This window comes from Loxodonta africana, chromosome 18 (assembly GCF_030014295.1).
Source record: "Loxodonta africana isolate mLoxAfr1 chromosome 18, mLoxAfr1.hap2, whole genome shotgun sequence".
In the NCBI taxonomy this organism is placed as follows: Eukaryota; Metazoa; Chordata; class Mammalia; order Proboscidea; family Elephantidae; genus Loxodonta; species Loxodonta africana.
The window spans coordinates 15,968,415-16,040,503 of NC_087359.1; the positions used below are offsets into that span (position 1 = coordinate 15,968,415).

A 72,089-nucleotide genomic window follows, 5' to 3' on the forward strand; every position below is an offset into this window, starting at 1 on the left:
ATAATAGAACAAAATTTATCATACATAAGAATCACCTGAGGATCTTGTTAAAATGTAGATTCTGATTTGGTATATCTGGGGTAGAATGGACTGGTTCGAAGCCCTGGTAATAAATCATCACAGATACCCAGGTAGCTACCCAAACAGTGTCCTAAAAAGGCCTTGTTGAAGGCAGAGATAGCACAGCTACACCCGTGTTTCCTCCTGGGTGCAGGGTGACCTTTCCTGATTTTATTTGTATCCAAATTTAGCACCAGAATCTCTGGGTAGATCAGAAGGCATGTGCCTGTGGGTAGGATAAGACGTTATGTTTATAGCAAAGTCAGGAGCGACAAGCTCCTGGAATTAATAAGAACAAATATATCACGTTGGCAAAGAAGGCTGACTATACCATGGACTGCTAGGACAATGAACAAATCAGTCTTGGAGGAAATACAACCAGAATGCTCCTTAGAAGTGAGGATGGCCAGACTTCGGCTCGTTTACTTTGGACACATCATCAGGAAAGACCGATTGCTAGAAAAGAACATCATGTTTGGTAAAGCAGAGGGTCAGCGGAAATGGGGAAACTCTCAGTGAGATGGATTAACACAACAGCCACAACAGTGATCTCAAAATACCAATGATCTCCCAACTCACTTGGAGCAAAGGAGCATGAAGAACACCAAAGACACAAGGAAAATATGAGCCCAAGAGACAAAAAGGGCCCTATAAACCAGAGACTCAATCAGCCTGAGACCAGAAGAACTAGATGGTGCCCAGCTACCAACAATCAGCACCCTGACAGGGAACACAACAGAGAGTCCCTGATGGAGCAGGAGAAAAGTGGGGTGCAGAACTCAAACTCACGTAAAAAGACCAGACTTAATGGTCTGACTGAGACTGGACTCGGCCCTGGACTCTCTGTTAACCCAGAACTAAAACCATTCCCAAAGCCAACTCTTCAGACAACCATTAGACTGGACTATAAAACATAAAATGATACTCATGAAGAGTGTGCTTCTTAGTTCAAGTAGATACACAAAACTAAATGGGCAGCTCCTGTCCAGAAGTGAGATGAGAAGGTGGAAAGGGATAGGAGCTGGTTGAATGGACACGGGAAACCTGGGGTGGAAAGAGGGAGTATATCACATTATTGGGATTGCAACTAGGTCACATAACAATATGTGTATAAATTTTTGCATGAGAAACAAACTTGAGCTGTAAAGTTTCACATAAAACAATAAAAAATAAAATAGAAAAATACCAATGATTGTGAAGATGGTTTAAGAAAGGGCAACGTTTAGTTCTACTAATGAAGTTTGCCAGGAATCAGAGCCCATTGGCTGCAGTGAGCAGCATCATATTTAACACTCTATTACCCTCCATGGAAAGCACGGGGGTACTTAAGGATCTTTACCTGTGATATGAGCTGTCATTTGTCCAGAGGACCGCAATGACCTCAGCCCCAAGGAGCTGAGGCAGGGACAGGTATTTCTTCTTAGCCCCTTACATAGCGAATCTGTTGTTGTAGATGCGTTCCTGAGTACTGTCCCACCACTGCTATAACAGAAATGCCACAACTGGATGGCTTGAATGAGCATAAATTTATTTTCTTACAATTCGGGCTAGAAATTGAAATTCAGGGTGCCGGCTCTAGGGCGAGGCTCTCTGTCAGCTCTGGGGGGAAGGTCCTTGTCTCTTGTCCTGTCCTTCCTGTGGCTTGTATCCTCCCCTCCATGTGTGCTTCCTTTTCTATGCCTAATCTGTATGACACACCCTACACCAATATGATCTCATCAGCCTGACAAAGAAAGTCCTATTCCCAAACGGGATTATATATGTAGGTATAGAGGTTTTAGGATTTACAATACATATTTTTGGGGACACAATTGAATCCATAACAGATTATTCAACCTATGACCCAGGAAGCACCCAAGCAAGGACGACTGGTGTGAAAAAGAGGCAAGGTAAAGGACAAACGAAGACAAAACCGAATGAGCTGCTGTGGCGTTGACTCCAACTCATGACAACCCCATCTGTGTCAGAGCCGAAGGTGCTTGTCATGGATTGAATTGTGTCCCCTAAAAATATCTGTCTACTTGGCTGGGCCATGATTCCCAATATTGTAATTGTCCACCGTTTTGTCATGATGTGATTTTCCCACGTCTTATAAATTCTACCTCTATGATGTTGATGAGATGGGATTAGTGGCAGTCATGCTAATGAGGCAGGACTCAAACTACAAGATTGGTTTGTGTCTTCAGCCAATCTCTTTTGAGATATAAAAGAGAAAAGTGAGCAGAGTGACGGGGGACCTCATACCACCAAGAAAGCAGCGCCAGGAGCAAAGTGTGTCCTTTGGACTCAGGGTTCCTGTGCAGAGAAACTCCCAGACCAAGGGAAGATTGACGACAAGGACCTTCCTCCAGAGCAGACAGAGAAAGCCTTCCCCTGGAGCTGGTGCCCTGAATTCGGACTTCTAGCCTACTAGACTGTGAAAGAATAAACTTCTCTTTGTTAAAACCATCCACTTGTGGTAGTTTATAGTAGCACTAGATGACTAAGACGGTGCTCCATTGGGTTTTCTTTTTTCATACGTAATCTATTTTTGTTGTTGTAGAGAATATACATAGCAGAACATACACCAATTCAAGTTTCTACGTGTTTAATCCAGTGACATTGATTACATTGTTCAATTTGTACAACCATTCTCACCCTCCTTTTCTGAGTTGTTCCTCCCCCATATATAAACTCATTGCCCCCTAAGTTTCCTATCTAATCTTTCAAGTTGAGGTCAGTTTGATCCCATGCAGATTTTGACCCCATATGATTCCATATAACCACACATTCCATTTCTTCCTCCTATTCTGACTCTCTTCCTCTGTTGCTCCAGGTGACTCCAGAGGGTTTTAAAAGAGCACAATGCTCAAGGGAGGCTTTACTAGTTAAGCTGAACTATTGTTTGGTTTTAAGAAGACTCTAGAGGATATTTTTGGTTTAAGGCTTAGAGATTATCTCATGGCAGTTAATTTCAGGGTTTCAAGCAGCCTCCATGGCTCCAGAAATTCTAGATTCCGTGAGAATTTGAAATTTTGTTCTGCATTCTCCCCCTTTTTATCAAGATCCTCCTACAGCATCTTTGATCAAAACACTCAGTAACAGTAGCCAGGCACCAACAAGTTCTGATCTCATGGCAAAGGAGGCAGTTGTTCATGGAGGCAGTTAGTCACACAGTCCATTTCCTCCTATTTCTGACTCGTCTTCCTCTGTTGCTCAAGGTGACTCTGCAGGGTTTTCAATAGCTGAGTTTTCAGAAGTAAATTGCCAGGTCTTTGTTCTGAGCTGCCTCTGGGTAGACTCAAACTGCTAACCTTTCGGTTAGCAGCCTAGCGCGTTCACTGGCAAAGAAAGAGGTGAGAGGTAAGAAGACATAGGTGCCGAGTTCATGATCCGCAGTTCTGTGGGCTGAGCTAGCGCTGACCTCTCCAAAGAGAGAAAGGGACCAGGAAGCCTTGCTGGTGAAAAGAAACTAAGGTACTGCTGGCAAGTTACCAATACTGTTTCTAAAACATCATTCATTCATTTCACGTATTTTTAAAATTCCGCAGTAAAACATTGTTTTATTTCTGTTAACCTGACTGTAAAACCCCAAACCAAACCCGTTGCCATCACTTCAGCCTCATAATAGCCCTACAGGACAGAGTAGAACTTCCCCAACTGGGTTTCCAAGGACATAATCTTTATGGAAGCAGATGGTTACATCCTTCTCCCAAGGTTGGTGGTTTCTAACCACCAACCTTTCGGTCAGCAGCCCAGCGCTTAAACACTGTGCCATCAGAGCCCTACTAGGTCCAAAACGGAGTCATTTGTTCTGGGCCCCACATCAGCAAACCGCAACCTAAGTTTCCACTTCTTGAAAATGCCTAACCTTCCTGGGATCCGAAATCTGAGTTAACAACTAACTGTCCTGGAAAACGGAAACCTAACCAGCCAATCAAGACTTACCTGCTCAGTTTAATCCAGTTCAAAATTTCCCCTTAAATCCCAAGTAAGGCAAGAAAATGCCCACTAGCCAATCTGAAATTTGCAAAGTACAGTTTACCTGTTCCTGCGTGTCTGCGCTCACAAAAGCCCTTCCGGCTTTGTAAGGCACTTGGGAGCGCTTGTTTCTCGGAGTAGACACAATGCCCCGTTCATGAATTGCAAAAAATAAAGCTTATGAGTTCACACACAAATTTAATACTACAGGAATTTTAATTTTAATATTTCAAAATTTAAACGGTGAAGTTTCATCAATATTTTAGGCAGAAAAGCTCTTTTTTCTGGGTAAGGAGGTGGCGCTGCATTCCTGGGGGGGGTCAGTGATAACAACGGGTGAAGTTCTGCTCTTTTGCCTAAGGCTCAAGTGCTTTCTGGTTCATCATTTTAACATTCAGGTGCACTGTTAGCTGTCAGGGCTAAACTGGGAGGTAGACTGATCGCATCTTACAAAGATAAGAGGTTTAACTTTTCTTCTCTGTGAAGCAGTATGCTGCGTGCTCTCAGGCAAACTTCTGAATATGCAGGTAAGAAAAAAGCGGGGGAGAGTGGGGGAATTCTACCTCTTAGAAATGATCATTCTTAATTTTTTACTCTAGGCCCTGTGGTTGGCAGAATAATACCTTCCTATAGGGTCGCTATGAGTCGGTATAGGGTTGCTATGAGTCGGAATCGACTCAACAGCAACAGGTTTGGTTTGGGTTTTTTGGTATGGGGTCGCTATAGGACACATTCCATTGGGCAAGTCTGCTGCAAAAGACCTCTTTAAAGTGTTAAAAAGCAAAGATGTCAGGCCTTGAAGACTAAGGTATTCCTGACCCCAATTGCCTCCTATGCATCCAAAAGCTCTACGATGAGTAAGGAAGACCGAAGAATTGACGCCTATGAATTGTGGTGTTGACAAAGAATACTGAATACACCACGGACTGCCAAAAGAAGGAACAAACCTGTCTTGGAGGAAGTACAACCAGAAAGTGGAGGGTCAGCGAAAATGAAGAAGATTCTCATTAAGATGGATTGACAAGGTGGCTGCAACAACGGTCTCAAGCATAACAACGATTGTGAGGATGGCACAGGACCCGGCAGTGTTCCATTGCTGTCTATAGGGTCCCTATGAGTATTTGTTATTGTTGTTGTTAGATGCCAACATGTTGATTCTGACTCACAGCAACTCTATGTACAACAGAAAGAAACACTGCCTGGTCCTGTGCCATCCTCACCCTCATTGCTGTTGCAGCCCATCGTTGCAGCCACTGTGCCAATCCATCTTGTTGAAGGTCTTCCTCTTTTTTGCTGACCCTCTACTTTACCAAGCATGATGTCCTTCTCTAGGGACTGGTCTCTTTTGATAACATGCCCAACGTAAGCAAGACAAAGTCTTATCCTCGCTTTCAAGGAACACTCTGGCTGTACTTTTGTAAATACATACATCTGCACGCACACACAAACATTTTTTAAAGGCATGGTACAGCTGTACCATAATCGATTTCCCCTTTTTGTCTCTCGTTGCTTCCAATTTTTAGCAAATTTTGAGAATTAAATATCAAAGCTGTATCAGCCTTCTTCCACTCATAAGTAGGCTTGCCAGCAGTAAAATTCCACACTTGCAGCCTGCTGGCTGCCTCATTATCACCCTGGGCAAGTGGCTATTCCAAAGCCATGTCCATAATTAATCGCTGCAAGATCAAGGCTCTGGGAAGGATGTCGGAGGCTAGCACCTGGTGAAAACAATTGCTGTTTTACAATCTCACATCAGGCCACTTCCTCTCCCCGCAACCCGGCAACCAAGAATACATTTCCCTTCTGTTGCTCAGTCAACTGGCCTAATTACTCCCGCGGATAAATCACTGTTGAGAGCTTCGTGTTCTAAGACAGGAGTTCTTATGTGCCCCTTAGAAGACAAATAATGTTCTTCAATGAAAACCAAGTAAATAAGCCCTCGCCTCTATTCTGGGTAACAGAACAGTGGAAAGGGACGCAGTTTGCCTGCAGTGAGGGCCAACTACCCTGCTCTGCACACAAGCACAGAATTGAGAAACCTAGCCCATTTCGAGAAGGTTCGCGTATGATGATATTAGCATCTTCTGTATTTAGTTACTGCAGCAGACAACGATCTGCTACATTGTAACCGGCTGGGGTGACCCTTTCACGGCTGGAAATTACCAGATGCTAAATACTTGCTCCTTGGAAACCCTGGTGGCATAGTGGTTAATTGCTACGGCTGCTAACCAAAGGGTCAGCAGTTTGTATCTGCCAGGAACTCCTTGGAAACTCTATGGGGCAGTTCTACTCTGTCCTATAGGGTCACTATGAGTCGGAATCGACTCAGCGACACTGGGTTCTGGTTGTTCTGGGTAAATATTTGCTCCAAGGAATCCTAGTGGCACAGTGGTTAAGCAACTCCAAGGGAGGAAGATGTGGCAATCTGCTCCATAAAGATTACAGCCTCGAAAACCCTATGGGGCAGTTCTACCATCACATGGAGTCACCAAGTCCAAAGAGACTCAACGATACATTTAACCAACAGTCTAGAAGTAAATTGTGTGTGTGTGTGTGTGTGTGTGGAAGGTGAGTAAAAACAATGACATAAATGTCAACTCCAAATTGTCGTGTCCAGAGATCATAGATTGAAACTGATTGACAAAGTCACTTTGTCAAAGGAACTTTCAGGTGATGCTGATAAAACTGATAAGTTCCAAAGTAAGGCTTGAAAACCAACTCAATCATTCCACACATGTAAAGACTTTAGAATTTCGGTCTAAAATAAACCTGTATTTAAAAAAAAAATTTTTTTTTTTTCATTTAGCAAGAAAGTAAAAAAAGACACCTTTAAATGACTGGGCACCATCAAAGCCCCTCAATGGGTGAGAAGGTCATGGTTGATTCTCACGAGTCAGGGTGGAAGCTTATGCTCCAGTTTGCACATTTCTGCTTCTCTTTGGTTTTTCCTACTTTCTGGACGTTTCTCAGTCTTTTTCCTTCTTTCCCCTATGTCTTAACTGACCATAATATGGACTGGAAATAGACATTTTGTATATAAAATACTCATAGTATTTTTATATTTATATAAAACCACAAGAATAAGACTTTTTTTTCTTGTATGTCGTGAACGCTAAGGCTCAGAGCCACACTGTCAGGTTCTACCGCAGCCCTCACTAGCCCTGTATCTTGGGCAGGTGCCTCCCTTTCGCATCTGTAAGGTGAACATAATGACGACACTGGCCTCAGAGACCTGTTCCAGGGGTTAACTGACACAATAATAGCAGAGCACTGGGACCAAGCCTTGGCGTGGGTCAAGTGGCCGGTAAGTGGAAGCTATTTTTGGTTTGCAGTTTCTTCTTCGTCCTGTCGGGTCTACAGCTGTTGGCTGAATAAACAGGCTCCTCAGTCCTACCACCAAATCTGAAGTCATTAAAACTCTTCACTGATCAGCTGTCTTCCCCTAACACGTAAGGGATTCCGCGGTGGAAAATGACATGTTTTGGGGATCTATGAGGTTTTACGTGACTCCCAAGCTGCTGCTCTCCTGCACAAAATGGAACTCTGTTGGTGAGACATAAAACCTCCAGGGAGAACATGGATGGTCATGCAGGCTGAGGGTGCAGCTAGAAGGAAAAACGTGACTGAGACCCGGAGCCTGGCCCTATGCTGACTCTGGGAAAAAAAAAAAAAAAAGAAAGGGGCCCAGTAATTCATTTTCCCTCATTTGGGAAGGAGAGATGTAGAGGGTGACTTCCTGACCGTCTGGCCCTTGTGAGCTTTACCTGAAGGCTTTCTAAACTCCAGGAGAGTGGGAGACACAGTGAAACCTGGGAGAGCTGGAACTCAGTGTGACTGTCTTGTTCTTCCAGGTCTCACAAGTTTTCTGCCTTAGACAGGGTGCAGTCTTAGCACTTTTCTACAGGGCTTTGAACCAGTTTGTTTGGGTTTGAACCCCTGCTGAGAGTTTGCATTCCTACCCCAGATATACTGAATCAGAATCTACATTGTAACAAGATCCCTAGGTGATTCTTACATATGATAAAATTTGAGAACCACGGCTCTAATGAGAACCACGGCTCTACTAGCTGTTCTCAGAATCGGTCCCTAACCAACAGCATTGGCATCGCCCGGGAACTTGTTACCAAGACTATCTCAGCAGGGGTTCAAACCAGAAGGAACTGGGTGGAAGCCCTGCTTTTCTATCCTTCACTTTGGTGGAAAATATGAGTTTTCCTTCTGACAGGTTTCTACCTTACACAGGCTCTGGCTTTCACAGATTTTACTGTATTATATCATGGGAAGAGGAGGGTAAGTATAATTTATTATGGCTTGCTAGGTGCCAAGTCCAGCCTGTCAGTCTGTCACGCTGTGGTAGCTCAGGTGTTCCTGTGATGCTGGACACTATGCCACTGGTATTTCAAATATCAGCAGGGTCACCCATGGTGGACAGGTTTCAGCAGAGCTTCCAGACAAAGACAGACTAGGAAGAAAAGCCTGGTGATCAACTTCGGAAAATCAGCCAATGAAAACCCTAAGGATCATAACAGAATATTGTCCAATATAGTGCTAGAACATGAGCCCCTTTGGCTGAAAGCACTCAAAACACACAGCAGCAGCAGCAGCAGCCATGGTCTCAAGCACACCAGTGACCTTGAAGATGGAGGAGGACCAGGCAGCGTTTCATCCTGTGGTACGTGGGGCTGGTGCTGACTCAAGGGCACCTCACAATAACAGCAGGTGCCAAGCACCTTCCCAGTTTACCTCCTGGAACGAGGTCACTGACCCTGGATTTAGGCGGAAGAGGGAGGGTGTGCTCAAGCCAGGGCAGGAGCGCCCTAGGTCACAGGCCTGTGCTGGCTTTCTCCACACACACTGGCTGTACTTGGGCGCTGGCCAGGGCACCAAGAATATGGGGCAAACAGGACAGTCACCGTGGCACTGGGGCCCACCATCTAGTTGAGGAGACATAGAAAGTAAGCAAACACCCCAAAACGCTGCCTTCCGATAAGATCGCTGCTCTGACGATGGCATGACAGTGGTGGCGTGATAGTGGTGATGGGATTCCTACTGCAGGTTGGGAGGCAGGTAAGGCCTGCCTGGTAGTACGCAAGAGAGAGCTGAATCAGGAAGGAGAAGCTGAGAAAGAGGAGGGAAGGGCATTTCAGGTGGCTGGAACAGCAAGGGCAAAGGTCACAGGCAGGACATAAATGGAGGTGGCCCCTCGATCCAAACCCAGTGCTGCCTGCTCCAAAGTCCAGTCTCCCCACTGTATGGAGGCCTCTGCTCACCTGTAACCCCAATAAAACCAGGCTTTCTGGCTGCCAAATGTCCAATAAAAAAACAACTCTGGATTTGGTAAAAACCAAAAAAAACAAACTCATTTCTGTCGAGTCGATTGCAACTCATAGCCACCCTATAGGACAGAGTAGAACTGCCCTGTAGGGTCTCCAAGGCTGTAATCTTTATAGGATCAGACTACCACTTCTTTCTCCCGCAGAGTGATTGGTGGGTTCAAACTGAGACAGGTGAGAGATCAGGCTGGCGCTGTAATTAAAAGGCATTTGACTCAGTATTTTTGGAATCTAAACCTAAGTGCAGACCACGACTTTTACTGTTGGCACTCGAAGACTACTTGTGACTAACAAACTAGGTGCTTAGACATGATAAGGGGCCATATTTCCTATCCCTACATGCTTGACCAGCTATAAATTACTGATAACCCTCCTGAGTTGTTTTTCAAGTACCCCACCAGGCGCAGAGCATGCACAGTAAAAATCAAGGTAACCTATGAATAATCTTCCACATGAGATAATCATGAACAAAGATCCCTTGCCGGGACTGGAACCAGGATCCAGAGACATCATGCATGCACAACATCCCAGAATAAGTCCTGTTCGACATCCCAGCAGCCTTTGTGACAGACTCCATCTTAGTTCCAGCAACCTCTGGGAGGAAATTCGTCTTGGATTCCAACGCCGTGCACATTTAATTTTCATAATCCCTCCCCTTCTCCTGAAAATCTCCACCCATCTAATGAATAAAGATAATGCCTTTTTATAAGCCCTAAGAAATCCTTTGTTCAGAGAGAGACTGGAGGCTAGCGTAGGTGAAAACCCCTCCCATCTCTCCCTCATGAGCCTTTTTCTAATAAACCTTTGTTCGTGTGGAACCTCTGAGCCTTTCCTGGTCATTCTTGGCCAGAAGAGGGTAAGAACCTAAGTAGGGCTTAGTCCCAAGCTGGGAAGCTCTGCCCTATAACAAAACCACTGACCTTTTGGTTAGCAACCAAGCACTTAACTACTGCATCACCTGGGTTTCTTGGGTTTAGTAAGGAAAGACTTTATTAGATAGAATTATTGTAAGGGAGGTCGCTGTTGTTAGGTGCCATCTAGTCAGTTTTAACTCATAGTGACCCTATATACGACAGAATGAAACACCTGCACCATCCCCACAATTGTCACTATGTTTGAGCCCAATGTTGTAGCCACTATGTCAATCCATCTATCGAGGGCCTTCCTCTGTTTCACTGGCCCTCTACTTCCCAAGCATGGTGTCCTTCTCCAGGGACCGGTCCCTCCTGATAACATGTCCAAAGTATGGGAGATGAAGTTTTGCCATCCTCCCTTCTAATTAGCATTCTGGCTGTACTTTTTCCAAGACAGATTTGTTCATTCTTTTGGCAGTGAATGGTATATTCAATATCCTTCACCAACACCATAATTCAGAGGCATCAATTCTTCTTCCGTCTTCCTTATTCCCTGTTCAGCTTTTACATGCAAATGAGGTGACCGAAAATACCATGGCTTGGATCAGGCACACCTTAGCCCTCAAAGTGACATGTTTGCTTTTGAACACTTTACAGAGGTCTTTTGCAGCAGATTTGCCCAATGCACTACGTTGTTTGATTTCTTGACTGTTGCTTCCATGAGCATCGATTGTGGATCCAAGTAAAATGAAATCCTTCACAACTTCAATCTTTTCTCTGTTTATCGAGATGTTTGTTGGTCATTGGTCCAGGAAGGGAGGGGGAAGTGACTATTGCAACAGGAGGAACGCTCTGACCATAAGACCTGCAAGGTCTGAAGGTTTGTGCAAACAGTTTTACTTTTCTTGGAAGGAATAAACAAGGTCCCGGGGAAGGGAGACAAAAGGGTGGCTGATGGAATAATAGATCAGAGAATGTTTCATTCCCAGGCCAGACCATTCCCAGGAGGGGGCCTTATAGTGGTGGTGTGTGTTAGCTCAGGCCGAGGGTAGGCCAAAGTTCAGGGCCTGGAGGCAAGGAGAGAAATGTAACCAACATTTGGTTAGCAGGCATTTTGTTCCACTGATCAGTATGGCATAGTCTTAGGTAAACAAGGGGGGCATCCTTGAGTCTTACCTACATCCTGAGGGGAAGGGGGTCTCTTTGCAGTAAGTTTTTTTCTGCAACACAAAAGGGAGGTGGTGGTGGCAGGTTGGGTTGGTTTCCTCAACCAGCACTGTTTTCGTGGAGCACTGGGCTTAGGTAAATTCAACATTGCCAGTGTCCCCTCTGTTCCAGACAAATGATACTCACTCATCGGCGCATTACACAGAGGATCTAAGCCTCCCAAGTGGGGTAAGACAGTGTCTAAGAGACGTCAGCACAGTGACAAAGCCAGAAGAGGTGCTCTCTGATCAAAGCCTCGAAAAGCAGCTTAGGCCTCACTGAATTAGGGTAGGACAACCAACTATATTTTTAATTTCAGATAACAAAAATTTATAAGTATGGCAGTGCAATATTTGGGACATACTTACACTAAAACAGGTCCCTGGGTGGTACAAAGGGTTTTTGGTCCACGATTAATCTAAAGGTTGGTGGTCTGAACCCACCCAGCAGCACCTCAGAAGAGATGCCTGGTGATCTATTTCCATAATGATTACAGCCAAGAAAACCCAGTTCTACTTTCCACACATGGGGTCTCCATGAGTCAAAACTGACTCAGCAGTAACTACAACTTTTTAAACCAAGTGCACATACTCCTTTAATAAGAAATTAAAAACCAAAAGAAACACCAAGCAGTGTTTACACATACTTAAAACAAACGGAGGAAATGAAGCCTTTATTTCATTTTGACTTCTTTTTTTACCTTCCCCATTAAACTTTCAAAAGAGTAAAATACTTTTTGGAACATAGGCTATACAGTAGCAAAGGGGCTTGAGATCTACCTTAGGGGATATGCGGGCTCCACCCATAACTCATCCTGATAGAAGATGACAACCAGTTAAAGTTTTCAAATAGGCACATATATTGGAAATTTGACCTTAAGAAAATCTACTCAATGGGAACAGTCAATGCACAGAACGTGGAATGAGGCTTACAGAGCCTCGGGTAGAAGTTAAATATTAAAATTGAAAATCCAAGTCTTCGTTTCCTTAGCAAGGAATTTGTTGTTGAAAGAACACGAGTCTGACTTTAATTCAATACCAGAAGCCGAAGGTGCTGCTGATGGTGGCGGCCGTGACAGCAGTCTTGCGTAACCATTGCATAACACCGCAGCTGGCAGCCCTGAGGGAAGCTGACTGCCCACAGCTGCACGCAGACCCACTTCCACCAGAAGAGCAAGAATGAGCTAGTTTTCTGCATAACTGATCCGAGGAATTATCAAAGAACTGTTATAGGTGCATCGTGTACCACAACGTAAAACCATACCGGGCTTCTGCACTGTAAAGATTGCTGGATAATTTTTTTTTTCTTTTTTGGTAATCTTGACTTTTTTTTGGTGACGTTTTTATTGAAATGTAACATATGTAATGACCTACAAACAGAAAAGGGTGTAAGCCATAAGTACACAGCCTGATAAGTTAACCCAAAGTGGGCGCATTGTGCCGGTCAGTACCCCAGTCAAGAATATTTGATTTTTAAACTACGTACATATATTACTAGATAAATATTGAAAAATAATAATTAAGATATCAGGAGAGCTAAAATGCTTGAGTCAAATACCAGTGCACTCTGGAGAGGTGCTGTTCAATATGGTAGCCTCTAGCTAGAGGGTCGCTATGAGTCAGAATCGACTTGATGGCACTGGGTTTAGCTACGTGTGGGGAACCCTGGTGGTGCAGTGGTTAAGATCTATGTCTGCTAACCAAAAGGTTGGCAGTTCGAATCCACCAGGTGCTCCTCGGAAACCCTATGGGCAGTTCTACTCTGTCCTATAGGGTCGCTACGAGTCAGAATCGACTGGATGGCAAAGTTTTTTTTTTTTTTTCCTAGCTACGTGTGACTTTTGAATACTGTGACTGAGAAATTGAATTTTTAAAAAATAATTTATTTTGTTGTTGTTAAGAATATCCACAGCAAACCATGTGCCAATTCAGCAGTTTCTACATGTGCGAGTCAGCGACACTGATTACATCCTTCGAGTTGGGCAGCCATCCTCGCCTTCCTTTTTCTTTTTCCTCATTGCACGCTTTTCTGTTTTGTGGACTGGACTTGCATTTACATTTACATACGCTGAGGTCTATTTATACTTGTACTTTTTTCTCTCAATTTCCTTTTTTTTTTTTAAATTGTGCTTTAAGTGAAGGTTTACAGAGCAAATAAGTTTCTCATTAAACAATACACATATTGTTTTGTGACACTGGTTGCCAACTCCATGACATGTCAATACCCTCCCCTTCTCAACTTTGCGTTCCCCATTTCTCTTGGTCCGGCTTTCCTGTCCGCTCCGGCCTTCTCGTCCGTACCCCTGGGCTGGTGTGCTCATTTAGTCTTGTACACGTGGTTGAACTACGCATTATGGTTTGTTTTATAGGCCTGTCTAATCTTTGGCTGAAGGGTGAACCTCAGGAGTGGCTTCAGTACTGAGTTAAAAGGGTGTCCGGGGGCCACACTCTCAGGGTTTCTCCAGTCTTTCAGACCAGTAAGTCTGATCTTTTTTTGTGAGGTAGAATTTTGTTCTACATTTCTCCCAGCTCTGTCCAGGACCCGCCATCGTGATCACTGTCAGAGGGGTCAGTGGTGGTAGCCGGGGACCATCTAGTTGTGGGGAACTCAGTCTGCTGGACGCTCCACCTCCTTTTCTGAGTTGTTCCTCCCCCAGGAGCACAAATTCTCTGCCCCCTAAGGCTCCTATCTAATCTTTCCAGTTGCTGTTGTGGGTTTGTTCCCAGATAGACAGACCTTCAAAGAGCACAATGCTCAAGGCAGACATTCTTTACTAGTTAAGCTTTTAAGACGGCTTCAGAGGATATTTTTGGTTTAAGGTTTAAAGACGATCTCAGTGCAATAGTTTTAGGGGAGTCTTCATGATATTTTACATAATGCTTTACATGAAACCCATCTACCCTTTGGTGATGTAACAAGTAAGTGCAGGGCACCCACCTCAACCAGCCAGTTGAGAGACGGAAGCAGGCAAGAAATCACAGAATGACGGGGTGAGCTCTCATGGAGAGCTGGAGACCCTGGGAGAGAACAATCAACAGTGGAGGACCTTGGCCCCGAGACAGGCTGACATTTCAGGCCTCCAGCTTCATCAACAAAGTGAAGAGCGGAGAGCGTGAAGGTCAGGTGTCCTGGCAACTTTACTGGTCGCATTCAAGTGTCTTTTTTCCATACCGCTTTCCTCAGGACAGTTTCTGGGTGGAGCAAATGGTTAATACTTTCAGTCGCTAGCTGAAAGGTTGGAAGTTGGAGTCCACCCAGAGGTGCCCCAGAAGAAAGGCCTGGGAATCTGCTTCTGAAAAATCAGCCGCTGAAAATGCTATGGAGCACGACTTTACCCTGACACACGAGGTCACCATCTGACACACGAGGTCACCATGAGTCAAAACCTACTCCACAGCAACGGCTTTTTTTTTGGGGGGGGGGGTTATTACTTTTTACTGTCAAATACTTCCAAAATGTAGAATTAAAAAATTTATAAAAAGTTCCAAATATGTATATCCTATTTAACAATAAAGATAAATCTGGACTGTAAACAGGATATTTTGGAAAAAAAAAAAACATTGGTGTGGAATCAATTGCAATTCACGGTGACCTCATATGTTATAGGGAAAAACTGAGTTCCATAGGATTTTCTTGCCTATAATCTTTGTGGAAGCAGATCACCAGGTTTTTCTTCCGTGGTACCACTGGATGAGTTCGAACCACTAACTTTTCAGTTAGTAGTAGAATGCAAAACATTTGTGCCACCCAAACAAGTTGTTGTTGTTAGGTGCCACAGAGTCAGCTCCAACTCACAGCGACCCTATGTACAATAGAAAGAGGTACTGCCTGGTCCTGCGCCATCCTCACAATCGTTGTTATGCATGAGCCCATTGCTGCAGCCACTGTGTCAGTCCACCTCGTTGAGGGTCTTCCTCTTTTCCGCTGACCCTGTACTTTGCCAAGCATGATGTCCTTCTACAGGGACTGATCCCTCCTGACAACATGTCCAAAGTATGTAAGGCGCAGTCTCGCCATCTTTGCTTCTAAAGGAGCATTCTAGTTATACTTCTTCCAAGACATATTTGTTTGTTCTTTTGGCAGCCCATGGTATATTCCATATTATTTGTCAACACCACAATTTAAAGGCGTCAATTCTTCTTTGGTCTTCCTTATTCATTATCCAGCTTTCACATGCACGTGATGTGATTGAAAATACCGTGGCTTGGGTCAGACGCACCTTAGTCTTTAAGGTGACATCTTTGCTTTTCAACACTTTAAAGAGGTCCTTTGCAGCAGATTTGCCCAATACAATGCTTCTTTTGATTTCTTGACTGCTGCTTCCGTGGCTGTTGATTGTGGATCCAAATAAAATGAAATCCTTGACAACGTCAATCTTTTCTCCGTTTATCATGATGCGGTTTATTGGTTCAGTTGTGAGCATTTTTGTTTTCCTTATGTTGAGGTACAATCCACGCTGAAGGCTGTGGCCTTTGATCTTCATTAGTAAGTTCTTCAAGTTTTTTATTTTTATCATGCTTTAAGTGAAAGTTTACAAATCAAGTCAGTCTCTCACACAAAAACCCATATACACCTTGCTACGTACTCCCAGTTACTCTCCCCCTAATGAGACAGCCCGCTCTCTCCCTCCACTCTCTCTTTTCGTGTCCATTTCACCAGCTTCTAATCCCCTCCACCCTCTCATCTCCCCTCCAGGCAGGAGATGCCAACATAGTCTCAAGCGTCCACCTGGTCCAAGAAGCTCACTCGTCACCAGCATCCCTCTCCAACCCATTGTCCAGTCCAGTCTATGTCTGAAGAGTTGGCTTCGGGAATGTTTCCTGCCCTGGGCCAACAGAAGGTCTGGGGGCCATGACCACTGGGGTTGTTCCAGTCTCAGTCAGACCATTAAGTCTGGTCTTATGAGAATTTGGGGTCTGCATCCCACTGCTCTCCTGCTCCCTCAGGGGTTCTCTGTTGTGTTCCCTGTCAGGACAGTCATCGGTTGTAGCCGGGCACCATCTAGTTCTTCTGGTCTCAGGATGATGTAGTCTATGGTTCATGTGGCCCTTTCTGTCTCTTGGGCTCATAATCGCCTTGTGTCCTTGGTGTTCTTCATTCTCCTTTGATCCAGGTGGGTTGAGACCAATTGATGTATCTTACATGGCTGCTTGCTAGTGTTTAAGACCCCAGACACCACTCTTCAAAGTAGGATGCAGAATGTTTTCTTAATAGATTTTATTATGCCGATTGACTTAGATGTCCCCTGAAACCATGGTCCCCAGACCCCTGCCCCTGCTATGCTGGCCTTCAAAGCATTCAGTTTATTCAGGACACTTCTCTGCTTTTGGTTTAGTCCAATTGTGCTGACCTCCCCTGTATTGTGTACTGTCTTTCCCTTCACCTAAAGTAGTTCTTACCTACTATCTAATTAGTGAATACCCCTCTCCTTTTTTTTTTTTTTACCTCTCCCACCCTCCCCCCTCTCGTAACCACAAAAGAATGTTTTCTTCTCAGTTTAAACTATTTCTCAAGTTCTTATAATAGCAGTCTTATACAATATTTGTCCTTTTGCAACTGACTAATTTCACTCAGCATAATGCCATCCAGGTTCCTCCACGTTATGAAACGTTTCACAGATTCATCGCTGTTCTTTATCGATGCGTAGTATCCCATTGTGTGAATGTGCCATAATTTATTTATCCATTCATCCGTTGATGGGCACCTCGGCTGCTTCCAGCTTTTTGCTACTGTAAACAGCACAGCAACTGGGTTTTGAGCCATTCCAATAGGCTCTAAGTCTCTGGGTGGTGCAAAGGGTTAATATGCTTGGCTGCTAACCAGAAAGTTGGAGGTTCCAGTGCACCCTAACATCTCAGAAGACAGGCCTGGCGATCAGCTTCTGAAAGGTTAGGCTTGAAAACCCTGTGGAGCACAGTTCTACTCTGACACACATGGGGTCGCCACGAGTCAGAGCCAATGTGACAGGAACTGGTGTTTTCCTCCTCAGGAACCCAGAGACGAGCACAAGCCTTTTACAGTCGCCCAGGGAAAGGTGGTTCTCATCCTATGCACAGATCTGGGATCCTCTTCTAACATAAACCATTTCATTAGTGGGAAAAACAGTCCTTAAAAGAAGACTGTGTGAGCTACTGACACTACTGAGTGAAAGCCAGAGTCTCACCCTCGCCTGGGAGGTCCTACAAGATGTGGCCCCTGGCACCCCCCTCCCCACCTCACAAAACCCTTCCCCTTTGCTCTCCATCCTGCTGGTGGCACTGCTGGCTCCTCCCTCTGCCTGGAACCTTCTTCCCGGCTTGGCTTCGCATGGCTTACTCTCTCACCTCCATGGAAACCAGCTGCTGTCCAGTTGGCTATGACTCATGGTGACTCCAGGAAGAACGGTGCTCCATAGGGTTTACGATGGCTGATTTTTCAGAAGCAGATTGCCAGGTTTGTCTTCCAAGGAGCCCCTGGGCGGACTCGAACCTCCAGACCTTGGATTAGCAGCCGAGCATGTTAACCATTTGCACCACCCAGAGGTATATCACTTCCATCAGGGTTTTGCTAAAGGCCTCCTCCCTAGGTGTTTTCTGACCATCCAATTCAACAGTACAATCCCAGCCCCACCCGGGCATTCCTTCCTAGCCCCATGTTGCTTTATTTTTTTCTACAGCACTCACCACCTGCTATCCCAAGTATTCTAACGATTTTTTGTCCCCCCCTCCCCCCGACTATAATGTACGCTTCGTGGGGGCAGGGAGTTTTGTGTCTTGCTCCCTAAGCAGTACCTGAGTGGTGCAAAGGGTTAAGACATTCAGCTGCTAACCAAAAGGTTGGAGGTTCGAATCTATCTAAGATGTCTCAGAAGACCTGGTAATCTACTTCTGGAAAATCAGGTGCTGAAAGCCCTACGGAACACAACTCTACGCTGACATGTGGCATCGCTCCCTATGGAGCACAGCTCTATGCTGACATGTGGGGTCGCCAGAAGGTGGAATCAATCCCAAGACAACTGCTGACTGGTGGCAGCCCGTGCTTACCCCGGTGCCTAGCCAACAGTGAGTTTTCAGTTAAAATATTTGTTTGATCGGTCAGAAAACTGTCAACCAGGCTCATAAATCAGAGAACACACAGTACTCAAAGTAAAATGACACTTCCAGGATTGTAACTGTTCCCAATTCTACAGCATTTTTCTGATGGCTAACAATCAACAATTTAATCCACAGTGGCCTGCAGGGCAGCTAGAGTACTGGAAACAGAACCACCAGGACGCAATTAAAAAGAATGCTGACACGTTGTGAAAAACGGAACTAATGTCACTGAACAGTTTGCGTAGAAATTGTCAAATTGGAACTATGATTAAAAAAGTAAACCACACTGGCTTCATACAAATGTCCTTCTGTCTGGATATGTAACTTTCAGTTTCAAGAACAAGCAGCGTTCTTCTGGCCAGAGATGGCTGTAAGCCCTTAACATACCATCTTCATGGACTTCTCATCCTGGGAAGTGTTGTGAATTCCTTATGGAAGAAAATCACTAACAGTGAGTGAAGCCACCTGTTGTCACCAGGTGTGATGCTGGACAGAAAGATGCATGAGAACATGCTCTCGTCCCCAAGCGTGGAGCACGTGTCAGGCCTTGAGCCAGGATCAGCTGGTCCATTACAGGATTAACGCTCCCCAGGAATGTCCGCACTGGGACTCCTTGACATTCCTAAGCCTGAGCCCAGCCCTGCCGATTCGCCTTCTGCATAACTTTCTGGTGAAATAAGGTACTGGTTAAGTGACAGAAGGCAAGCCTTGGCTCAGAGCTACAAAAGAACATGGTCTGGTGTAGGACTGCACCCTCTAGCGGACCAGGAGAGAAGTTCACCATCTTGACTTGCTAAAACTACTCTTTAGGTCAATTTCTCACTTTTCCTAACACAGGCCTTTGGTGTCCCACAGTGATTTTTAACTTTTAAAAATGACTTAAGACCACAGACTGCAACCTTCATGGCTACTAACTGCTGTCTCTTTGAAAGACGGGGCTTCTGCCACTACAGCCCTCTTAGACATGACCCCTAAGGACAAAACTCATAAATGCTAAGACCCACCCACAATATGCCCCAGCCTATTTTAAATGTTCGTTCTTTGGGCTTTTTAAATTGTTGGTACATTTGTGGGTGTATCTGCTGTCTTTTAGAGCACAAGCTTCTGGAGGGCGGAGTGACTCAACTTTTGGTTCAGGACAGAGAAGACAAGAATTCCAGCACCCCATGAATTCTATGCCCACACAAGGACAGGAAGCTCAAAGACCTGGATGGCTGGTAAGCAACTCGGTGCACAGGACAGTCTTGAGGTCCCATGCCTAGGCTGGGTGGGATGGACACCAGAGCTGTAACTGAACCATAGAGCAGGGGATAGCTGGGTGCCCTCTGTGAAGCCACACTCAAGGTCTGGTGTCAGACACACGAGGAACCAAGTCTCCTCCCAGATTCTCAGCTTCCCTCCCATCACCTCCAGGTGCCCAGCACCCAGCAGCCCATTAACTCGTAGAAGAATTAAAGACGAAGCCATCTGTCTTGGGGTGCGGTCACTGGCCACGGGGATAGAGAAAAAGGTTACATGTTAGGAACCCACACTGGGCCTGCATTTCCGTAGACTGAAACTGCACTGGAGAGAAGCAAGCTTGCTGAGGGGGTGGATGAAATCTCTCAGCCAGCCCCTAGCCCTCAGAAGAATTCCGCTCATCCTGTCCCCATTTCCCTATTCTCGGCTGACTCTTCTGGCCCTAAGGAATCCCAGACCAAGCAGAGTGGACTCACGGGGGCCACTCACCACCCCTTTCAGGGTGATCTGAGTCAAGAGAGAGCAGAGGCTCTGTCAATGCGGTCTGTATTCAGTTTCCAAGCTGTAAAGGCTACTGCTTAGAGGGGGCTGGGATTGGATCTGACTGAACTAGCTCCCTGATGCACTTTGCAGACAGGAAACCACGTACGTCCTGGAGGGCATTTGCACTCTTGAGGACAGACAGACAGACAAGGCACTGACTGGGCCGCAGCCACGTTGAGGAAGCAGCTAGCTCATGTTCTGCACACAGGAAACACGATACACACATAAAAGTGAGTCAGGAACTGAGGAGTAGAACTTTTTATTCCAGGGATATCAGCATATATATATATACCAGGATGAATCACATCTTCACGCAGCGTGTTAATGTAGGCAACACACTCTCCCCCTTAGGGACAAGTCCTAGAGGGGCTCGAGTCAATGGTTACTGCCACCGCAGTCCCAGCGTGCACGCCTCCCTCAGCGGCTATCACACAGGCACCTCCCTGCCGCAAACAGCTCCTGTTAGGACCCCAGGACTTACCCAAGCCGCAGCATCCTACAGAATTTCACAGCTGGAAATACTGGGAACATGCTCTGGAAACCAGAGAAAAACATAAATGATAATGGCGATACAGCTAATGTCTAAAGCACTTCCCAGGCCCCAGGCTGCCCAGAGTCTGTGACAGGGAGCTACTGAGTGCTCACGAGTACCAACAGGAAGTGATTTGCCCAAGGTCACACGGCAGGAAGTGGTGGACCTGGGACTTGAAATAAGCTCTAGCAGTAGGGCTTGCGTACTGCCACTTGTGAGTGCCGAGGACAGCCAAGGCACTCTCTGATCGCTGAACCTGAAGTGCCCCTGTGCTTCTGAGACCCCATGGTGCCTGTCAGGGCTAATTTGGTGCCAACTTGGCTATGCCATGGTTCCCGGTGGTTTGGCCCAACGCTAGCCTAGTTACTGTCATGGAGTAGTTCATGTGATTACATCAGTCAGCTTTAAACCCATTCCAACTTGCAGCGACCCTAGAGGACAGAGAACTGCCCCATAGGGCTTCCAAGGCTGTCATCTTCATGGAAGCAGACTGTTGCATCCTTCTTCCCTGGGGCGGCTGGTGGGTTCAAACCACCGGTCTTTTAGTTAGCAGCTAAGCACTTAACCCCTGTGCCACCAGGGCCCCTCCAGTTGGCCTTGGGCAGAGCTAATTACTTCCAGTTGAGGCCATACCAGTGTAGCGTGGAAAACCTGATCGCATCCGGCTTATATAAAGAACAGCACAGACAGAGACACACGCACTGGGGAAGACAGACAACACGTCAAGGTCATCTACAAGCAAAGGAACTCCAAGGATCGCCAGCCATCACTAGAAACCGACAGACAGGCCCTCAGAAGGAGTGGACCTGGCTGAGACTGACTTGAACTCTTAACCTCCAGAACCATGAGTCAGTAAGTTTCTGTTCTTTCAAGGCCACATGAGGTGTCTGTCACAACAGCACTGGGAGAGGAAGCCAGAGGCAGGCCCTCCCTCCCCATGGCTGGTTTAGATGACTGGTCAACCAGCATGAAGCCAACCTCAAAGTGCTGAAATCACATTGCTGGCTTTCGGCAAACACTGGGAGGCCAGTCCCTCCTGGAAGGTGAACTCGACAAGATGAGGATCAGGCAAGGACTGTTAAGTCAAAGGAGTCAACAAGTATGTCCAGAAAAATGAGTAAAAGGAGGCCCAGCCATGGCTAGGTCCCAAGTTTAAGAAAACCTCTCTACGCTGCATTAGAAAATGTACCCGCAATGTCTGCGTTACGAAGACAGCAGGAATCGCGCAGGTGATCACAGCTACGCGCAGAAGCACTGCAAACCTAACGGCTTTAAACGCAGACCAGTGGGGGTGCGGCAAGCTCCACACCCCCCATATCATCTTTCCATGACGTTGCTGTGTGTGATGTGGTTTTCCGAAATGGAAGATAATCACGGCAAAACGCTGAACACAGTTCCATCCTCTCTCCACTTACTGCACAGACCATATTCCTGGACAACTCAGTTATGTTGTTGTTTTTGGGTGCCATCTAGTCAATGGAAACCCCAGTGGCAAGAGGTTAAGTGCTACGGCTGCTAACCAAAAGGTCAGTAGTTCGAATCCGCCAGACACTCCTTAGATACTCTATGGGGCAGCTCTATCTGTCCTATAAGGTTGCTATGAGTCAGAATCGACTCAACGGCAACGGGTTTGGGTTTTTTTCTGACTGAGTCAATTCTGATTCGTATCGATGCCATGTGACAGCAAAACTGCCCCATAGTGTTTTCTAGGCTGTTATCTTTAGGGGAGCAGATTGCCGGGTCTTTTCTCCCATGGGGTAAGTTTTTTAGGCTGTTTGTGGAATTAAAAAAAACTTTTTTAATTTTATTTGCTAGGGGTCCTTTCAGTATAATAAACCTGTACAAAAAATAGCTTGTGTTCGTAATAGCTGGGCTTAGAACCTAGCTGTTCCACATATATAAACAGTGAGACACATCTGTGGTCTTAGAAGCTTGCAAGTGGCCATCTAAGATGCATCCATTGGTCTCAACCCACCTGGATCAAAGGAGAATGAAGAATACCAAAGACACAAGGAAAATATTAGCCCTAGAGACAAAAAGGGCCACATAAACCAGAGACTCGATCAGCCTGAGACCAGAAGAACTAGATGGTGCCTGGCTACCACCAATGACTGCTCTGACAGGGAACACAACAGAGAGTCCCTGATGGAGCAGGAGCAAAGTGGGGTGCAGAACTCAAATTCTAGTAAAAAGACCAGACTTAATGGTCTAACTGAGACTGGACGGACCCCAGAAGACATGGCCCCCAGATGCTCTGTTAACCCAGAAGTAAAACCATTCCCAAAGCCCACTCTTCAAAGATTAGACTGAACCGTAAGACATAAATTCTTTTCTTTCTTTCCTGTCTTTTCAGTGACCTCTTGCTTTCTTCATGGATGATGTCCTTGATATCATTCCACAACTCGTCTGGTCTTCAGTCACTAGGGTTCAATGCATCAAATCTATTCTTGAGATGGTCTCTAAATTCATATGGGATATATTCAAGGTCATATTTTGGCTCTCATGGACTCGCTCTGATTTTCTTCAGTTTCAGCCTGAACTTGCATATGAGCAATTGATGGTCTGTTCCACAGTCAGCCCCTGGCCTTGTTCTGACTGATGATATTGGGCTTTTCCATCGTCTCTTTCCACAGATGTAGTCAATTTGATTTCTGTGTGCTCTATCTGGCAAGGTCCATGTGTACAGTCATCGTTTATGTTGGTGAAAGAAGGTATTTGCAATGAAGAAGTCGTTGGTCTTGCAAAATTCTATCATTCGATCTCCGGCATTGTTTCTATCACCAAGGCCATATTTTCCAACTACTGATCCTTCTTCGTTTCCAACTTTTGCATTCCAATCGCCAGTAATTATCAATGCATCTTGATTGCATGTTCGATCAATTTCAGACTGCAGGAGCTGATAAAAATCTTCTATTTCTTCATCTTTGACCCTAGCGGTTGGTGCGTAAATCTGAATAATAGTCGTATTAACTGGTTTTCCTTGTAGGTGTATAGACATTATCCTATCACTGCCAGCGTTGTACTTCAAGATAGATCTTGAAACGTTCTTTTTGACGATGAACCATTTCTCTTTGAGTTGTCATTCCCAGCATAGTAGACTATATGATTGTCCGATTCAAAATGGCCAATACCAGTCCATTTCAGCTCACTAATTCCTAGGATATCGATGTTTATGCAGTCCATTTCATTTTTGACGATTTCCAATTTTCCTAGATTCATACTTCGTACATTCCAGGTTCCGGTTATTAATGGATGTTTGCAGCTGTTTCTTCTCATTTTGAGTCGTGCCACATCAGCAGATGAAGGTCCCGAAAACTTTACTTCATCCACGTCATTAAGGTCGACTCTACTTTGAGGAGGCAGCTCTTCCCCAGTCATCTTTTGAGTGCCTTTCAACCTGGGGGGCTCATCTTCCAGCACTGTAACAGACAATGTTCTGCTGCTATTGTTAAGGTTTTCACTGGTTAATGCTTTTCAGAAATAGACTGCCAGGTCCTTCTTCCTAGTCTGTCTTAGTCTGGAAGCTCAGCTGAAACCTGCCCTCCATGGGTGGCCCTGCTGGTATCTGAATACTGGTGGCACAGCTTCCAGCATCACAGCAACACACAAGCCCCCACAGTACGACTAACTGACAAACATGTGGATGTCAGAGAAGACTCTGAAACTTGCTCTTGAGCGCTGAGCAGCTAAAGCAAAAGCAAGAATTCATGAAGTAAAAGAACTGAACAGAAGATTTCAAGGGGCCTCTCGAGAAAACAAAATAAAGTATTGTAATGACATGTGCAAAGAGCTGGAGATGGTATTTCTCAAGCTGAAAGAACTGAAGAAAAAATTCAAGCCTCAAGTTGCAACAGTGAAGGATTCCATGGGGAAAATATTAAATGATGCAGGAAGCATCAAAAGAAGGTGGAAGAAATACACACAGTTATTATACCAAAAAAATTAGCCGATGTTCAACCATTTCAAGAGGTGGCATATGATCAGGAACTGATGGTACTGAAGGAAGAAGTCCAAGCTGCTCTGAAGGCATTGGCGAAAAACAAGGCTCCAGGAATGGACGGAATATCAATTGAGATGTTTCAACAAACAGATGCAACGCTGGAGGCGCTCACTCATCTATGCCAAGAAATATGGAAGACAGCTTCTTGGCCAACTGATTGGAAGAGATCCATATTTATGCCTATTCCCAAGAAAGGTGATCCAACCGAATGTGGAAATTATAGAACAGTATCATTAAAATCACATGCAAGCAAAATTCTGAAGATCATTCAAAAACGGCTGCAGCAGTATATTGACAGGGAACTGCCAGGAATTCAGAACAGTTTCAGAAGAGGATGGATGTGGAACCAGGGATATCATTGCTGATGTCAGATGGATCCTGGCTGAAAGCAGAGAATACCAGAAGGATGTTTACCTGTGTTTTATTGATTACGCAAAGGCATTTGACTGTGTAGATCATAACAAACTATGGAAAACACTGAGAAGAATGGGAATTCCAGAACACTTAATTGTGCACATGAGGAACCTTTACATAGATCGAGAGGCAGTTGTTCAGACAGAACAAGGGGATATTGATTGGTTTAAAGTCAGGAAAGATGTACAGCAGGTGTGCATTCTTTCACCATACCTATTTAATCTGTATGCTGAACAAATAATCCAAGAAGCTGGACTATATGAAGAAGAACAGGGCATCAGGATTGGAGGAAGACTCGTTAACAACCTGCGTTATGCAGATGACACAACCTTGCTTGCTGAAAGTGAAGAGGACTTGAAGCAGTTACTAATGAAGATCAAAGACCACAACCTTCAGTATGGATTACACCTTAGCATAAAGAAAACAAAAATCTTCACAACTGGACCAATGAACAACATCATGATAAACGGAGAAAAGACTGAAGTTGTCAAGGATTTCATTTTACTTGGATCCACAATCAACACCCATGGGAGCAGCAGTCAAGAAATCAAAAGACACATCGCATTGGGCAAATCTGCTGCAAAGGACCTCTTCAAAGTTTTGAAAAGCAAAGACGTCACCCTGAAGACTAAGGTGCTCCTAACCCAAGCCATGGTATTTTCAATCACATCATATGCATGTGAAAGCTGGACGATGAATAAGGAAGACCGAAGAAGAGTTGACGCCTTTGAATTGTGGTGTTGGTGAAGAATATTCAATATACCATGGACTGCCAAAAGAACGAACAAATCTGTCTTAGGAAAAGTAAAACCAGGATACTCCTTTAGAAGCAAGGACGGCGAGACTGTGTCTTACATGCTTTGGACGTTGTCAGGAGGGATCAGTCCCTGGAGAAGGACATCACGCTTGGCAGAGTATAGGGTCAGCGGAAAAGAGGAAGACTCTCAACGAGGTGGACTGACACAGTGGCTGCAACAATGAGCTCAAGCATAACAGCGATTGTAAGGATGGCGCAGGACTGGGCAGTGTTTTGTTCTGTTGTGTGTAGGGTCACTATGAGTTGGAACCGACTCGACGGCACCTAACAACGACATAAAACATAAAAGAGCACTCACAAAGAATATGCTTCTTAGTTCAAGCAGATACATGAGACCAAATGGGCAGCTCCTGTCCAGAAGCGGGATGAGAAGGCAGGAAGGGAAAGGAGCTCATTGGATGGACACGGGAAACCCGAGGTGGAAAGGGGGAGTGGGCTGTCACATTACAGGGACTGCATTAGTGTCACATAACAATACATGTATAAGTTTTTGTGTAAGAAATAAACTTGAGCTGTGAACTTTCACCTAAAGCAGAACTTAAAAGGTTAAAAAAAAAAAAAAAAGTGAACCATTCAAAAGTCAAGCAGGACCGGAGAGAATTCTCTTCTCTGACGGGAAGGACTGGCCCATGTATACTCATATTGACATGTGGCGCCTGGCCCCACCACCAAATGCCAAGCCACATCCCCACTCGCTCTTTGTGGAAAGCACCCAGTAAATGAAGTCACCTTGCGCCTGACTCCTTTTCATTACGTCCACAGGACATGGCATCTTCAGCAGGTCAACACTGAAAACTTGTGTGGTTAAGCGTCATTCCAAATAAACCTGAAAGCCATAAAATTTACGTTTCAAGCAGACAGGAGTCAGTAGGTTTTCAGCCAGCACACACGCAAATCTTCCAGAACACTCACCTGCAAACCAATGAGATTTCATCAGTTTTTACGGCACTTCAGCAAGCCTGACTATTCTCCAAGTTAAAACTACCGAGAAACAACCGTGAAAGACTCTATAAAAGCCAAAACCTACCTTCCACCCGGAGTGTGTGAAAAGAGTCCCTGGGGCTGTGCCCTACCTCCCTCCATGCCCGCAGGCTCTGGCCGCGGGCTGGTCGCTGCCCTCTTCAGGTGCAGTCTCCGTGGCTTCCTAACCCCACAGCTTCTCTCCAAGCTTGGAATTTGCACACTGCCACCTGGTGCCCTTCTCAGACACAGCTCAGTCTCCCTGTCTTCCTTGGAAACCCGGCACTAATCAAGTCAGAATAAAACCTGAGCTCTGACATTCAAAGTGCCCCATGACCCAACACCAGCCCGTATTTCCTACTTCAGTTCCTTTCCCTTCGCTTAGCCACGTCCATGTGTCGCAGGTATGGCTCCAACTCACAAGCTTCCCGCCACTTTCATGCTTCCTGCCTTCTGTCCCAGGTTTCATCAGCTGGAAAAAGCCTTTCCTGCCTTTGACAGTCAGGCCCCTCAGGGGTCACAAGCCCTGACAGATCCCACTGGAAACCCTCCTTCCTGCTATTGTTTCATACGCCAGCTGCCATCGAGTCGACTTGAACACATGGTGACCCCATGCGTGTCAGAGTACAACTGTGTTCCACAGGGTTTCCAATGACTGATTTTTTGGAAGTAGACTACCAGGCCTCTCTCCTGAGGCGCCTGTTGGTGGACTTGAACTTTCAAACCCTATTACGAACTGACCTCATTAACCCTTTGCACCACTGAGGGACACTGCTGTTCCACAGCACTTATTTAACGTCTCTCTAAATGCTGGGCCCCTTAATGCCAGGGCCTGCACTTTTCTTTACACCCCCTCCAAGGGCCAGGATGCAATGCTGACTACTGTCAAAGGTGCTTAAATGTGCTGAAGATGTCACTTCTCAATCTGCATGCTCGCCACAAACCAGGCCAAGACAGAAGAAAGACTGCTGCTTCATGAAGGGGCAGGCCAAACCACAGCCAGAAAACGGAAATTTTAAGATTTCACGAACAGCTACATCTATGTTCAAGACTCAAGAGATCACTCAGGAGAAACCAACATGAGGGAGGAGAAATCCCAAAGCGGGGTCCATGTCAGCCTTCATCTAAGGAGGAACAAGGGCAGGGGAAGAAAGAGCACCTGTTGCCACGATTCTGATTCAGGTGTCACTACTGTCCCCATCACGTTCTAGACCTGTGCAGTCCAACTCAGTGGCCACCAACCACAAGTGGCCATTTACATCTAAATTAGCTAAAATTAAAAATTCATTCCTTAGTCTCACTAGCCACATGGCAAATGCTCAACAGCACATGTGGTTAGTGGCTAGTGTGTATCAGACAGAACCCAGAGAAAACATTTCCATTAGATTCTTCTGGACAGCGCTGTTCTAGACACAGCACTCTTCCGAAATTAGATTTTAGCCCAACACTCTCTTGTTTAAAACCTACAACGGGCCTCCCACTGTTCTTAAGACAAAAACCAAAATCCTTACACAGGCCACAAGACCCTGTGTGGTCTGGTTTTTCCCATCTTTTCAGCTTCGTTCCACACCATTCTCCCCCCTTGCTTTATGGCTATAATGGCCTTTTTTCAGTTCCTCCACCACCCAAACTTGTCAGGCTGGGGCCTTTGCACAGGCTGCTTGCTCCCTGGCCTTCTCAGCGAACTCCTACTCATCCTTCAGAGGCCAGTTGAAAAGTCCCATCCTCAGCCTTCCAGTCTCTATCAGGTTCGTCTTGATTTATATTCTTAAAGGACTGTGCTGCTTTCCTTCAAAGCATTCAGCTCAGTTTAAATTCTGCCTTCTTTTTTTAGCATGGCCATTTAATATCAGTCCCCCGGCTGGGCTGCAGCTCCCCAGGAGCAGAGACCACGACTGCCTTGCTCATCCCTGCACCTCCAGCACTTAGCATGGCACTTCGACAAACTGTCAACAAGCACCCACTGAACAAAGATCCAACAGTATTCACAGCTTTTTCAAAAACTACCTGCTCCTTGGTACCAACTATAAAAATTGCCTTCTTTTGGCACCGGTCTTGTTTGCAGTATCATACATGATCATCAAACTGCTGCTAGAATGTTCACACCTGTTACTGCAAATTCAAAACCCAGGGAAAGCTTCTCCTGAGAATTTACTCTAGGTCAGGGTTGGGCTGCCTGGTACCAGGCTGCACCCACAACTGGGCAGGTTCAGCCACACAGGAGCCTTCCCCCAGACCACCAGTTTAGGACACTTTGTCTCCAAGCTCAACATACCTGTATCTCAAAATAGTCCTTCCGTATCTCCACCCAAATGCCAAAGGCTGGCTGTTCCTCATTTTCTGTGGAAACCCTGGAAAAAACAGTAATACAGCATGCTCTGTGAGGGTAAAAGTCTCACTTCATGCTCACCCAGTCGGGGGCTCCCAGGCTTTCCTGCCAGCTGCAGCGCCTCCCTACAATTCCCTTGTCCCAGTTTTGGTGTCTGTGTTCTGACCGAGTTCCCTTTGCCTCCTCCCGTCCCAGCCCCAGCTGCTGTGCCAGGTGCGGTCCCTGAAGCCCCGGGCCCCGCGGCGGGGCTTGCGGTCTCCGAGGTCCCGGTACCGTGGAGGAGGGGGAGGGGAATAGGACGAGGGTCTCAGGTCTCGGCGCGGGGAGGGGGAGGGCCCCAGGACCCACGGCGGGGTGTCTCAGGTCTCCAGAGTCCAGCGATCCATGGAGTGGGGGTCTCAGATCTCTGGGGTTCCAGGACCGTGGGGAAGCCCTTTTCTCTGGGGTCGCGAGACCCTGGTCTGTCTTGTATGCTTGCCCCCCGCGGGGCCCGACGCCCCAGGTATGGTCGGTGGCTGTGGAAGGGGCGGCTAGGGTAGCTCCGCGTCACCCTGCGGGCCAGGGACCGACGACCAGCAGCATGTGAGGGGGCCTGCCGTCCCCAGGACGCCACAGAACACGTGCAACACCCCCCTCCGTCTTCCAAGGCCGAGACAGCGCGGCACAAGCACTTCCGGCCGGAAGTGAGGACTTCTATACCATAGAGACAGCAGGTAGAAGGTCGTCATCTGTTTTGAAACTAGGTCCTCCAAAGCGACCTTAAAGGGGCCGCAGCAGGAGAGATGTCGATTAATCGGGACAGAGAATCTTGGTAAGAGGGGCAGTTTTATAAAGAGGTAGGTGCGATGCTATCGGAGGAGGAGGGAAGGTGGACTGGGCAGTCGAAATCTAGAGGCGTCCACTCCATGCCCCAGCAGCGCCCCCTGGTGGTGGCTCTTGGCGGCGCAGCTGAACAAAGGCGGGGGCTGAAATCAGATCTAGGTCTGGCCGGTTGTCTCAGGGCGCTTTCTGGCCCCCTGCTCGAAAGCCCGCGCCTACCTTTCTGCAGAACACAGTCCAAACCATCGCTGTTCTTCCTCCCTTTCCACTTCTACTTCATTGGATTAAAAAAATTCAACTCACAAATTATATGTTCACTCTAAAGAGTTAAACTATACAGAGGCATCTACTAAGAGTTAATAGTTCCAACTCATGGCGACCCCCTGTTACACCCCCTGTTCTATCAGGTTTTCTTGGCTGTAATCTTTACGGAAGCAGATTGCCAGCTCTTTCTTCTGCAGTGCTGCCAGGTAGGTTCGAATCACCAACCTTTAGCTTAGTAGCTCATTTGCATCCCACAAGGACCTGTGCTCCAGTCCACCCCGAGATAACCAACAGCAGCCTGTGGGTCCTTCTGCACCTTTGTCCAGGCTGAGGTGCACATACACAATCCACATGTTTTCACACGTATGCGATTTTAGAATAACTTGGCGTGGAGGCCCCCCAGAGTCGGGCTCCTCCGTCCTCTACTTGACCTTTTGCTTCATTGCCTTGGTTCCCCACACAGACCCCAAATGGGGCCATCCTGGTCAACTCTGCCTCCAGACACCCCATGGGCAGAGACCCCTTTCAGCAACTTTGTCCTTCAAGGCCAGCACTGGTCCCTGCTGAGTTTCGTCTCTGACTGTCTTTCTCACCAATTCTCTGTCTTGCTTACCCGACTATCCTGTGCTGCCTTGAATTACTTATTGTTGTTAGCTGCTATGAATTTGGCCCTGACTCATGATGGCCCCACGCTCAACAGGGAGAAATGCTGCTCAGTCCTGTGTCATTCACATGATACAGCTTGGACCGTTATGATCCATAGTTTCCATTGGCTGATTTTTGGAAGTAGATAGCCAGGCCTTTCTTCCTAGTCTGTCTTAGTCTGTAAGTTCTGATGAAACCTGTTCAGCATCCTAGCAAGCCTACGCTAACAGGTAGAGGCTGCACATGAGGTGTATTGGCCAGAAATCAAACCCAGGTCTCCCACGTGGAAGGCAAGAATTCTATCACTGAGCCACCACTGTCCCCATGTGTGACTTCTCACTTTCTTTACAAGCACATCTGGTGTCTGTTGAGTGGAGCTCTCTTGGTTGCACTGGATTTGGCCCCTTTCTGTAAAGACAGAGCCAAGACACAGTCAGGGTCTTCAGCCTTATGGGGAAGACAAGGTTTGCAGTTAGAGCCTCTGCCCCCTGCCCCCACCAAGCCAGGTATAAAGTGTGATAGTAGTCAGTACTTGTCTAACCGCAGAAGGAGAGAGAAATCACTGTCAGCCCAAGGCTGATTGACCCCTATGAGGCTGAGGTCAGACAAACCTCCATTCTCCAAACCTTTTACCAATTCTAACACCAATCGTCCAACCCATGGCACTCTCTACTTCTCTGCTGGGTTTAATAATTTGCTGCAATGGCCACACAGAACTCACAGACCATGTCTTAGGCACCTAGTGCTGCTATAACTGAAATACTACAAGTGGATGGCTTTAACAAAGACTTTTATTTTTTCACAGTAACGTAGGCCGAAAGTCCAAATTCAGGGTGTCAGCTCCAGGGGAAGGCTTTCTCTTTCTGTTGGCCTTCTTATCAATGTTCCCTCAGACTAGAAGCTTCTCTGCACAGGGGCCCCAGGTCCAAAGGACAGGCTCTGCTCTTGGTGTTGCTTTCTTGGTGGTATGAGGTCCCCCTCTCTGCTTGCTTCCCTTTCCATTTTATCTCCTAGAGATAAAAGGTGGTGCAGGCCACACCCCAGGGAAACTCCCTTTACATTGCATCAGGATATGACCTGGGTAAGGGTGTTACAATCCCACCCTAATCCTCTTTAACATAAAATTACAATCACAAAATGGAGGACAACCACACCATACTGGGAATCATGGCCTAACCAAGTTGATATTCTTTTGGGGGGCAAAATTCAATCAATGACAGACCATAATCACAGTTAAGTAGTTTATTAAGGTAGTAACAGAGTACAACTCAGGATCAGGATCAAGAAGCATGCAGGCCCAAAAAACACATAATAATAAATGTTGGAGAGGCTGTGGAGAGATTGGAACACTTATACACTGCTGGTGGGAATGTCAAATGGTACAACCACTTTGGAAATCGATTTGGCACTTCCTTAAAAAGCTAGAAGTAGAACTACCATACAATCCTGCAGTCCCACTCTTTGGAATACATCCTAGAGAAATAAGAGCCTTTGCACGAACAGATATGATGCACACCCACGTTCACTGCAGCACTCTTTACAATAGCAAAAAGATGGAAGCAACCAAGATGTCCCTCAACGGATGAATGGATAAATAAATTATGGTATATTCACACAGTGGAATACTACGCATTGATAAAGAACAGTGAGGAATCTGTGAAACATTTCAGAACATGGAGGAATCCGGAAGACATTATGCCGAATGAAATTAGTCAGTTGCAAAAAGACCACTATTATAAGAACTGGAGAAATAGTTTAAACAGAGAAGAAAATATTCTTTGATGGTTATGAGAGAGGGGACCGAGGGAGGGAGAGAGGGAGGGAAAGGGGTTTTCACTAATTAGATAGTAGATAAGTTTTATTTTAGGTGAAGGGAAAGACAACACATAATACAGGAGAGGTCAACACAACTGGACTAAACCAAAAGCAGAGAAGTTACCTGATACAAACTGAATACTTCGAAGGCCAGTGTAGCAGGGGTGGGGGTTTGGGGACAATGGTTTCAGGGGACATCTAAGTCAATTGGCATAATAAAGTCTATTAAGAAAACATTCTGCACCCCCTTTGGAGAGTGGCGTCTGGGGTCTTAAACGCTAGCAAGTGGCCACCTAAGATGCATCAATTGGTCTCAACCCACCTGGAGCAAGGAAGAATGAAGAACACCAAAGATACAAGGTAATTATGAGCCTAAGAGACAGAAAAGACCACTTAAACCAGAAACTACACCAGCCTGAGACCAGAAGAACTAGATGGTGCCCAGCTACAACCGAGGACTGCCCTGACAGGGAACACAACAGAGAACCCCTGAGGGAGCAGGAGAGCAATGGGATGCAGACCCCAAATTCTCATAAAAAGACCAGACTTAATGGTCAGAATGAAACTAGAAGGACCCCAGAGGCCATGGTCCCCAGGCCTTCTGTTAGCCCAAGACAGGAACCATTCCCGGAGCCAACTCTTCAGATGGGGCTTGGACTGGAGTATGGGACAGACTATGATACTGGTGAGGAATGAGCTTCTTGGATCAAGTGGACACATGAGACTATGTTGGCATCTCCTGTCTGGAGGGGAGATGGGAGGGTGGAGAAGGCCTGAAGCTGCCCAAATGGACATAAGAAGAGAAAATGGAGGAAAGGAATGTGCTGTCTCATGAGAGGGAGAGCAATTAGGAGTATATAGCAGTTCTACTCTGTCGTACAGGGTCGCTATGAGTCAGAATCGACTCGACGGCACTGGGTTTTGGGTCTGGGAGCAAGGTATAAAAAAGTTTTTGTATGAGAGACGGACTTGATTTGTAGACTTTCACTTAAAAACACAGTAAAAAAAAAAAAAAAGCACGTAGGCAAAGTCTGGAAGGCTCCCCCAAAATAGCACATCCTTCCATTCTTCAGTGCAGGAGAGCTCTCTCAGCTCCTCTTAGCTGTGCAAGCAAGCAGGCCCTTCTCTCTGCTATGCACACCCCCTCTCAGCTGCACAGGTCTGTCTCTTCGCCTCTCAGAACAGGCATCCTTTTGGCCATGTACACCCTCTCTCAGCCATGCACACTTCTCTGACTTTGGCCTCCCTGCTGTCGAGCTTCTCCATGGCTAAGAGACCCAGCTCATAGCCACTGTAGCAGCTTTGTTCAGCTCTCTCTTAGCTTCATCCCTAGCTACAGGTTTCTGCCGTCACCACCTACTCCACCACAGGGCTCCTCCCAAGCTTCTTGCTGCTGGCTGTGCCTCAGGGCCCTTTCTAGGCCTGTTGCTAACTTCAGTGTTAAAGTCCTTGATTATATTGTAGTTCTCTTATGAAGTTTCTCACCTCCTCCCTCTCTGCTGCTTCCTTCTTCTTGCCTTTTCTCCTGTTTTTCTTTCTGAAACCTCCCTGGGGTTGGCTGCATATAAAAGCAAACTGATTGTCAATTTCAAAGTGTGGCCCTCCCAGCAGGGCCATGAACTGACCCATCCCCTTGGTGGACAATAGTCCTCTTATTTGCGTAGTCCATAGTCACTTAATTTGCATAGTTTACTGACCAGTCCCTGCAAGGTATGTACCAATCACAGGGCAGGCTGCAGCCCAGGGCCAGATACAAAGAATCAAACCATCAATTTGTTTACAGTCTACCCAGGAAATGTCAATCAACTTGAACAAAAGTAACAAACTCTCTGCAGTAGAAAACTAGGACAAAGGTAACTCCTCAGAGTTTAGGGAAAAAATCTCTCCAACTGTTTTTCCAAAGAACCAAGGCAAAAGACCACATAAAGGATCTCATTTCGCCACACCAGGAAAGGAGATGGTACCTAGGAGACTCTCCCAGCGTTGACGAGGGGCTGCAGGAAGGGAAATCTTTTTCCTGGCTGATGCTTGCTGAGCTGTAGACCCTGTGGCCCAACCCAGCACTGTCTCCAGAAAGAAGGGGTAAGAGAGCTCTTGGGGAACATTGACAGGTGTCATTAGAAGGTGGGGGTTCTTGAGTTTACAGCCTGCTGCTCATTCTTGTCCAGGGAATTCTAAGGCCAGAAACTTCTGCAGTTGGCCTCGCGTGGAGGCAAAAAGGGATAGTGACGTAGTGGGTCTGGGATGACAAGGATGGGAGCTGTGGCTGGCAGAATAATGGCCCCCAAAGATGTACACATCCTTGTTACTGGACCTCCAGGTCTCGCTTGACGTGACACTGAGGTACAAGTCGGACAAAAGCGAAAGAAGAACTTTATTTGGATGGCCAAGCACCAGGACCTGCATCACCAAGATGGTTCCCCGATCAGCAGGCACACAGGCGTATATATAGGGAGGAAACAGACTAGGGGTGGGTTCTTTGACAGCGCGTGTTCAGGGGTGTGGTCCATCAGGATTGGTGGATGGCTCCTGAGATGATGCCATCATCATCAGGTCTGTTCAGGGGCATTGGGGCCTTGACAGAGTGGAAATGGTGGCTTAGTTCCACCTAGCCCCTATCTGGCAGTTTCAGGCCTCGCCATTTGGAGGTTTCCCGCCTTATCCTAATCCCTGGAATTTGTACATATGTCACATGGCATGAAGGAGATGTGATTGGGTTAAAACAAAAACCAATTGCTGTCAAGTAGATTGTGACTCATGAAGATCATATAGAACACAGTAGCACAGCCCCATAGGGTTTCCAAGGAGTGGCTGGTGGATTCGAACTGTCAGCCTTTTGGCTAACAGCCCAACTGTTAACCACTGCACCTCCAGGAGACCGTGATTAAGTTAAGGACCCCGATATGGGGAGACTGACCTGGATTATCAGAGTGGACACAATGCAATCACAAAGATCCCTACAGGAGGGAGGCAGGAGAAAACAGAAGGCGACGTGACAGTGATATCAGAGGGAAAGAGAGATTTGAAGATGCTACACTCCTAGCTGCCAAGATGGAGAAGAGGGCCATGAGCCAAGGAATGCAGGCCAACTCTAGAAGGCTCCAGAAGGGACCGGTTGTGCCAACACCTTGGCTTTAGCCCAGCGTCATGGATTCTGGACTTCTGACCTCCAGCTCTGTAAGGGAATAAATGTGTTGTTTTAAGCCACAAAATTTGTGGTCACTTGTCACAACAGCCACAGGAGCTGGTACTGGGCACTCCACCTGGTTTCCTGCAGCTTTCAGGGGGGTGTAGAGGACCCCGGGGTCCCTATGGCCTCATGGGAAAGGGCACAAAAATGGGGGAGAGGCGGCGATAGCGAGCACGGTCAGCAGCTGCTCAGCCACCGTCGAGCAAGACCACAAACATCCCGGTCCTCCTGTCCACTGTCATTAAGACCCTGAGCGCTGCCTGTAACTCAGTCCTTGCCTTAAATCAGCCCAAACCAGTCAAAACCAGTTAACTAACCTCTGAAGTGTCCTAAAGAAACCTAAGCCTGGTTATAATAGTAAAATCTCTGCCCACGGCAGGACTTAACCGCCATTTTCTATACATACCCGTTGCCTTTGAGTCTATTCCGACTCATAGCAACCCTATAGGACAGAGTAGAACTGCCCCATAGAGTTTCCAAGGAGCGCCTGGTGGATTTGAACTGCCGACCTCTTGGTGGGCAGCCATACGCCACCAGGGTTTCCTTTTCTACACATACTAAAGAAAAAAGATGTTATTTGTCTTACTGTGCCTGCGTACCATCATAACCTATGCAATCCATGATGTTTATAGGTACTTCCTCATGAGAGTCGGTATAAGGCTCTGCCTCCCTTTGTTCTGGCGGCATAATTTGAGAAACATTCTCCTTGCTCCTAGCTTGTGCACCTGCAATAAACACCCTTTTCCTCTCCCCTCACCTCGGTGTGTTTTGATTGGCTGGAAGCCACACAGAGCAGGACCTGGTAAGAGTAGGAGCTGTGTGGCTGTTCAGGTGACCACCGAGTGAGGAGACACCCCACCTGGACAGGGCCAGGGGAGACATGGCTTCTTGTCTGAGGGGTCCCCTGTAATGCAGAGAAGCAGAGGAAAGCTGACCACTCCTCCCCAAGGGAGCCATCATTGCCCACGGGGAGACCTCAACCAGCCCACCCCTCCCCAAGGGAGCCATCATTGCCCATGGGGAGACCCCAACCAGCCCACCCCACAAGGGAGCCATCATTGTGCATGGGGAGACCCCAACCAGCCTGGAAAAAAGCAATGGGGACTCCACTCCCCCATATCAATGTTGAAGGCATAGTATAATGAAGCCACACGTACCTACCACCCAGCTTCGACCTTCTTCCATTTATTTCCCTCCTTGTTTTGTTATTGCTGGAGTATCTAAAAGCAAATTCTAGACGGTGTCACTTCACACCTACGCACTTCACGACATGAACTTTAAGCTAAGGAATAAAGACTTTCTTAAGAGATGCAACTGCTGTCAGTTGGGGGGGCAATTAAGTGCCATTATCACACATGACAAAGTGAGCAATAATTCCTTAGCCTCATGCACTCGCCCGTTCATATTCATCGTTCCCCAGTGGTCTCAAAAGTGCCTTTAAAGTTGTTTTGTTCAAAACAGGATCCAAACAACTTCTGCAGGTTTTATCTCTTAAGGCTCTTTTTTTTTTTTTTTTTTTTCCCTCTCTCTGTCTCTCTGTCATTGATTGATTAGAAAAACTGGGCCATTTGTCCTGTGAGATGCCCCCTCACTCTGTATCTCACAGACTGCTTCCTCATGGCATTATTTAACTTGGCTTCTATCCCCTGTGTTTTCTGCAGCTGAGTGTTTAGATCTAGAGCTAATAGTGATTCCCCCCCCCAAAAAAAAAATAGTGATTCTCAGCTGGGGGCAATTCCCACCCCGCCAGGGGGCATTCAGCAATGTCTGGGTGGAGCCCTGGTTCAGCTGCTCGTGAACGGTCCACATTTACAGTTGCTCCTTGGAAACCCTATGGGGCAGTTCTACTCCGTCCTGTCGGGTTGCTGTGAGCTGGAATCAACTCAATGGCAATGGGTTTGGTTTGATTTGGGTATATCTTTGGTTGTCACAGGTGGGAAGAGGCCTTACTGGCACCTAGGGAGAGAGTCCAGGGATGCTGGTAACCATCCTACAATGCACAGGACACTCCCCCCAATGCAGTGATTTAGCCCCTGATGCCAGCGGTGCCGTGGCTGACAAACCCTGCGCTAGAGGCCTGCTTGGACTCATGGTCTGAGTATTAATAACCAAGAGTGACCAGAAATTGATTGTTTCTACCTAAGTTGTCAGTGGGGTCAGTGGTGGTTCGCTGGTAGAATTCTCGCCTTCCATGCAGGAGACTTGGGTTCGATTCCCACCCAACGCACCACAAGCCCAGCCATCGCCCATCTGTCGCTGGAGGCTTGCATGTTGCTAGGGTGCTGATCAGGTTTCTGTGGAGCTTGCAGAATAAGTCAAACTAGGAAGAAAGGCCTGGCAATCTACTTCCGAAAATCAGTCAGTGAAAACAGTTCCATCTACAACTGATCATGGGGATGGCACAGGACCAGGCAGCGTTTCATCCTGGTGTGCATGGGTGGAAAGATCAGAGCCACGGAGAACCCTATGGAGCACAGTTCTACTCTGACACACATGGGATCCCCATGAGTCGGAGCTGACTCCATGGCAACTAGTTTGGCTTTTTTTTGGAGGGGGGGAGGTCTCTATAGGGTAGTTTGGGGAGCCCTGGGGCACTTAGTGAGTGCAAGTCTCCCCAGGCTGCAAACCTACCTGGAGCTGAAAGCAGGCATCTTCCATTGCACTTCCGGCAAAAGGATCCAACTTGGATCTTCGGCTCCGCCGGGGCCCTGGATTCCTGCTGTCCCTGGAGGAGATCATGCAGCCCTATGGTCTGTCCATACCAAGTTCTTGCTCCTGGTGGGCAGCCCCACAGCCTGTCCATACCAGGTTCCTGCTCCTGGTGGGCAGCAGACACAGCCTGTCCATACCAGGTTTCTGCTCCTGGTGGGCAGCCCCACAGCCTGTCCATACCGGGTTCCTGGTCCTGGCGGCTGCCGGCTTGTTATTATTACACCTGTTTATTTAGCCGGGACTCTGAGAGGCCTCTGTAATTGCTGTCACTCTACCGGGCAGCTCAGAAACCAATTTCCTGAGGATGAGAGATTTCTTCTCATTGCTGCCTTCCAGCTAGAGGCGGATTATCCAATAGATAAGGTAAGCACGGGCTTATTTGTGGTTATTTACTAATCTGTAGTTAACAATTTCACATTTTTTCACCACGTCAAAGATTCTGCTTCTATGTGTAGCAGGCATCTGTCTCTCTCCCACCCCGCAGCACCTTCCTACAGAATCAAAGCCTTTTTTCACATTTACACTCCCTAACGGGTGGATGACCAGGTAAAGAAGGTAAGCATGGGCTTACTTGTGGTTACTTATGTATCCGTAGTGAACAATTTCACCTGGGTTTCACTACACTTCAAAGAATTGCCCCATAGCGTTTCCAAGGCTGTAGTCTTATGGGAACAGACTGCCATGTCTTTCTCCCGTGGAGCTGCTAGTGGGTTTGAACCACCGACCTTTCAGTTAGCAGCCGAACACTTAACCACTGCACCACCAGGGCTTCTTCCTGTAAAGATTTCGGCTTAGGAAACCGTACTCTGTCACACAGGGTCGCTAGGAGTCAGAATCAACTCCAGGGCACCTGACAACAACACAGGAGTCTGTACCACTGATTTTCTTTCTGTTGCTATTTTACAACTCTGATGGGACAGAAGTTAAGTTGTGGAAAACAAATAATTCTTGTCCATAACAATACAAATGAATTTTGTCCCAAAGATATACAATTGGTCTTTGTCCTGTAGAAAAGATGACCTCAACATTTCTTCAAAATGTCTTGATTAGTTTTGATCTTTTCCTTATGAATTTTATAATCAGCTTTTCAAGTTTCATGCAAAACCCTATTTGACATTTGATTGACATGGAGTTAAATTTTTCTGGTAGTTTGGGGAGAATTGACATCTACATAGAGCTGAGTCTCTCCACTCATGAATGTGCAGTCTCTCTTCGTTTATATCCTTCAAGAAATCATTTTATGTCCTCTGAATGTGCCTGGCATAGCTTATATGAGGTTTATTGTTAAGTATCTTATTTTATTTTTTATAATTTTTATTGTGCTTTAAGTGAAAGTTTACAAATCAAGTCAGTCTCTCACACAAAAACCCATATGCACCTTGCTACATACTCGCAATTACTCTCCCCCTAATGAGACAGCCCGCTCTCTCCCTCCACTCTCTCTTTTCGTGTCCATTTCGCCAGCCTCTAACCCCTTCCACCCTTTCATCTCCCCTCCAGGCAGGAGATGCCAACATAGTCTCAAGTGTCCATCTGATCCAAGAAGCTCACTCCTCACCAGCATCCCTCTCCAACCCATTGTCCAGTCCAGTCTATGTCTGAAGAGTTGGCTTCGGGAATGGTTCCTGTCCTGGGCCAACAGAAGGTCTTGGGGCCATGACCACCGGGGTCCTTCCAGTCTCAATCAGACCATTAAGTCTGGTCTTTTTATGACAATTTGGGGTCTGCATCCCATTGATCTCCTGCTCCCTCAAGGGTTCCCTGTTGTGTTCCCTGTCAGGGCAGTCATCGGTTGTAGCCGGGCACCATCTAGTTCTTCTGGTCTCAGGATGATGTAGTCTCTGGTTCGTGTGGCCCTTTCTGTCTCTTGGGTTCGGAATTACCTTGTGTCCTTGGTGTTCTTCATTCTCCTTTGATCCAGGTGGGTTGAGACCAATTGATGCATCTTAGATGGCTGTTTGCTAGTATTTAAGACCCCAGACACCACTCTTCAAAGTGGGATGCAGAATGTTTTCTTAATAGATTTTATTATGCCAATTGACTGTCCCCTGAAATCATGGTCCCCAGACCCCTGCCCCTGCTACGCTGGCCTTCAAAACATTCAGTCTATTCAGGAAACTTCTTTGCTTTTGGTTTAGTCCAGTTGTGCTGACCTCCCCTGTATTGTGTACTGTCTTTCCCTTCACCTAAACTAATTAGCGAATACCCCTCTCCCACCCTCACTCCTCTCGTAACCACAAAAGAATGTTTTCTTCTCAGTTTAAACTATTTCTCCAGTTCTTATAATGGGGGTCTTATATAATATTTGTCCTTTTGCAACTGACTAATTTCACTGAGCATAATGCCTTCCAGGTTCCTCCATGTTATGAAATGTTTCACAGATTCATCGCTGTTCTTTATCGATGTGTAGTATTCCATTGTGTGAATATACCATAATTTATTTATCCATTCATCCATTGAGAGACACCTTGGCTGCTTCCATCTTTTTGCTATTGTAAACAGTGCTGCAATAAACATGGATGTGCATGTATCTGTTCGTGTAAAGGCTCTTATTTCTCTAGGATATATTCCGAGGAGTGGGACTGCTGGATGGTATGGTAGTTCTATTTCTAGCTTTTTAAGGAAGTGCCAAATTGATTTCCGAAGTGGTTGTACCATTTTACATTCCCACCAGCAGTGTAGAAGTGTTCCAGTCTCTCCACAGCCTCTCCAACATTTATTATTTTGTGTTTTTTGGATTAATGCCAGCCTTGTTGGAGTGAGATGAAATCTGGTTGTAGTTTTGATCTGCATTTCTTTATTGGCTAATGATCGTGAACATTTCCTCATATATCTGTTAGCTATCTGAATGTCTTCTTTAGTGAAGTGTCCTTTCATATCTTTCGCCCATATTTTAATAGGGTTATTTGTCTTTTTGTGGTTGAGTTTTTGCAGTATCATGTAGATTTTAGAGGTCAGACGCTGATTGGAAATGTCATAGCTAAAAACTTTTTCCCAGTCTGTAGGTAGTCTTTTACTCTTTTAGTGAAGTCTTTGGATGAGCATAGGTGTTTGATTTTTAGGAGCTCCCAGTTATCTAGTTTTTCTTCTACTGTTTTGTTATTTTTGATGGAATCTAATTTTTTCAATTAAATTTTCCATTTGGATATTATTAGCATATAGAAGTACTATTGGTTTGTTTATATTGATCTTAAACTTAGCAATCTTGCTGAGTTCTCTTATTCTAATCATTTGTACATTTTCCTGAATTGTGGATCTAGTCAGGCATGTTATCTGCATTTCTGTATTGGTTAATATTCCCAGTACAATGTTGAATAGAAATGTAGGCATCCGTGTCTTACCGACACCCAGGAGTCCCTGGGTGATGTAAATGGCTAACGCACTCAGCTGCTAACCCTACAGTTTTCAATGGCTGATTTTTTAGACGTTGATCACCAGGCCTTTCTTGCGAGGCATCTCTGGTTGGACTCAAACCTGCAACCTTTGGGTTAGCAGCCAAGCACATTAACCATTTGCCCTACCCAGGGACTTTTGCTTACATCATAAATCCAAACCAAACCAAACTAAACCCATTGCCATGGAGTTGATTCCAACTTATAGCAACCCTATCGGACACAGGAGAACTGCCCCATAGGGTTTCCAAGGCTGTAATCTTTATGGAAGCAGGCTGCCACATCTTTCTCCCACAGAGCAGTTGGTGGGTTCAAACCAGCGACCTTTTGGTTACCAGCCGAGTACTTAACCACTGTACCACCAGGCCGAATGGAATTGTGTATGTAAAATATTTTGTGCATAGCACAAAATAAATTCTTAATAAATAATTTTTATAAAGGAGCCCTGGTGGCACAATGGTTAAGCGCTTGGCGGTTTGAACCTACCATGCACTCTGCGGGAGAAAAGACCTGGAGATCTGCTCCCCTAAAGATTACGGCCTAGGAAACCCTATGGGCAGTTCTACTCAGTCACACAGGGTCACTATGAGTTGGAATCAACTCGGACAGTCACCCAACAACAACACATGTAAACAAAGACGGATGCTCAGAAATGTTTGATTTCATCATTCAGAAGGACACACAAGTAGGGATTCGAACCGAGAAGACAGCTCATCAAGTATGATACTCCTGACATGTGAATTTCAGAGGTTGTCTACGTGTACTGTTTCTTAGAGAGGGTCTTTGACGTTCAGTGGACCTGAAAAGAAAACCCACCCGTCTCAGCACGTGCTGCAGCACGTCAGCGCAGCTATATTATTCGCTGTTCCTTTTCTTCTCGAGTCTGCCTTTAAAAACAGCAGCTACAGGATGAGTCTCAAGAACGTGTTTTATAACTTCCTTTTCTCTCCCGTCGATTTCTTGGCAAGTGTCCGATTTCATTATGACACGGACGGTCAACTTGGGGCCGTGGGAGGCTCATCGAGATGCCGTAATGTCTGGGTATTTAGTCATCATCCGCTCCCGTGCTGTTCCCAGCCTTGTCAGACAGCAAAACAAATACTTATTGGCTCCTGACTTCTGGGGAGCTTCATATCTCACCATGGATGGGCTCCAGAGCAGGTCTGCATCTTCCTGCTTCAGTAAGAAAACTGGCAAAGGGGTAATCATCGAATTTTATTCTCCCATCTCCTCCTCCTCATTTCTAAGGGCTTCCAGACACACATTACTTATTTATATTCAACTCCGAAAGACACTTGCTCCAAGAACACCTTCTGGGTAATTGAAATAATGGTCTTTGGAATTTTTCAACTCCCCATCAGTATGCATTCCATTATCAACAAAGGCATTCCCCAAGAATGTAAGGCTCTTGCAAGTACTTGCTGAGGTTTCCCAGGGTCTTCAGAAGCCATTTTGATTTTGTTTATAGGAGCTGGCGTTTTTGGTTACTTGGGGATGGTGCTTTGTTGGAAAGGTGCACAGTAGTGCCCAGAAATAGCCTTCTGGGTGGAGAATGATGGGAAAATCTTTCTGTAATATTTTTTTCTTGTGGTTCTCTTTATTTCACCAGTTATGAATGCAATTGTGTTTCCCAAAATATATGTTGGAAATTCTGTAACTTAATATTTGTGGATGTAACGTAATGTGATGTAATTACCTTTTATTTAATATAACATAATGCAATCACTTTCCATAATGTAATCAATCAGTTGACAGATGCCATGTGAAGATTGCCCAGGAACCAAGGAATATCCAGTGATACTGACAATGAAGCAATCAACATGGTTGAGACTCTTATTTGAACTTTTAGCCTCCAGAACTGTGAGAAAATTTTCCCCCACCCCATCACCCTAGCTTATCTGCTAGGGAAAGCCTACAAGATGGTCTCACCATTTTACTGAAGGAAGGAAAGAAGAAGAGAAGGGAGGAAGGGAAAGGAAGAAAAGCAGAATACTTCTTAAAAGTGAGGATGATGAGACTTCATCTTGCTTACCTTAGATATGTTATCAAGAGGGACCAGTCCCTGAAGAAAGACATCATGCTTGGTAAGGTAGAAGGTCAGTGAAAAAGAGGAAGACCCTCAATGGTGCCTGCAATAATGGGCTCAAACATACCTCCTACTGTAAGGATGGCACGGGACCAAGTAACGTTTTGTTCTGTTGTAAATATACATAAGGTCACTATGAGTGGGAGCCATTGCCACAGTATTACCAACAACAGCAATGCCTGGTAAGCAACGACACCCTTAGGCTCAGGTACACCCCTTATTACTGGAATTCCCTTGAGGTTCCTGAAACTGTACTTACCTTATTGTTAAGGTGATTTTACCTTAGGCTGGTAGAGTTTCAGTTACGATCTGCGTGGGTTATAAAACATGGAAGCACGGATAAAAAGAGAGTTTACGTTTCTGAGCTCAAGTGAACCAAGTGTTTGCTTCCTTTCTGGGTCCTTTCCCTGTTTTTCACCTTGCACATTTTCACCATGCATCCTTTGAGACTCGGCTTGAACTTTATCGTCTCTTGATGCTACCCCAGCTCTCCCAGCCGAATTGGAAATCCCTCTCCCGTGCTTCTGTAACCTCTTTTTTTTTTTTCTTCTTTTTTAATTTTGTGGTGGGGAGCTACTTAAGCTTTTAGCACATCGTGTTGGGGTTACTATTTTATGATTAGACTATAAGTTCCTCAAGGGCAAAACCAGCTGTCTTTGAGTTGGTTCTGACTTACGGCGGCCCCATGTGTGTCAGAGTAGAATTGTGCTCCATAAGGTTTTCACTGGCTGATTTTTCAGACGTAGATTGCCAGGCCTTTCTTCCGAGGCACCTCTGGGTGGACTTGAACCTCCAACCTCCCAGCTAGCAGCTGAGTACATTATCGAAGACCACAGCCTTCAGTATGGATTGCACCTCAACATAAAGAAAACAAAAATCCTCACAACTGAACCAATGAGCAACATCATGATAAACGGAGAAAAGATTGAAGTTGTCAAGGATTTCATTTTACTTGGATCCACAATCAACAGCCATGGAAGCGGCAATCAAGAAAGCAAAAGACGCATTGCATTGGGTAAATCTGCTGCAAAGGACCTCTTTAAAATGTTGAAGAACAAAGATGTCACCTTGAAGACTAAGGTGCACCTGACCCAAGCCGTGGTATTTTCAATTGTATCACGTGCATGTGAAAGCTGGATAATGAATAAGGAAGACCAAAGAAGAATTGACGCCTTTGAATTGTGGTGTTGGCAAAGAATATTGGATGTACCATGGACTGCCAGAAGAACGAATAAATCTGTCTTGGAAGTAGTACAACCAGAATGCTCCTTAGAAGCAAGGATGGCGAGACTGCGTCTTACATACTTTGGACACATTGTCAGAAGGGATCAGTCCCTGGAGAAGGACATCATGCTTGGCAGAGTACAGGGTCAGCAGAAAAGAGGAAGACCCTCAAAGAGGTGGATTGACACAGTGGCTGCAACAATGAGCTCAAGCATAATGAGGATTGTGGGGAAGGCGCAGGACCGGGCAGTGTTTCGTTCTGTTGTGCATAGGGTCGCCATGAGTCAGAACTGACTCGACAGCATCTAACAACAAGAACAACAACCACCCAGGGACTCCCTTCAGGGGCAAAAAAAAGCCAAACCCAGTGCCGTCGAGTCGATTCCGACTCATAGTAACCCTATGGGACAGAGTAGAACTGCCCCCTAAAGTTTCCAAGGAGCGCCTGGCAGATTCGAACTGCCGATCTTTGGGTTAGCAGCTGTAGCACTTAACCACTACACCATCAGGGTTTCCCTTCAAGGGCAAGGACTGTGTTATTCATATCTGTAACTCCAGCACTAGGCTTAATAAATCGTTGATGTTCACCAAATGGAATGAGGTTCTTACTTATTTTCAACTCCAGATCTTCCGATCTGTGAAAGTCCCAAACCAGGGCATTGGCTCTAAGAGAGGATTCTTCCTTATCAGTAGCCCTGGGAGTTCCTTGGTGTCTGTCTTTCCTCTTCTATGTGTCTCTGTGTCTATTCTGCTCCTTTTATCACTCAGAAGTGATTAGGTTTAGGATCCACCTACTCTGGTATGACCTCAGTAACATCACAGAAGAAAACTCCTATTTCCCAACAGGGTCATATTTACAAGTACAGGGGCTAGGATTTCAACACATTTTTGGGGGACACAGTTCAATCCACAACATGGGATCATAGAATATTTGTCCTTTTGTGTCTGGCTTCCTTGACTCAGCATAATGTTTTCAAGGTTCATCCATATTGTAGCATGTATCAGAACTTCATCTGTCTTCATGGCTGCATAATATTCCACTGTATGGATTTACCACATTTTGTTTATGCATTCATCACTTGATGGACACTTGGGTTACTTCCACTTTTTGGCCGTTGTGAACAGTGCTTCAACGAACATTGGTGTACAAGCATCTGTTTGTGTTCCTGCTTCAAGCCTTTGGGGTATAAACCTAGGAGTGGAATTGCTGGGCTGTAGGGTAATTCTATGACCCAGCAATTCCATTCCTAGTTGTGTGTAAGCAGGAACACAAACACGTTTAATCTTTTGAGGAACGGCCAGAATGTTTTCCACATCAGGGACAGCATTTTACGTTCCCACTAGCAATGCATGAGGGTTCCAATTCAAAGGTAATTCTTTGAAGGAAGGAAGGAGGAATGCATGACTGTGAATGCGTCTAATGATATTGCTATCCCAACATGTCAGCAACGTAGGTGCCATAGACGACAAAGTTTGAGAGCCACCTCTCTACAGATCATAGCCCCACTTGGGCCCTGTTTTAGTTCTCTAGTGCTGTTGTAACAGAAATACCACAAGCGGGTGGCTTTAACAAACAGAAATTAATTTTTCCTACTGTTTAGGAGGCTAGAAGTCCAAAACCAGGGGGCCAGCTTTAGGGGAAGGCTTTCTCTCTGTGTTGGCTCTGGGGGAGGGTCCTTGTCTCTTCAGATTCTGTTTCCTGGCTCCTTGGTGATCTTCATGTGCGTGGTATCTGTCTTCCCCCATCTCTGCTTGCTTGCTTCTTGTTTAATCTGTTCTTTTTATAGCTCAAAAGAGATGGATTTAAGACACACCCTACACTAATACTGCCTCATTAACGTAATGATGCGCATTCCCAAATAGGATTATAACCACCATACCAAAAAAAAAAAATTCAAACCCACTGTTGTGGAGCTGATTCCGACTCACAGCAACCCTATAAGATGGAGTAGAACTGCCCCCACAGGCATTCCAAGGCTGTGATCCTTACGGACGCAGGTCACCACATCTTTCTTCCGTGGAGCCGATGGTGGGTTCAAACCATTGCCGCATTGGTTAGTAGTGGAGTGCTTTAACCACTGCACCACCAGGGCTCCTTATAACCACCATACCAAAACCAAACCAAACCCGTTGCCGTTCAGTCAATTCTGACTCATAGCAACCCTATAGGACAGAGTTGAACTGCCCCATAGGATTTCTGGAGAGTGGCTGGTAGATTCAAACTATCAATCTTTGGGTTAGCAGCTGAGCTCTTAACCACTGTGCAACCAGGGCTCCATAACCACAACAGGGGTTAGGATTTACAACACGTATTTTGGCAGACACATTTCACTCCATACCAGGCCACTTTTCCCCAGCCGCCCAGATGTCTGGGATGGCCTCTGAGGTCCCAGGAGCTCCGAGCATCCTTAAGGCCATTGACCATGGCAGCTCACCGCCGCCCCCCACGACTACCCCCTGTCAAATTGCTCCTGAGATTTCCTTTTGGGTGCAGAGATTAAAAGGGACCTGGAAAGCTTAACCTCTGGCTTCTCCAATTCTGTGTTTAAGGGGTTCAAAGGAAAAGGAATGTCTTAAGCCGGTATGCTGAGGCTGGCTCTGCAGATGATGTTGGTCAAGGGTGAAGAAACACAAACACAGCCCTTAGTGAGGCATAAGTGGGCGAGTCCTGCGGAGGGGCTGGGGTATGTGGGCTGCAGCTTGTAGATAAGACGCACTTGGGAACCACAGCTACTCCCCAGCCCTTCAGCACCCCGATTTTCAGGAGATGGGGGAGTGGGGACCCAGAGTAGGAAACAGGCTCTTCTTGCCCCACCTGCACGCCTCCCATCTGCTTCCAGCCAAGTCAGGTTGGTTCCCTCGACAGGGGTTTGCATAATGACCATAACAGCTGGTACTGGTGTCACATCGCGGGCAGGAGGGGTTTATCAGTCCCACACATTCCATTGTTGGCATGTTTTATGGGATTCTAACACCGTGGTGAGTGTTCTTCCCCCAGGAGAGAGAGACAAGAAGAAATTGAGGAATAGGAAAGAGGAAAAAGGCTGTTTTCTTCCAAAAATTGGAGTCACCCACCAGATGAAAATAACGTGTCTTGAAGGTTGTGATAAGATAGAAAATAGCTCTAGAAGTGTTTTAGACAGCGTTGTCTGCTTATCTCTTTGTGTTCCTGTCGTTTGGAGAGACTGTTTTCTGCTGATTTGAGAAACACAGAAAGAATATGGGACAAAAGCTGTCTCTGGGTGAATACCATGGGAATATTAGCCCATTTTTTAGTGTTTCATTTCAGGGCTTGAACACATTTTTTTTTTTTTGCGATTCCACAAGGCAACTGTGGGGAAAAAACAAAACGTGGCAGCCAATTAGCCCAGTGTCTTGCTTGCTTGTCCAATGGCTCTGTCTTTTGTTAAGCCTGAAATGTGTTTTTCCAAGCCACTTGGCTTCTCCAAGCTGTCTATTTAATTTGCCTGGAACATTCTTATGGATCCAAACAAACAAACAAAAAAAAAACCTCTACTGCCATTGAGTCAAATCCGACTCATAGTGACCCTATAGGACAGAGTAGAACTGCCGCATAAGGTTTCCAAGGCTGTGATTTTTACGGAAGCAGGCTGCTACATCTTTCTCCTGTGGAGTGGCTGGCGGGTTCCAACCGCTGACCTTTCAGTTAGCAGCTGAGTGCTTTAGCCACTGAGCCACCAGGGCTCCTCTTCATGGATCACACACTTTTATACTGGCATTTCATTAGAGCCTTGAGCAACTGCGCACAGAGGGCGCACAACCGTCTGCTCTCTGCGGGCACAGCGCATAGGTTGATGGGCAGCTCTGATCAGAGAAAATGTCACTCGCAGGAAAACCAAGTCCCTGTGCAGCCTAGAGAATGCAACAGGCTGCCTCGGTTTCCCCGGTGACGCTGAGCGTGGACTAGCTCTAGGAGATACGTTGAAGCTTCTCCCCACTCATCCTCAGCCACCTGGCTGACCACCTGGAACCCATCTGGCCAGGAGTCAAGGTAGGGGTGACGGCGTCTTGCTCTCTGGTACTTCTTGTTCATCACCTGCTCTCCAGATGGTAGGTCCCTGCTCAGACTGTCCCGAATGTCCCAAAGACCTTCCTCTGGTCAGCAAATCCAGCCACGGCCACCTGGCTCCGCGGTACAGGTCACCCAGGATCACACCAAGCCACATTGCTTTCCAGATTGCTGGCCACTGAGTTTGCCCAGGGGAGGGGCTGCAGCCTAACCTCGCTTTGATTGTGGGAGTGGAGAGATTCAAAGGAAGATCTAGAAGCAAAATGGTGGTGGTGGAGGGGGAGCTTGGTTAAGTACAAGGACCCCCAGGTCTACCTATACAATGGAATTCTAATCAGCCTTTAAAACGGTGCTATAGAGCTTAGTTATATATTCATTGACAGAAAAGTATTCATGATACATTACTTGGTGACAGTAGCAAGTTATAAAATTGTATACAGTAAGGTCCAAAATTCATGTGTATCTACAGAAACGAAAATATCTGAACTCCTTTCCATTGAATAGATTCTGGCTCATGGCCACCCCGTGTGTTACAGAGTAGAACTGCTCCGTAGGGTTTTCTTGGCTCTAATCTTTATGGAGGAGCCCTGGTGATGCAGTGGTTAACCATTCAGCTGCTAACCAGAAAGTCAGCGGTTCGAACCCACCAGCCACTCCACGGGATGTGATAGTCTGCTTCTGTAAAGATCACAGCCTTGGAAACCCTGTCAGGTAGTTCTACTCTGTCTGTCCTATAGGGTCGCTATAAGTCGGAATCGACTCAACATTAACGGGCTTGGGTTCGGTTAATCTTTACAAAAGCCGATTGCCAAGCTTTCTTCTGCAGTGGGTTGGAACTGCCAATCTTTATGAATGCTTACAAAAGTCTGGAAGGACACGGTTCATACCCTAAACAGCAAATATCTCTGGATGGTGAGGTCGGGTGATTTTCCCCCCAATATCTTCATGGTGTTTTTAAAGGTAGTATATATTTTTTAAAAGTAGTATTTTTTGAAAGGAGCAAAACATAGACTCAGAATTTGAGATTATTGGCTAGACAGGAAACTTTCTAATAGTTTGCTTAAAGGGGAAGCAGTTTCTAAGTTCCCTTCAAATCCCAAATTTCTTAGAAGAGTCAAAGGAAAACACGAAGGCCTGTCTCTCAGCATGGCGTCAATGTTGCCCCCCCACCCCCGACTTTTCTCACCAAACAGGGTGTCTTGGCTGGAGCCTTGACTGGGCCTCTCATGGCAGGCCAAGCCACCGAGGAATGTGGTCTGCCACCTGAGGACCACAGCTCAGGAGAGACGTGTGTGCTTGACTGCGGCTCCCTATCTAGCAGAGCTGGGGCTAGGGTGAGGCGAGTGAGGCGCTTGCCCCTATGTAAAACTTAAGGGGACATGGAGAAACTCAGGAATCCTAATAAATAACATTCTAATGCAATGTTTTAAAAAATCGAACCAGCAAACTATAGTCCATGGGCTGGCTGCCTGTTTTTATAAACAAAGTTTTAATAGAACCAGGGCCGGGACTGGGGGCAGGGAGAGTGAGGCAGAGTCATGCAGGGAACGGAGCCTGTCTTTATTTTAATTTTTGATATTTTGTTCATCATGAATTTTTAAAAATAGTATTTTACTGAGTTTTCAGTGAAGGTTTACACAACAGTTTAGGTGCCCATTCAACAATTTCTACATAAATTGTTCAGTGACATTTGGTTACATTCTTCAAAACATGGGAACGTTCTCATTATTTCCGTTCTGGTTGTTCCATTTCCATTTATCTAGTTTCCCTACCCTCTTTATGTTCTCATCTTATATTTTTTATAAAGTAATTGTTGATCGTTTGGTCTCATATAGGTAATTTTTTAAAGGAGCACAATACTTACGGGTGATGTTCATTATTTTTTGAGCCAGTTTGTTATTTAGCTACAAGGTGACCTCAGGGGTTAGTTTCAGTTCCAGGTTTGAAGACTATCTCAGGGCAATAGTCTCGGGGGGGGTCCTCCAGGCTCAGCCAGTCTGGTAGATCTGGTTTGTTTGTTTTTAAGGAATTGGGTGTTCTGTTCCAGATTTTTCTCCCATTCTGTCAGGGTTCATCTGTTGTGGCCCTGGTCAGAAAGGTCGGTAGCAGTAGCCAGATACCATCTAGTTCTTCTGGTCTCAGGGTAGATGAAGCCGTGGACAGGGGCAGATTATCCAATAGGCAAGGTAAGCATGGTGCTTACCTTGTTTACCAGATCATCTGTAGTGAACAATTTCACATTTTTTCACCACATCAAAGAGTCTGCCTCTAAGGTACGGCTAGCACCTATCTCTCTCCCAACCCCACAGCACCTTCCTACAGAATCAAAACCTCTTTTCACATTTACAATCCCTGACAAGGTATTGATTACCTAGTAAGCAAGGTAAGAACGGGCTTACTCAATTTGTGCTGACTCACTAATCTGTAGTGAAATTGGATAATCCACCCCAGCCATGGTTCATGTAGACTGTTTGTCCTGGAGACTAGTTTCTTCTTTGAGTCTTCGGTTTCCTTCTTTCTCTTTTGCTCCAGATGAGTAGAGACCCATAATTGTATCATCATGGATTTTGTTTTTTGGCAGTAATTTTGATTAAAAAAAAATTCCATTAAACTACTATTTACCTTGAGGACTGTGTCTTTTGCCCCCCCCCCCTTTAAATTTTGCACCCAAGGTGAGTGCCTCACTCACCTTATCCTCGTCCCAGCCCTATGGGACCCATATGTCCCTCCTTTCTCCCCTCCCCTTCCTGTTCAGCTCCTCAATGCTTCAGGACCAGCCCACATACCACCCCTCCCAGGTGCTCTAGTGCCCCTAGCGGAGCTGGCCTTTCTTTCCTGAGTGGGCATATCATGTCTTTGACCTCTGTGGCAGGGCCAGCTGGCTGTCTCTCCAAAATCTAGCTTTTCCCGGGGTTGTTGGCAGGAAGTGGTTACCCAGTTAGGGTCTCACTTGCCGGACGCCCTTGCATCCAGTGGCCCCACGAGATGAGCTCTCAGCAATGAAATTGCACAGAAGTGACTTTTAAGGAACACTGTAATTCCTCGTCTTAGTTATCTAGTGCTGCCATAATGGAAACACCACAAGTGGATGGCTTTAACAAAGAGAAATTTATTCTCTCACAGTTAGGAGGCTAGAAGTCTGAATTCAGGGTGCTAGCTCCAGGGGAAGGCTTTCTCTCTCTGTTGGCCCTGGAGTAAGGTCCTTGTCATCAATCTCCCCCTGGTCTAGGAGCTTCTCAGTACACGGACCCCAGGTCCAAAGGACACAGTATTCTCCTGGCTCTTGTTTCTTGGTGGTATGAGGTCCCTCTGTCTCTTTGTTCACTTCTCTCTTTTATATCTCAAAAGAGATTCACTAAAGATACAACCTAACCTTGTAGATTTAGTCTTGCCTCATTAACATAACTGCCGCTAACCCACCTCGTTAACACAGAGGTAGGATTTACAACACATAGGAAAATCACATCAGATGACAAAATGGTGGACAATCACACAATACTGGGAATCATGGTCTAGCCAAATGGACACATATTTTGGGGGGATACAATTCAATCCATAACAGTCCCCCCATGAGGAGATGGCTGTACCCCCAGGGATGGCAACACACAAGGCAGATGGCACCTGGGACCTGGAATCACCTCATGCGTGTAGGCAGCTGCCCTCTAGCCACAAACACCTGTTCCCGCGAGAGGAGTAAATATCTAATTTCAGCCATTGTACCTTTTGGGTGTATTTGTTATTGCAGACAAGCCCACCTTCACCTCCATAGCCACGCACCCCTCTGGAGGGCCCTTCTCACATTGCATTAATCATTTTGCCCACATCTGTCTCCCCCACCAGAATGACAATGTGTCAATATGCCGGGGCCACCAGGCTTTCTTTTCTTCATAGCCCTGGCACCCTGCCCCATGACCAGCAAAGAATGTTTAATACATTTTGAATGAATGAATGCATGAATGGTTTGATAAACTCTCCAGCTCCCAGACAAATTTTTTTCCCTGGGAACAGGACTGAGACCATATCCATTCCTCCTGAGAAACAAGGATGAATGAGGCTTAGCTTCCCCCCTCAGAGAGCTCGCAGGGGAAAACATCTTTCTTTCAACACCCTGCCTGGGGGTCTTGTCACCTGGGCCCCCGGCAGAGAGGCAAGCTGCATCTCTGGGCTCAGACACCATTGGGGTGTCTTAAACCCTGTTGTGGGTTGAAGGAGCTAATCTCTCGCACCAGGAGCTGGAACCAAAGAGTTTCCATCCCTCTCTCCTGGCTCCAACAGACCCCTTTCTCCCTGACCTCTTTACAGAGCCTCCAGGGCTTCGCCGAAGATACCTCCTACCTCCACGATGGCCTTGTTTCTAAGGCTCAGGTGAGAAGGCTTCCACGTAAGAAGAAGGTGAGCAATTTTCAAGACCAGGTGAGATGCCCAGAGTTTGTCCGGAGAACTTAAAACCCTCCCCACTGTCCTGAAACATCCCTTCTCGGCTGCTACCTCTCCCAGTATTGGCCACTAGATGGCGGTAAAGACTGAGACTAGATCAAGTTTCACCCCAGATGGCGGTGGACACTGTTGTCAAGGACCAGAGATCCTGGTGGGCAGAGAGCGAGCAGGCCTTTAGTGGGTAGGACGAAAGGAGGGCATGGAGCCACCTGTGTTTGTGGGGGGGCCGGGAGGGGACAAATCTGATGAGGATGCGCTGAGAGCTGGAGATTTGAAAGCACAGGGGCCCCTTAGCTTCTCCGACTTTGAAGGAGGAAGAAGGGCTTCTTGCAGAGACCACCTGGTCTCTCCATTTTGAAGCAGGTGGCTTTCCAAGCCCCTGGTGTTTTTCGTGGGATTGACAGCCAGAGGCCCACCTGTGTGTCAGGTAGTTGGGCAAGGAGGAGGTGGGTGTGTAGGGGAGCCCCAGCCACAGAGTAAGAGGAAACTTGGGGTCACACTAGCTGGGGTGGATCCTGGAGCCACTACTTCTTTTTCTTCATTTTTAATTGTTGAAAACATACACCAATTCAACTATTTCTGCATGTACAATTCAGTAACACAGATTTTTCCTTGAGTTGTGCAACCAGTCTCGCCCTCCTTTTTTGAATTTTTCCTCCCCATTGACATAAGAAAACCCTGATGGTGCAGTGGTTAGGAGCTATGGCTGCTGACCAAAAGGTCAGCAATTTGAATCCACCAGGCAGTCCTTGGAAACTATATGGGGCAGTTCTACTCTGTCCTATAGGGTCACTGTGAGTTGGAATGGACTTGATGGCAATGGGGGTTTTTTTTTTTTTTCTTTCATTAACATAAACTCACTGCCCCTAAGCTTCCTTTGTAACTTTTCAAGTTGCTGTTGTCAATTTGATCCCACATAGATAGTTCTTAAAAAGAGCACAATGCTCAAGGAAGGAAGTCTTTAAACTACTTTTGGTTTAAAGAAAACATCAGGAGATATTTTTGTTTAAGGTTTAAAGATTATCTCAGGGCAATAGTTTCAGGCAGTTCATTCAGCCTCCATAGCTCCAGAAAGTCTGGATTCTATGAGATTTTGAAATTGTTCCACATTCCCCTCCCCCCCCTTTGATCAGGATTCCTCTATATAATTTTTGATCAAAATATTCAGTAATGGTAGCTGGGCACCAGGTAGTTCTGGTCTCAGGGCAAATGAGGTGGTTGTTCATGGAGGGAGTTAGCTCTGCATCTGGAGCCACCACTTACCAGGTGGTGGCCCGGAACTGGTTATATAGCCTCTCTGTGCCCTGGTTCCTCATCTGCGAACTGGGAGTAATGAGACTATCTGCCTCATAGGGTTACATGAGACAGAGCAAGGAAAGGATGCCCAGGGTCTGGCATCCAGAGCATGAGCCGTGGGCAGCATTAGTACCATCATCATCATCATTTTTAATAAGGTGATCTCAGGAGAAAGTGGACCAGGTTTCCATAAAACAAAACAAACCAAACCCCAAACCTGGCTCTCCTGCAGACGTGGGCTCTCCGAACAGGAAAAGTTGTATTCAGCCCCAGTGTCTCTGGGTGGTACAAACAGTGGACTAGGTTTCTAACCCAAAGGTTGGAGATTTGATTCTGCTCAGAGGTACCTTGGAAGAAAGGCCTGGCAATCTACTTCTGAAAAATCAGCCACTGAAAACCCTATGGTACACAGTTCTATTCTGACACATAGGGTGTCACCATGAGTCAGAGTCGACTCGGTGGCAACTGATGTTTTACTGATGTTGTTAACTTCATCTTTTGTTGAATAGTGGCTAAACCATGGTAATTACTCTAGCTAATAAGAGATGGTTAAAACATGCAATTTGCTGTGTGGCCCCCAGACACCCTTTTAGCTCAGTACTGAAGTCACTCCGAGGTTCGCCCTTCAGCCAAAGATTAGACGGGCCCATAAAACAAAAACAAGGCTAAAGGGGCACACCAGCCCTGGGGCAAGGACTAGAAGGCAGGAGGGGACAGTAAAGCTGGTAATAGGGAACCCAAGATCGAGGAGGGGAGAGAGTTGACATGCTTTGGGGTTGGTAACCAATGTCACAAAACAATACATGTACTAATTGTTTAAAAAAAAAATTGTTTAGTGAAAAAAAAATGCAGTTTGCTGAGGCCACTCCCAGAGTTTCTGATTCAGTAGTTCTGGGGTGGGGTCCACAAATTTGCATCTGTCACAGTTTCTCAGGTAACACTGATGCTGTGGCCTGGGTCCTATGCCTTGATAGCCATTGGTCTACATGGGAGCCCTGGTGATGCAGTGGCTAAGTGCTTGGCTGCTAATGGAAAGGTCTGCGGTTCGAACCCACCAGCAGCTCCATGGGAAAAAGAGGTGGCAGTCTGCTTCAGTAAAAATTACATCCTTGGCAATCCTGTGGGGCGGTTCTACTCTGTTCTATAGGGTCCTTTAGGGTCACTATGAGTTGGAATCAACTTGACAGCATCAGGTTTTTTGTTTGTTTGTTTGTTTTGGTTTTTCAGTTCTTTTGGGTCTATGCATAGGAAATATGACTTCTTATAGGCAATCAAGCATGCGGGCACATGTGTGCCTGCCCATGCATGTGAACACACATACCTGAAGTCTGCAGAGATGGAAGTTTGGGAAAACATCACTGGTCTCACACCCCCCAGCCAATACACGAGCAGGGTCAGCGCCAGCGTGAAAGGAACCCCGTGAGTTTACATCATGCGGCTCCCACGCTTGTAAGAACAGGAAAATGTTCCCTGAGGATGGCCAAATAAATGAAGACATTCAGGAGATGAAGTACAATGCAGCCCTTAAGATCTACTTCCGAAGACCAATGGCCTTGGAAAGGTACATGAGATGTTGTTCAGTGGAAGAGGCAGAAGGCAGAACTGTGATATACAATGTCATCACTGTTTTGTTAAGACGCATATGCACGGATGAAGAATGGGAAGGGGACACAGTTGGAGCCCTGGGTTTTATCTTCCTTCCTTGTAGATTTGTATTTTGCCACTTTTCTACTGTGAAGGGCTAGAGGACTGAGTCAGTGCGTCTAGAGGACGTAGAAGGGGGCCTGCTGCTTTGTAGCACTACATAAGTGTTTGCTCTCATTAGAATGATTTCTTCCTAGAATCAAAGTTTTTAAAGGAAAAAAGCTTTTTCTTTCTTTCTGCCTTCCTCAGGATTGGCGCATGCTGCCTCAGAGAGAACAGGGAAGGTCCAGCAAGGGCCAGGGAAGGCAGGGCTGGGAGGGCAGGGGCTGGGAGAGCAGGGTCTGGGAGGGCAGGCCTGGGGAGGTTAGGGGCTGGGAGGTCAGAGGCTGGGAGATCAGGCCTGGGGAGGTTAGAGGCTAGGAGTGCAGGCCTGGAGAGGGCAGGGCTGGGGAGGTTAGGGGATGGGAGTGCAGGGGCTGGGGAGGGCAGGCCTGGGGAGGGCAGGACGGTAAGGCCTGGGAGAGCAGGGGATGACACCTCAGAGCTGGTGAGAAAGGCAATGCTTCCTGCCCCTGGTGCCCAGAACCACCCTGACAACTGCCCCTGGGTCGGGCGAGAACCACCCCCATCACCGAGATGCCCATCTGTCTTAGTTACCTAGCGCTGCCATAACAAAAATATCACGAGTGGGCGGCTTTAAAGAACAGAAATTTATTTTCTCCCAGTTCTGGAGGCTAGAAGTCCGAATTTGGAGCCTCAGCTCTAAGGTAAGGTCCTTCCTTGTGTCGTTCAGCTTCGACGAGTTGCCGGCAACCCTTGCAGTTTCTGGGCTCTTAGGTCTATCTGCCTCCGATGGCTCATGGCATCTTCCCCCCAGGTGTCTGTTTCTCCTTTTATAAAACACCTCTCAGAAGGGATCAGGTTTAGGGCTCACCCTATTTTGGTACGACCTCATTAACATGAAAGAAAACCCCTATTTCGTATGCACAGGTACAGGGGTTCAGAACTTAGCATATCTTTTGGGGGGGACACAATTCAATCCATAACACCAACCAATACAAAATTTTTGCGAAGTAGGCTTCGAAGTTCTTGTCAGATGGTTGCTGTGAAAGGTATAAAATAACATCTGGCTGGAGTCCCAGAGGACTCCTGCGTTGGGGAAGGCAGCTTTAGTCCCCAGGGAGGTGGTTGTCTCTCCTCATCTGTTCTCTGTCCAGGTATCCAAGGGGCTCTGCCTGGCGAAAAGTACCCAAATGCAGGTTTCTCCCCTCGGTACCCAGGGCCCTGGGAGGAGAAGGAGGGTCTGCAGGCTGGAGGACTGTGCTTCTACCCCAGCCTCCCACCCACATTCCTGAGTTAGGAAGGCACCTGGACTCCAGGTGTCTCTGACGCTGTGTCTGCGCGGCATTGCCACAAGGGGGCGCTCTGGGCACCGTTAGGAGCTGGCTGTGCAACTTGTAAAGGAAAATGTTTTCCTTCTGGCAAGGGGGGATGTTGTAGAGCGGTGGATCGTTCCTCACACCGGGTAGTGCAGGCAGCTGAGCTGGAGGAGGGGCTTGGAGTCATTTCTCTCTACCTGTCTCAAGATAGGGCCTGAGGGCGGTGGTGGAAGGCTTCACTCATTCCACAGAGGAAGTGTGCTTTTCCTGGCCAAGCAGGGAGCCTGTGGGACTGCTGGGGTCCTGGGGGGCCCCAAGGCGGGGACTTTGGGTGTTAGACCACGGAGGAGGAGTGGGGCCAACGGGTCAGAGCTGGCCCCTCTCCAGGCTCACAGCCCAGCTGCCTGGAGGCTCCCTGAGGGCAGACAGAGCCCAGCACAGCGGTGGGGTTACAGGAGGGGTTGGGGCCGGGATGTCTGCTCAGGGTCGAGGCCTGACCACTGGGCCTCTGGAGCCTCCTGGAGCACACGGCTGAACAGCAAAGCGTGTGAGTGTGTGTGAGCGTGTGTGTGTGTGTGTGTGTGCAAGTATGTGAGTGTATGTGGATGTATGTGTGTGAGTGTGCCTGAATGTGTGAGCATGTATATAAGTGTAAGTGTGACAATGCACATGTGGGTGTGTGTGAGTGTGTAGGAGTGTATGTCAGTGTGTGTGTGTAAATTTATGTGATAGTCTACTTTCTGCTTATCTATAGAATGCCTCCTCAGTTGCCAGGGTGGAAATTTCTAGAAGGCTTGGGCTTCCTGAGGTAAAACCTGATCCATTCCTGCTATCAGATACACCGGGCCCACAGCCCAGAGCTTGTGAACACACACCCTTACTGGTTAGGGATAATGTCACAAAACCCTCTCAGATTAACAAATAAGGTAGAGGGTGGTATGAGCCAAAACCCCAGGCTCCTGGCTACGTGTAATCGCCTCCACCCAATCGTGGAGAGCCAGTGATTCTCCCATTGACATTCTATGGCCGTGCCCTGATGCCAACTGCTCCTAAGTGGGGCTGACGGTGCTCCTCTGGTGGCTGGGCAAAGGCAGGGGGAGGGAAGGGGCAGACCTGAGCTTGGCCAGGCCGAATGTGCTGGAGATTCCAGGACATCACCCAGGGTTGACAGAGAAGAGGGGTGACATTACCCTGGTGTCCACGTGCCTGGTCCCATCCCCCCACCCCCCCCCCCGACCCCAGCCTTACCTGCAGAGCTGTGACCTCAGCCTGGCTCTGCTTCATGACCTTTCGACCCTGACAGGAGAGCTGAGAGTTTTCGGCTTCCACCCTGTGTGGCATGGGTCCCCCCTCCAGGGTCTGGGGAAGCAGCTGTGCTTGGCAGATGGATTAGGAAACCAGCCCCCTCTGCTTCTGGCTAGTCCCTGGGCAGTACAAATAGTGAACGTGCTCAGCTGCTAACTGAAAGACTGGAGGTTCGGGTCCACCCAGAGGCACCTCAGAAGAAAGGCCTGGAGATCCTGCATCCATAAAACCAGCCGCTGAACATCCTGTGGAGTGCAGTTCTACTCTGACACACGTGGGGTTGCTGTGAATCGGAATCAACTCGACAGCAACTAACAACAGCTAAGCACTGAATAGAGTTGGGAATTATTATTACTCACAAAGGAAGTGAAGTCATTCCTGGGGGCCCAATCTATCAGCTCACCTGTTGAGTTGGTGAGGTTTTCAGGGTAAGTTTTACCTGTGTACAGGTACTAGTCAGAATTAGATGACTTCCCCAAGCCAAGGGACCCAGAGTTTCCAGGGGCTCATTTCATAGCCAAAGGTTGAAAGCGTTTAGAGCAACGGCTCAGCCTTGGCTGACTTTAGAGTCTGCCCAGGAGGTTTTAAAGTCCTGAGGCTGAGGCTGAGGCTGCACCCCCCACCCCGCCAAAAAAAAAAACAAGCCCATTGCTATCAAGTCGATTCCAACTCACAGCAACCCGATAGGACAGAGTAGAACTGCCCCATAGGGTTTCCAAGACTATGAGCTTTATGGACGCAGATCGACAGGTCTTTCTCCTGCAGAGCGGCTGGTGGGTTCGAACTGCTGACCTTTTGGTTGGCAGCTGAGCAGTTAACCACTGTGCCACCAGGGCTCCTTGGCTGCACCCCAGGCCTGTTAAATCAGGGGTAGGGTCCTGACATCAGTAATTTCTAAAGCTCTCAGATGAGTCCAATGGGTAGCCAAGGGTGAGAGCCCCCGGGGAGCCTCCCTTTCGGGGCAATTCTCAGCTCTGGCTGGGTATTCAAATCACCTGTGTCTGGTGCCAGAGCCTCACGCTCGAGGGTCAGATTTACTTGCTCCAGGCAAAAACAGCCCAGGTGGCTCGAATGTGCAGGCAGGTAAAGAACGTTTGCTGAAGGCCTCCCTTGCTGTCTTTTCAGGCCCCTGGGAATTGGCTGTCAGGGCTGAGTGTGGATACCCTGTGCTCTGTGGGGCTTGAGGATGGAAAATAAGCTTCACCTGGAGGAGCCAAGGGAGCTCATGTGGCCTTGAGACCACTTTTTCTGCCTGCGCAGCTGCTGCTGGCTTTTCTTTCCAAACCATTGCCTCCCCGTTTGGTCCCTGCAGTGCCCCAGACCCTGCAAGCTCAGTGGAGACAGAGTGTGGTCTTCTGGGAAAGGCTCAGCTACTGGAGCACTCTCCACCTGGAGCATGCCCTTCGTGAATGTGCACCTGCAGGGGACTTTCTCGCCACCTGTGGGGTGGCTCCTCTGTCCACCATTGGCCAAGAGGCCAGCGCAGGATCTAGGGCGCTCAGAGGTTGAGAGACCCTATGTCCTACCCCCAGGAACACACCATCCTGGGAGGACTCCATTTCCATGGAGAGAGATGAACGAACAAGGTTTGTCCTCCTGGAGAGAGCTTGCTTGTTGTCGAGACATGGCTTGCTTACTGTCCCCGAGTGTCAGGAGGGATCTCCTGAAGGGACACAGACCAGTATCTCCGTGGCCACAGAGGGCAGACACTTGCAGCCAAGCAGCAGGGTTTTGGGTCACTTCCTGACCATCGAGTTGACAATATCCTGGGCGAGCCAGCAGGAACTGGTGGATTCGCTCTCCTGGACTAATGGCGTAAGTGATTGTGGCTGGGCCAGGTGCGGTGCTGCTGCCAGAATCCCTGGATGAAGGCTGCTCCTCACCTTCAGGACCTCCCAGGGGGCCCTGCCAGTGGGGGCCTGGACCAGAGGACCCGAATGGAGCAACCTGAGCCAAGAAAGGATCCCTGGATGATGTGTTGGTTTGATTACTCACCTGCTGTTGGTTTTCTCTTTTTATTGTGTTAAAATATATGTAACAGTTACTATTTCAACCAATTATATGTGTACAATTCAGTGATACTAATTACATGCACCATGTTGTGAACCATCCCCACTGTCTGTTTCCATATTGTCTCCTTACCCTTAACAGAAATAAAGGGCCCCTTCAGCAATGCCTCTTCCTTTCCCCTCCCACCCCACCCCCTAGCCACTAATAAACTTTGGCCTATTCTAGATATTTCATTGAGTCCCTGGGTGGTGCCAAGAGTTAACGTGCTCAACTGCTAACTGAAAGGCTGGGGCTTTGAGTCCACTCAGAGGCACCTTGGAAGAAAGGCCTGTCAATCAGCTTCTAAAAGATCAGCCACTGAAAGCCCCACGGAGCACAGTTCTACTCTGACACACAGAGGTCGCCATGAGTTGGAGTTGTCACGATAGCACCTGGAACTGGAATATATTTCATATAAGTGGGATCATACAGTATTTGTTCTTTTCTGTCAGACTTACTTCACTCAGCGTAGTGCTTTCAAGGTCCCTCTGTCACAGTGTGTATCAGAACTTTGTTTCTTTTTACGGATGAATGATACCCCATTGCGTGTATATACCCCGTTTTATTCATGCTTCCACCTTTTGGCTGCTGTGAATAGTGCTACAGTGAACGCTGGTGCACAAGTATCTGTTTGAGTCCCTGCTTTCAAGAGTATTGGGTATATACCTAGGAGCGGAATTGCTGGGTCATACTCACCTGCTGTTGACCTCAGACTTTGGATGGCAGTTCCCTCACCTGTCAAATGGGGTAATAACTGTTTTACTTAACAGGATTTTGTGAGGCTCAACATGATAATGCAAGCGAATGGCTTTGAAAAGCACTTCCCAGGCCCGTAAACACAAGGGATAATAGTGCAAGACCCTTCTGTCTCAGCGGTGCTGGGATGCTGCCTGCACGGCCCACGACCCCCCATGGAATTGAGGACTGCTGCATTAATTACCACGGGAGCCTCAATTTGCTGTGTGTGCACACAGTGGAGAGGAACGGAGAGCCTGGGCTTTGCCTTTTATGGCAGTCTGGGAATTTGCAACACTCACACCCATCATTCTCAAAAAGCTTTTTAGGGCCCTTCAGACACTTTTAACTCCCCAGCTCCGCATATCACAGGTATGCGGCTAGACAGGGCTCATTAAATCATGAGCTAATGCGGGGGCTAATTAAATGCCTCTGACACTTGTTACTGTCTGCTGAGGTTGAAGTCTGAACATTTTGTGTGTTTTATTAAAGCCTTCCAGTTGCCACCACCCCATGGGGTTGAAGTTTTGAGTCCCTAAACCAAGAAAATACTATGGGAAGATGGATTCAATCCTTAACGGATTACCATTTTAAGACACGTGCTGTGGGGATTATTACAAAATTACTCCAGTTAGTTAAAAAAGAGAAAAGCTTTGAAGTCATTTACTAGTGTTTATGCGTTTTGTCCCAAAGTGTTTATGGGTTTTGTCCCAAAGTGGTCTCTGTGGATGTGTTAAATTCTGGGCTGTGTGGCTCTCCCTTATCGCTGACTGCAGTGAGGAGATTAATTCATGACATTGATTTTCTTTGTCATTCCATGAATCCCTCGGTAACTCTGAAGAGTCTTGGTGAGTCAGCCTTGGAAAACTGATCTCCTCGTTCCTCTAAAGTAGCCCCTCTTTGCTCCCTCCCCCAGTAGATATGTGAAATGTGAATTTCCATGATTGAAGGGAATTGGGTTATTTGTCCGTGTGTTCCCAAGCTTTCTCGGTTAATTGATTTTCATAGATTCGGTTCTAGGAAAGGGGAATTAGAAACTTTTGATTCAAAAAGAGTGGTTTGTCACCCCTAGTGGGTTGTCTACATTTTCCTTAGTGATTTGTAAGGTTCTTCTTTATATATTCTGGATACGAATCCTTTGCCAAATACAGGTAGTCCCTGACTTAACGATGGCATTCTGTTTGGACAACGGCATTGTAAGTCGTTTCTGACGTAAGTAGAATACTTCTTCTTTTTTTAGCTTTCATTATTATTGCCTTTTATTATTAGTGTCTTTATAAATCCGACCTTGGAACATCTGTGAGTGAACATCGGAGAATAACATTAACGAACTACATACTGCAACATTGTATATGGTACATATTACTAACCATAAGACGTACAAAAAAAATCCAAAAAAAACCAGATGGTCATAAGTGCAGTTTGTTGTAACTTGAATATGTCATAAGTCAGGGACTACCTATATATGGATCACAAATATCTCCTTCTACTCTGCAGGCCACCAACCCGTAGTGAACAATCACCAACAGCTGCCAACCTTATCAAAAAGACAACCAGGCATCATAGAGTGGTCTTACCAGCACATCAAACGTGCATCTGATCAAGCATGCAGCCTGACTACCAATTCACAGGAAATACAGGGAACGAAGGAATACCACAAACCACACCACAGGGCCTAAGAGTCAGGTTGTGGAAGTCTCTGAAGGACAAGTAATCCCCCTTTACAACAAATGAATTGCAAGGAATATTTGTAGGTTGAAAAAGACTTGAGAAACATACCAACTGCAATGTTTGAAACTTATCTGGATTAAAAGAAAAACTGTAAAGAGCAACAGAGAGTCCCTATTGGAGCAGGATAAAAGTGGGATGTAGAACTTAAATTCTAGTAAAGAGACCAGACTTAATGGTCTCACTGAGACTGGAGGGTCCCCAGAGGACATGGTCCCCAGACTCTCTGTTAGCCCAAAACTAAAACCATTCCCAAAGCCAATTGTTCAGATAAAGATTAGACTGGACTACAAGACGTAAATGATACTGGTGAGGTATGTGGAGCTCAAATAGACACATGAGACTAAGTGGGCAGTTCCTGCCTGGAGGGGAGATGAGAAGGCGGAGGGGGACAGAAGCTGGTTGAATGGACACGGGGAATACAGGGTGGAGATGAGGAGTATGCTGTCACATCGTAGGGAGAGCAACTAGGGTCTCATAACAATGTGTGTATAAGTTTTTGTATGAGAGACTAACTTGACTTGCAAACTTTCACTTAAAGCACACACACACAAAAAAAACTAGAGAAAATAAGACATTTGGGGGAATTGGACTATTGGCTAGATGTTTGATATTAGGAAGAAAGTAAGGACAATTCCTTAAAAGTGTGATAACGGTGTTGTGGTTTTTGTTTTGTTTTTTCCATAAAAGTCCTTCTCGTCCCAAGACACATACTGAATTGTCTGTGGACAATGCTGAGGATTTCCTTAGATGCAATCTGATGGGAGGGTGTCTGAGATTGAATTGACCAAGGCTTGATCATCACTGAAGCTGGGCTATGGGTATGTGGGTACTCCCTACTAGAACTCTGTGTAGGTATTTGAACACTTATGTAGGAATAAGTATTTTTAAACAAGTGATTTGTTTCATGCCAGGGTGTCGAAAGCAGCAGGTCCCTCCTCACTCTATGGTTTCTGGTTTCACATACTGCTGACCCTTAAGAACCAGCCCTAGAGCCTCCCAACGCTTCACACTTCCCTCGTCGGACGAGGACAGTGAGGAAATTTCCAGTTGCCTAGCAATGGCTGGCAGCAAATCGATTCCCTGCTCAGTAGCACAGAAGTCGAATATCGATTATCTGAGTGATTTGGGGATTCAACTCTCTGGATGAACAACTTTTTTGGGGGCAATTGATCACGGCCACAACAGGGAGTGAGTTGAGGCCAGAGATGTTGAAGTGAAGGGCTGGGATCAGGTGAGGAGACTGGTGAGGAAAAAGAGACCAGCTGACTGATGCCAGGATATTCAACCCTTGAGCTCTGCTGTCTAAGACCTTCCAGAGCGTCTGCTGTCTCTTCAGCACCTCAGCAGCTGGACAGCGCCCTTGGGAGCCTGGTTTTCTCTACATAGAATATGCTGGGATGGTCCCTGTTAGCAGCTGGTTAGTTCAGCTGGTGAGCACGTGAAGTCCAGGGGGCCATGGCTCCAACACTGTTCAATTGGCTTGAGCAGCTGAGCTAACTTTGCTCTACTTATGACCATAAACCCCAAAACCAAATCTACTGCTGTTGAGTGAATTCCGACTCATAGCAACCCTATAGAACGATGTAGAACTGCCCCACAGGGTTTTCAAGGAGCAGCTGGTGGATTCAAACTGCCAACCTTTTGATTAGCAGCTGAGCTCGTTAACCACTGCGCCACCAGGGATCCTACTTATGACCATAGTAATAAGGAGTGGCTATTTGCTGGGGAACCTGAACAGGATAATGAGTATGGCTGCATATACAGACCCCCTACCCCAACTCCTGGCAAAACAAAAAACCCGTTGTAGTCAAGTCATGGCAACCCCATGTCTCACAGAATAGATCTGCTTTATAGGGTTTTCTTGGCTGTAATCTTTATGGCAGCAGATTGCCAGGACTTTCTTTTGCGGCACTACTAGGTGGGTTTGAATGTCAACCTTTAGATTAGGAGTGAAGCACAGACCGTTTGTGCCAAAGCTACTCCAAATTCATGCTCTTCTTTTGGGAGGATCAGCAATCCCAACTGATTCCAGCTCCATATTAAAAAGAGCAATTAGGGAGAATGTGGGAGAATAGGAAAACCTGCCCCCTTGAATTAGTCAGCTGTTCTAGTTTAACAAACAACTCCAGCACTCAATGGCATACAACGACAAGCATTTATTTCTTGCTCATTTGTCTGTGGACCAGTGGGGGGTCTGGCTGATCTTGTCTCATGGTGGAAGGCAGGTGGGCAAGAGGGCCACCCTTTCACACAGCACACTGCAACCCACTGCTCACAGCATGGCTGCTAACATCTCACTGGCAAGTCCCAAGGCCAGATTCACTGGGACTTGGGAAGGAAAGGACACTCTCAGTATACACAGTTCACACATTTGTGAACAATCTAACCATCACACCGTGCACATGAAAGGTGGTCTGTATTCTAACTTCAAAAATCCTGAGAGATATTGATTTAAAAAAAAATCTAATCCACTGCTGTTGAATTGATTCCAACCAAGGCTTTGAATCAGTGTGAAATGGTTTAGTCATGGCTGTAGTAAACAAGGGCAGCATACAGGTTGCATAGCAAAAAAATCAGTTGCCCATTGGATTTTGACCCAAATAGGAAACAAATGGAGCCCTGGTGGCATTAGTGGTTAAGAGCTCATCTGCTAACCAAAACGTTGGCAGTTCAAATCCACCAGCTGCTCCTTGGATCCCTATGGGGCAGTTCTACTCTGTCCTGTAGGGTTGCTATGAGTCAGAACTGACTCGACGGCACCTAATAACAACAACGGGAAACAAACAGCAGTGCCCCACTCAAAGATGGCAGCCAACCATGCTGCTTTGAATGTGTGTTGTTTTCCACAGTCCTGCCAGTAATCCAGTCCCCCACATCAGGGTCCTGAAACATTCAAAATGATGTGGTCAGCCATCATCTTTGATCAGGGTATCACTGTTTGTTTCCTACTTGGGTCAAAATCAGACAGGCAACAGATTTGGTTGCTATGCAACATGTATGCTGCCCTTGTTTACCACAGCCACGACTAAACCATTTCAAACTGGTTGGAAGCCCTGATTCCAATTCATAGTGACATTTAAGGACAGAGTAGAACTGCCCCATAAGATTTTCAAGACTGTAATCTTTAAGAAAGCAGATTGCCACATCTTTCTCCATGGAGTGGCTGATGGTTTTGAGCCACTGAACTTTCGGCTGGCAGCCGAGTGCTTAACCACAGCACCACCGGGGCTCCTTAGAGATATTGATGGGAGTGGGAAAAACCAGTGCACCTTCCAGTTAGCAATTACATAGGCAGGGTCTGGCTCTGCCCTCCTGGCCTCCACGGGTCCCTGCAGGAGGTGGGAAGTAGGTAACTGATGTGGGAAACTGAAAGCTACTGGCTGACATGCTGGGGGCCAAGGGAACCCCAGAGGCTGGGAAATGTTTCGGCAGTTCTTCTGAGCTGAGCAGTTTTGCAGTATGAGAAGTTCTCGTGTGTGTGTGTGTGTGTGCATGCGCTCACAGCTCCCTCTATTTATAGGCTCCTGAGGAGAGCAGGGATAAGGAAGGCCTCCATCACTGCCAGACACTGGAGGCAGAGGGATTGTCGAGTCTGTCAAAGACGCATGGAGATGCAGCTGTGTTTGTACAAAAATCTCTGGCGCATAATAAAGGCTGGAAGAGCAAAGAGACTGGAGTTAACACACAGCCTGGATAGTTACTAAATACAGTGTTTTCTGAGAAGTGTTAGCAGCTGTTTAAATTACAGAGCATGGCATAGCAGGTAACCCTGTCTTCCTTACGTAGCAACAACACGGGCTCTGGCTGGGAACAGTGTCACCAGGAAGACAAGCACATCTCCCAGACTCCTGGGAGCAGGTGGGCCCAGAGAGCAGCTGGCTGCTCCCATGGCTGAGCCACAGAGCATAGAGATGTTCTCCTTCCTCCTTCCTGGGAGAAAGTGAGGCTCGGTGAGCTTGGCCCTGGCCATGGAGGAGCCAGGGGCCCTTCTCTGCCTTCCACCTGCCCCAATGCTTTTTCGCAGATGCAGAATCAAGCCAAGATGGCAACCTTTCTGGAAAGGGAGGAGGAAGCTCCCTGCAGAATGTGCCAATGAACTAGGTCTTAAAATACACTTAGGGCAAAAACAATACCCAAAAAAACCACCAAACCCATTGCTGTCGAGTCGATTCTGACTCATGTCAATCCCGTGTGTTACAGAGTAGAACTGTTCCACAGGGCTTTCCTAGCTATAATCTTTTATATTTTATTTTATTTTTATTGTTGAGAATATACACAGCAAAACATATACCAATGCGATAGTTTCTACATGTAGAATTCAGTGACATTGTTGATTACATTCTTCAAGTTGTGCAACCATTCTCACCATCCTTTTCTAAGTTGTTCCTCCCCCATTAACATAAACTCACTGCCCCCTAAGTTTTCTATCTAATCTTTTGAGTTGCTGTTGTCAATTTGATCTCATATAGTTCTTAAATGAGAACAATGCTCAGTGTAGACATCCTTTAGTAATTAAGTTAAACTGTTGTTCAATTTTTGACTTCAGGGGATATTTTTGGCTTAAGGTTTAAGGATTATCTCGGGGTTATAGTTTCAGGGGTCCATCCAGCCTTAGTGGCTCCAGAAAGTCTGGATTCTATGAGAATCTGAAGTTCAGTTTTACAATTTCCACCTTTTGATCAGGATTCTTCTATAGAACCACCCAGTTCTCCTGGTCTCATGGCGAAGAAGGCAGTTATTCATGGAGGCAATTTCTTGCCTGTAATCTTTAAGGAAGCAAATCACCAGGACTTTCTTCCACGGCACCGCTGGGTAGGTTCATACCACCAACATTTTGGTTAGTACTAGAGGGTAAACCGTTTGCACCACCCAGGAACCTCAGCACCTACCTCACTGCCCAGGAAGAATTATTCCCTCTCCATCACCCCCCTCACTTGTACCCCTCCCCTGCTCTTGTCAGGTCTGGGCTTTGCTTAGATTTGAGTCCTTGACCCTCTTTCCCTCAAGGTCAAGGTCTGTGTGGCCCCATATTGGTGGTCCCAGCACCTTGCTATGGGACCTATGGGAATGTGTATGGACTAGATGCTCGCCACCTGCTCCCACCCCCATCCACAACCCAGCGCTCCCCATGTTTCTCCTAGAAGTCCTCTTCCAAGCTCCCACACCCGGTAAGGCTCAGGGTCCCAAACCAATGTTCATTATTTGGGGCTGCAGATCTTGTTTTCAAAGCCTTCTTTGTCCACTTCCAGCCTGAGTATGGGAATTCTGGACAAACATTTACAGATCACCCTGAGTCCTTGCAAAGATCTCCTCCGGATCAATACCATGAGGCCATTGAAGTATCGTCTGAAAACAAGCCAGGCCTGCACTCATCCCCTTGCTCAGCTCCAAATGATGTTTTTTAAATAAATTAACTTGCATCACGTCACCCTACATCACTGCACTTTGAAACATCCCTATTCCAGCCCACGAGCAGCTGACACGCCACTCAACGCCGCCGTGGCTTTCTCAGGGGACGTCTTCCAGTAATGTCATTGATTAAAATATAGCTGACTGCAGGAAAGGCCGCGCCAGGTGGCTGCAGTGAGCCAGCGAAACACAGAGATAATGAGTAATGGTTTGTGGCAAAACTGATAATGCGTCTGCTATTATATTGGCTGAGGCTGTGGTGGCCGTTCCTCCTGCTAAATTGCTAGGCTGGAGCTGAGTTGCATTGGAAGCTGGGCCGCCACCTTCCTCTTTTGAAAATTTCCATTCATCTGAAGTTGGGCTCTTGTCTCTTCTTTCTGTAACTCCATTCAGATGCGAGGGCTATTTTTGCTGGCGGGCTCTTGTGGGAGTGGACGTGGACGTGGCTGTGGCCACCATCTGTTAGGTTGGGGGCATGCTGTCCCCTGGGAGGGCCTGATCTGCAACCACTGCACAGGGCACTGGGGAGGCCAGTAAGGCTTGTGCCCACCACAAGCTTGTTGTCCAGGGCACGAGACAGACACCCACACCTATGACTTTGGGGCTGTGTTCAAGGTGGTATGGGGGCTCTGGAGTCAGACTGGGAGTTGGTTCAAATCCTGCCTCTTCTGCTTTCTGGCCGTGATCTTGGGCTCAGCTTATTGTCTACAAATGGTAATGCTAATGTCAGTGGATCACACACTACATATGTAGACTGCTTAGCACTGTGCACGCACGAGCCAGCGCTCACGGAATGTTTCCCGTTGTGGTAACAGAGACCTGTGCCAAGGGCCCCCAGGGTGCAGAGGAGGAGGTGGCCGCGGCCTGGAGGAGGTGACATGGGAGTTAAGTTTTTCACCTTTTTTAAGTTGTGGTAAATATACATATAATAAATTGCCTTTTCCACATTCTTTACATGTACAGTACAGTGACATGAGTTATGTTTATCATGTTCAACCATCACCACTGTTCGAAATTACCTTTAGCAGAAGCTCAGTGTGCCCTAAGCAATGAGCCCCCCTTTCCCCACACTCCCTCCAGCTCCTGGGAACCACTAGTAAGCCTCGGTCTCTATGCATTTGCCTGTTCTGGATATTTCAGGCAAGTGGGGTCACACGCTCTCTGTCCCTTTGCCTCTGGCTTATTTCACTCAGTGTACTGCTTTCAAGGTTCATCCATGTCATCGCATGTGTCAGAATTTCATTCTCTTTATGGCTGAAGGAGTTAAGTTTTATAGGGGAGAGTTGAGGCAGAAGGCAGAATTTGTGAAGAGGCCTGTAGGCGTACACTTGCCCAGAGAGGGCCAAGCAGGGCTTTGGCTGGCGGGGAGGGCAGGGGCGGTTTAAGAAGAAATGGCAATCTTGGTCACCTCTAATTTCAGCTGAAGCTCAGGGACAGGTACCACCCTGACTATCTCCCCTCAGCCCCACGCACAGGGCTCCCTGTGGATGTCTTTTGAAGGTGGAACGGTAGGATTTTCTATGGATTGGCAGGAAGATAGAGGCACCAGGAGTGCGCCCACAACTTTCTTGAGCATGGGAAGGATGGAGTTGCCATCCACTGAGGTTTGGCAGACTGGGGCGGGGCGAGGCCAGGAGTTCAGTCTTGGATGTGTTGAGTTTGAAGGGCTGTATAGTTTCCCGTGGCTACTGAGGAGGAAGGTGTGGGCCGAGGGCTTCAGTATGGAGAGCAGCATGGCAACGAGCCTGGACACTGGGTCTTGTGGGCCTGGGTTTGAATCTCACCTCCGCTGCTTACCGGCTGTATGGCCTCGGTCAAGACATTGACTTCTCTGTGCCTCTTTGTAAAATGGGGGATTAGCCGTGGCATCCTCCTCACAGGGTGGCAGGAGGGCACAACGAGTTAAAGTCTTTTTGAAGCACCAAGCACAGAGCTGGGTGTCTGGTAAATGTCCAAAAATAACACCAGAACATGTGACGCTGAGGACCTCGTGTTGTGCTGACTGCCCCCTAGCCCCCAGCCCCAGCCTGCACCTGCACGGGGCAGCAGGACGCCCAGAGCTGAGGCCCCAGACAGGGCCTCATCCATGAGGACCCCCTTTGTGTTCTACGGAGGGCGCCCCCATCTGTCTTGTCCCGTATCAGCCATGCAGGGTAAGAGCCAGCTGCGGCTGCAGAGATTGTCCCTGAGTCCTTGGAGATTATTTATCACCTCCGTAGCTCAGAGTGACTCATCCTTCACCGCCTGGCTCTGCACTCGGGGTTGCAAACAGCAGCCCTGAGCTTCCTGATGCGGGGCTGGTACACACACCTGGAGGGAGCTGCACAGAGGACTCGGCCCTCCAGAGATCTCTAAGCTCTAGTGGACCCTCCATCCACCCTCTCATTCCTGCCCTACACTCGCCCACCCAGGACGGAGGGGTCCCCCAATGGATGAGACTTAATTCTTCCCCTTAAAGGCGATTCATTAAATGCACAATCAAATTAAAACTGGCGTGCACGCTTATTGTAGGGCTTTCTATAAAAGTAAATGGATAAATCAGGAACACATCTCTGGGTAGACCATCTGTCTCAATCTGGGCTTTAAAAAATATGGTCATCTAGCAAT

The 72,089-nt window shown here is 46.8% G+C and overlaps 1 long non-coding RNA gene and 1 other non-coding gene across 3 annotated transcripts; both read right to left on the minus strand.

Moving 5' to 3' along the window:
• Positions 1–965: 965 nt before the first annotated feature.
• On the minus strand, positions 966–31,018 carry LOC135228067 (uncharacterized). 2 transcript variants are annotated; one of them, XR_010318280.1, is made up of 3 exons: positions 26,761–31,018; positions 20,750–20,802; positions 966–3,380 (listed from the first exon to the last, which is right to left on the minus strand). It is a non-coding gene; the product is annotated as an uncharacterized LOC135228067 (long non-coding RNA). The 2 variants fall into 2 exon arrangements; XR_010318281.1 differs by lacking the exon at positions 966–3,380 and having other exon boundaries at positions 16,890–20,802; positions 26,761–26,857; positions 29,267–31,014.
• Positions 29,045–29,231, minus strand: LOC111752629 (small Cajal body-specific RNA 16). Its single transcript, XR_002787522.1, has one exon. It is a non-coding gene; the product is annotated as a small Cajal body-specific RNA 16 (non-coding RNA).
• Positions 31,019–72,089: the final 41,071 nt, after the last annotated feature.